The sequence below is a fragment of the Terrapene carolina genome, unplaced genomic scaffold (genome assembly GCF_002925995.2).
Source record: "Terrapene carolina triunguis isolate 2854851 unplaced genomic scaffold, T_m_triunguis-2.0 Scaffold88, whole genome shotgun sequence".
In the NCBI taxonomy this organism is placed as follows: domain Eukaryota; kingdom Metazoa; phylum Chordata; order Testudines; family Emydidae; genus Terrapene; species Terrapene triunguis.
In genome coordinates, this window is record NW_020664439.1 from 45,992,695 (window position 1) to 46,064,783 (window position 72,089).

The 72,089-nt window shown below is 44.9% G+C and overlaps 2 protein-coding genes across 2 annotated transcripts in view; one reads left to right on the forward strand and one right to left on the reverse strand.

The window, feature by feature from the left end:
• Positions 1–6,578: 6,578 nt before the first annotated feature.
• On the forward strand, positions 6,579–36,867 carry IQCG (IQ motif containing G). Its single transcript, XM_024206328.1, has 9 exons — positions 6,579–6,719; positions 9,304–9,551; positions 10,899–11,027; positions 13,536–13,617; positions 21,607–21,768; positions 22,132–22,206; positions 31,997–32,152; positions 33,509–33,610; positions 36,730–36,867. Exons 1-9 carry the CDS (start codon positions 6,579–6,581, stop codon positions 36,865–36,867), a joined length of 1,233 nt encoding a protein of 410 aa, XP_024062096.1.
• Positions 36,868–46,462: 9,595 nt separating this feature from the next.
• The window catches only part of LRCH3 (leucine rich repeats and calponin homology domain containing 3), a 102,065-nt gene continuing 76,438 nt past the window's right edge, over positions 46,463–72,089 (reverse strand). The window contains 7 exon segments of the mRNA XM_026650120.1: positions 46,463–49,671; positions 58,414–58,491; positions 61,013–61,150; positions 64,189–64,307; positions 64,991–65,104; positions 65,592–65,640; positions 68,835–68,915. Of these exon segments, the coding sequence (XP_026505905.1) occupies positions 49,546–49,671; positions 58,414–58,491; positions 61,013–61,150; positions 64,189–64,307; positions 64,991–65,104; positions 65,592–65,640; positions 68,835–68,915 (705 nt within the window). The 3' untranslated portion in view covers positions 46,463–49,545.

A 72,089-nucleotide genomic window follows, 5' to 3' on the forward strand; every position in this document is an offset into this window, starting at 1 on the left:
ACAGAGCATTGATCAGATCAGTTTTAGACTATGGATGCCAAGCTTTAGGTTCGGTCTCAAAAACAACTCTTAGGCCAGATCTACACTAAAAAGTTAAGTTGACCCAGCTACATTGCTCAGGGGTGTGAAAAATCCACAAAGTAGTTAACCCTCAACCTAACCCTTGGTGTAGACAGTGCTAGGTCGACGGAAGAATTCTTCTGTTGACCTAGCTATAGCCTCTCGGGGAGGTGGATTAACTATTACAGTGATGGGAAAACCTCTCGTCTCTATAGTAAGTGGCTACACTGAAGCGCTACAGCTCAACAGCTATTCCCCCATTTGTGGATTTGGAACTGCATGAAAAAACGAGGGAAGGAAAAACCCACTCATTATGACCAATGAAATTTCTGAATTTATTTATGAAAAATGGGACCAGCTTTGCAAAGTCTATACAGATGGCTCAGAAGATGACAGCACAAGTAGAGTGGGAACAGCCTTCTGTGTTTCTAGTTTTGGAATCCAGAAACCTAAAAGACTGTCGAATTGTGTGACCATACTGATGGCTGAACTAATAGGGATAATGTTGGCACTAACCTGGTGTCACGTTATTGATTTGAACTGGGACCATATAGAACATGGTTGCAACCAAAGTCCTGTAGTGGCACTAAATCTTGTATAAAGGGGGGGTCAAATGAGGTGTGTAAGACAAGGTTATGGCTTGCTGGTTATAATTATGCTGTCTATATGTGTGTATTAATTTTGTAGTTGAAGTTATGAATATTGGCTCTATACTGTCTGTATTTCAAACTTATGCTATGCTTCTGGGAAACTTCCCAGACAAGTTGGTGTTAGCTCTGCCTAGCCTGCTTGATGGCCCATTAAGGACCATCAGCTATACAATTGACCCATTGAGAGAAGGCAAATACGCCTTGCAACTCAGCAAAGTATGCAGGGACTGGCCCATGTGACTCCAGACTCCATTTTGCTGAACTTTTCCACAGTAAGGACAAAGAGGTGCTCTTACACCTGGAAAAGACTATAAAAGGCTGATGCCTCTCCTCCATCTGGTCTTCAATCCTGCTTCTTACCTCTGGAGGGACTTTGCTACAAACTGAAGCTCTGAACAAAGGACTGAGGACCCATCCCAGCTGGGGATGTACTCCAGAGACTTGATTTGAACCTGCAGTTTATTTAATCACTGCTACAAGCCTAAACCAAGAACTTTGCCATTACTGTATGTAATTGATTCCATTTAACCAATTCTAGCTCTCATCTCTATCTTTTTCCTTTTATGAATAAACCTTTAGATTGTAGATTCTAAACGATTGGCAACAGCGTAATTTGTGGGTAAGATCTAATTTGTATATTGACCTGGGTCTGGGGCTTGGTCCTGTGGGATCAGGAAAACCTTTTTTCTTTTACTGGGGTATTGGTTTTCATAACCATTTGTCCCCATGATGAGTGGCACTGGTGGTGATACTGGGAAACTGGAGTGTCTAAGGAAATTGCTTGTGTGACTTGTGGTTAGCCAGTGGGGTGAGACCAAAGTCCTCTTTGTCTGGCTGGTTTGGTTTGCCTTAGAGGTGGAAAAACCCCAGCCTTGGGCTGTAACTGCTCTGTTGGAGCAATTTGTCCTAAATTGGCACTCTCAGTTGGGTCCCTCCAGAACCGCATCGTTACACCTGGGTAAAAGATGTGCGACTGACCTGCACTTGCACCTGTCAGGCATTATGACAGTCAGAATTGGGAAAGCCGAAATGACATCAGTGAAATAATGTTCCTAACTACAGAACTAATGCAAGCAGGTATCTGTGAAACAATGGCATGGATTCTGGTATATATCGGAATATCTGGACATGAGAGGGCTGACAAAGCAGCAAAACAAGCTCTGGAAAAAATGAGGAGATAGATATTAAGATACCTTTAACTAGACAAGAATTCAAAAGTAGGGTAACAAAGGAGCTTGCAAAGGAATGGCAAGAACTATGGACTAAGGGGGGAAAAAAGGACTAAGGTTTTAGGATGTATGCTCAAGAACTGAAGAGAATACCATGCTCCAGAGTTATGTTAGAAAAAATGAAGTAGTCATTTTTAAAGGGCTAACAGGCCCTTGTGCCTTAAATAATAAGTTAACCGTATTAAAAAGAAATGAAGATGGGCTGTGTAATGTGTGCAAAGCCAAAGAAACTGTTGGTGATGTTCTATGGCAGTGGTCTCCAACCTTTTTACGCACCTTTTTGAATTTAAGTGCAACCCAGGATCTACCCTGCCCCTTTTCCAAAGCCCCGCCCTGCTTACTCCATCCCCCCCTCCGTCACTCGCTCTCCCCCACCCTCACTTACTTTCACCGGGCTGGGGCAGGGAGTTGGGGTTCGGGAGGGGGTGCAGGCTCTGGGCTGGGGCCGAGGAGTTTGGAGTGTGAGGGGGGCTCCGGGCTGAGCCTGGGGCAGGGGGTTGGGATACAGGAGGGGGTATGGGGTGCTGGTTCTGGGAGGGGGGTTAGGGTGCGTGGTCCCGCCGGGCTGCACTTATCTCACGCAACTGCCAGTCAGCGGCACAGCGGGGCTAAGGCAGGCTCCCGGCCTTCCCCGGCCCCACACTGTTCCTGGAAGCAACCAACACGCACGACCCTGCAGCCCCTGGGAGATGGGGGGCACGTGGCTCCGTGTGCTGCTCCTGCCTACAAGCACCACCCCCGCAGCTCCCATTGACCACAGTTCCCCGTTCCCGGCCAATGGGAGCTGCGAGGGGCAGTGCTTACAGGCAGGAGCAGCACATGGAGACCACTGCCCCACCCCCTCGGGACCTCAGGGAGCGGCCCATGGCCAGGGCAGGCAGGGAGCCTGCCTTAGCCCCACTACGCTGCCGGACTTTTAGTGGCCGGAGATCGCGACCGACCGACCAGTCCATCGCGATCTATGGGATGGTGACCACTGTTCTGTGGCATTGTGGAAAATAGTCTATGGAAGGAAAGTTTCTGGATGAAAAATAGAGTCCGCCCAGAATCAAAGATTTTTCCCTACAGGGACTAGTGAGAATGTCAGGGAAATGCAATAGTGCAAAAAAAGCCTTGCTGTAGAAGGATATTTAAAAAACCAAAACTTGGCTAAAAATGAATGACGAAGGTGGTGGTCAGAGCTTCGTATGAGGAGGCTGCTGTGTCAAAACACTAACGAAGACAAAGTGCAGGGTGGTACTCTGTAGGAGCAGGACTGCAAGTAAGAGCTTCCTGGCAGCAGGGGTTACTGACTGGGGAAATGGATTGGCTTCTCAGGTCCTCTCAGAAAGGAGAAGGGCTGGTACTTTTCTTTGACTTCCCAAAGGCCTAGGACTCTGTTTTTTGTGGGCTGTGGAAGCAAACTGACTTTTTGTTTGGATTCCTTTAGCTCCCCTCTCCCCGGCAACGTGCCTTGAACAGCACAGCTGGAGGCCTGTTCCCTGGACTGAGAGACGGGGCAGTGCCCACCCCCCTCCCCAAAAAAACAACAAGGAGTCCAGTGGCACCTTAAAGACTAACAGATTTATTTGGGCAAATAAATCTGTTAGTCTTTAAGGTGCCACTGGACTCCTTGTTGTTTTTGTGGATACAGACTAACACAGCTACCTCCTGATACTCTCTCCCCAAGGGGGTGCTAGAAAGGTATAGCCTACTACAAGTGTATTAACAAGAGCATGATAAGACATGAGAGAGAATTGTTTCACTCTTCTCAGCATTGGTAAGGCTTCAGCTAGAGTAGCGTGTCCAGTTCTGGGCACCACACTTTAGGAAAGATGTGGACAAACTGGAGAGAGTCCAGAGGAGAGCAACAAAAATGCTTAAAAGTTTAGAAAACCTGACCTATGCAGAAAGGTTAAAAAAACTGGACGTTTAGCCTTGAGAAAAGATGACCAAAGGGGGACCTGATAACAATCTTCAGCTAAGTTAGGAGCTGTTATAAAGAGAACTGTGATCAATTGTTCTCCATGTCCATTGAAGGTAGGACAAGAAGTAATCTGTTTAATGAGCAGCAAGGGATATTTAGGTTCGATATTAGGAACAACTTTCTAACTCTAAGGGAAGTTAAGCTCTGGAATAGGCTTCCAAGGAAGGTCATGGAATACCCACCATGGGAGGTTTTTAAGAACATGTTGGACAAACACCTGTCAAGGATGGTCTAGATATAGTTGGCACTGCGTCAATACAGGGAGATGGACTAGATGACCTCTTGAGGTCCCTTCTAGCCCTGCATTTCTATGATTCTATAGCAGGGCTGGGCAAACTTTTTGGCCCAAGGGCCACATCTGGGTATGGAAATTGCATGGCGGGCCATGAATGCTCATGAAATTGGGGGTTGGGGTGTGGGAGGGGGTGAGGGCTCTGGCCTGGGGTGCGGGCTCTCCGGTGGGGCCAGAAATGAGGAGTTCAGAGTGCAGGAGGGTGCTCCGGGCTGGGGCAGAGGGTTGGGGTGTGGGTGGGGGGGTGAGGGCTCCGGCTGGGGGTGCAGGCTCTGGGGTGCAGGAGGGTGGGACCGAGGGATTCGGAGAGTGGGAGGGGGATCAGGGTTGGGGCACTGGAGGAGGTCAGGAGTGCTGGCCAATGGGAACTGCAGAGATGGCGCTAAGGGAGGGGACAGCGTGCAGAGCCCCCTGGCTGCCCCTACGCATGGGAGCTGGAGGGGGGACATGCTGCTGCTGCTTCCACGAGCCATGTGGAGCCACGGCACACGTGGAGCGGGGCAAGCCCCAGATCCCGCTCCCCAGCAGGAGCTCGACGGCCGGATTTAAACATTTGAAGGGCCGGATGCAGCCCCCAGGCCGTAGTTTGCCCACCCCTGTTCTATAGAGTCAAACTGAAGATGCCATCAGTGGCTAGTTAAACCTCCTGGAAAGGATTAATATCTTCAAGAAACATACTCCATGAAACAGAATGTCAAGAAACAGACAAATTAAAAATAGAGGGTCCTTTTACTGCACCCCACCTCTTGTGATGCTGGAAATCTGGTAGACCTGAACTAACAAATTATATTCATCTTCTGCCTATTTGAAACTAATTTCATATTCTAATATTAAAGGATTACAGTTTCTTCAAGTCAGGAAGTTGCTGAAGAAAGTAACTCACTCTAACTCCAGTGCAGATACAGAGTATGGCTTAATCTAAAACTCTTTAGTATTCATAGAGCATAACAATGCCTCAACCCTGTTAATCACGGCTCTGATCCATTTCCAGAGTGTGCTTGCAGACTGGGACTGTAATGTTCTGCAGACCTCGAGTGTTTGTTCAAGAGATTTTAAACATGGCCCAAGTCCAACAGTAGACAGATAAGGACCAGTGGAGACTTCTATTATTAGACTTTACTGTAATACCCAGAAGGCCCAATCAGAATCAGGGTCCTATTGTGCTAGATTGCTGTACAAACACAATCTCTTTTGTGTGTGTGCGCTCATGCGTGTGTGCATGTGTGGTGGGGTTTTTTTTGTTTGTGAGGGGTGGGAAGGAGGGTTGTAACATGGACCAGAAGCTGCTATTCAAATACCAAATAATAATTCTGGAAACTTACTAAGCAAAAATAAAAAAATTGCGTAAGATCTTGACTGGCATTTGTTCCTTTTTCTTTAAAAATAACTGGCAAAAATTGATAGTTTAAATTGTATGAGGATCTCAGCACAATCATGTTTATTTTTCCTTTTAAAAAACCCACTGTCTGCAAAAAGCTAAATCTAAGACACATTCCTTCTAAGTTTTGTTGTTAAAAGGGATAGTGTGATTAAAAATCCCGTGTATGTACAATAAAAATGTCTTTAACTATATTACAGTTTAGATGACAAACTCAAAACTGAAAAACTCTAACATACTTTCCCCACTATTTATGGTGATGTTTACTTACGCATTTTGCTCAGCTTGGACAAAGAAAATCGACTGGTCAATTTCCATTTAGCTTCAGTGTGGTCTAATGCTGTGTTGTTTGATTTGCAAAGGCGGCATGGGAATGCTGATTTGTATATAAACATACTTTTCCCATTTGAATTGAAATAAACTTGTTCAAGATTTCAAAAATAGGAGGCGAAAGTTAATTTCCTCAGTCCCTACATAGGCTCTTGCCTGATTTTCAAAAAGTGCTGAGCTCCCAACAGCTCGTATTGAGGTCAATGGGATGATCCAAAAATATTCAAGGTAATGATGAGGAACAGTTTAAAGCATAAGTTGGCAAAAGTGCAGCCTATGGAGTTCAACATAGCTAGTAGGCACCTTCATTTTCAATCTGGATGGTGAGTCTACAAATCTCAGCACTGGATGCTCCAATTTGAGCTGGGAGGGCCAGGCCACTTGACCCAATTTGGAGCATTGCGCCCTAGGAGTCAGGCTGCCCAAACAGATCTAAGATGAGCGGGGCTGTGAAATTATTTTGTTAATGTGAGTTAAGGTTCCTGCTATGTTCAACTGCAGCCGTTAGGGGAGCATGATTTCTGGGGTAACGAGTGCAGGACAGGTTATACAAAACATTAGAAAAGAGATGAAAGGCTGCAGATGTAAGGCTTTATCAGTATCTAGTATTATATTGCTAACTCCACGCTCTCTCTCATTGTCGCATGCTGTGCTTGTTCCTCTTAGCAAGAACATGGCAAATAAAAAGATGGAAATATTCTCCCCTCTGGAAGCTGTGCAAATCTGTGCTGTGCTGGAGGACTGTCTTGATCAGCTTGCTATTCTTGGATATATTATGCCAGTTTCCTATGAGGGCAGGACAGACATCAGCAATGTAGGTGCCTCTATTTTTTAAATTCTCTTATCTTCCTTCCTGTCTTTATGCTACATCTTCTTTTGACTCCTCTTAAAAATAAATGTTGATATATTTTCATTGTAAAGCGCTCCACAGCCCGTGAGAGAAGGAACAGTCTGTTTGCCAGAAGCTGGGAATGGGCAACAGGGAATGGATCACTTGATGATTACCTGTTCTGTTCATTCCCTCTGGGGCACCTGGCATTGGCCACTGTCAGAAGACAGGATACTGGGCTAGATGGACCTGTGGTCTGACCCAGTATGGCCGTTCTTATTATAAATGCATCATCTTGTTGTTCAGCTGGAGACTGATTTTAATACTTATATTGCAGTAGCATCCAGAGGCCCTAATAAGGATTTGGGTCCCATTCAGGTAGGCGCTCCACAAACATAAACAAAGACATGATTCCTATGCCAAAGAACTTACAATCTAAGATAACAGTCAAAATGCAAAGGAGTAGGGAAAGGAAAACGATCAAACATAGCTAAGTTGTATATACATACATGCATTTCTTTTTAAAAAGTAAATAAGAATAGGATTTTCAAAAACACTCAGTACTGATGTAATTCTGCTCCCATAGAAGTCACTCATGAAACTCCCATTGACTTCAGAGGGAACAGAGTTGGGCCAACACTGAACATTTTTGAAAATTCCACCCTAAATCTATAACTAACCAACTGCCCCTCAGCCTAGAGTCATTAGCTGGCTGATTTCACATTAGGCATCGCAGCATAAGTGGGTCTTGAGGGGAGATTTGAAGGAGAGGGCAGCTCAGCAGGGTGTTCCATGTATTAGAGGCAGCCTACTGAAAGTGTGGAGATGTTTTTGGAGAAGGAGGTAGTTGCAGGTGATGGTAGAGTGGTGAATGAGGTGATAAGACCCAAGAGTGGGCCTAACCATCTTGAGAGGCAAGTTGTTTTGATCTCTGCTATCACCTCAAGAATCTTAACTTTTACCTAAGGCAGCAGCCAATTTCCAGGCTGAGCAGTTATGAAACTTTTCCTTCTGAGTAAGGAACTGGAAATAATTGAAGCATCATGACTGAGGTGGCATAAACTACTGGAACTTAGTTTATCTGGTCTAATGCTGCTTCGTTTTATTCTTCTCACCATGCCTAAAATATCAGCAGAGAAAGAAAGAGGAAGAGTAAAGTAAAATTTAATGTTGTATGCCAGTCCTTTGTCTCTTATCTGTTTTCAAGAACAAGAAGTCTATTATACTGTGACAGAGAATACTCAGAATCTGAAGTGTGTACTGGATTCAGAGCCTGACTAATGCTTAAGCCATACAGTAGAGGGCACTCCTTCCCTGAAATGAGATCTATGGACTAGTTCCACCTACTCCCAGATATGAATTCTCATTCACTAAATAGCGTGTGGAAAGCTTCTGATATTAGCATTGAACGCCCACAGAGAAAACACATTCCCAAGGATTCTAGGGGGTGTTCTCCTCCTGACGCGCATGTTCAGTTTGTGATAGTGTCAATGAAAGTCATGCCCAATATAGAGAACAGCTATGTGCTAACTCCATTGCTCTGTCATTTTGCACTGCATCCCATCCCATATTTTTCAGTTGTAAATTGTCAGTTTCATTTCAAGGCACCCTATCTTCTGCCTAGCACATAGCTGTAGAAGTCAATCATAGTTATGACATTTTATATAACATTAATCACAGTGTCAGCTGATCATTCATTAACTTTCTCAATCAATGACTAGGGCGCACTGTTCCATTTCATGGGCCCCCTCCCCCCCCAGAGGAATGGAGTGTTTCCATTTGCTGAATTTAGCGCAATTGCCTCCTACACTGTGCCGCAAAAAAATAAACTGCTAGCGGACTGAACAAAAGGCACCTCATGCAATTTACAAACTCTCCATCCTTTGGTAATTGAACTATCCTAGGGATTTTAAGGTACCTATCAAAGTGCCTGTAGATACTACATTACATTAAAGCAGTTTCTTTGCCAAGCTCAGGTTTTTCTGAAGTTCGGTCATTTAAGAACTTGAGATTCAAGCTATTTTAATATTGTTCCTTTAAAGTAGTTTTTTTTATTTGCGCCTGTCTGTGTACATTTAGTGTATACAATTTATATACCAATTCACACAAATACACATACACACAGTACATCTGGGCAGATCCTCAGCTGGTTAACTGTCCTAACTCAATGGCGCTATGATCATTGACATCAGCGGAGGATCTCGATCGTTTGTTTTCCAACTCACACCTTAGACTGCCCAAATATCCAAAATGTTTCCATAGAGCTTGTTACGAAGGTAGCGGCCAATATTTTGAATTTCCCCTCCTGCCCCTGTGCTTAAAGTTAAGGAGGGATAAAGGTCTTTGCAAAATCAAGCATGCATTATAAATAAATAAAGACTGCATTTTTTTAGATTTCAGACTCCCGTCTCTTTGGTGTGTAATTTAATACACTATATCAATGGCTGTGGGCATGATTCTAATCTCGTTTATTGTTTAATCAACTGTTTCCTCTTCTGTTACATAACATTGCAGAGTTTTTCATTTCTCTTCTGTCCCTTATGCACATAAATCTTTTGTTCCCTTGTAGATTGATGCCCAAGAAATTAGTGAAATCGTCAAGAGCCAGAAGGAGTTGGGGGTTAAGTTTGAACATCTCATGTCAGCAAGGTCAGAGAACAGGCCAACAGTTCCCTCCGAATCACTGAAGTTCACAGAACTGGGGCAGCAGCTGCAAGAGACAAGTGGAGATCTAAAAAGGGCCAATCATCTTTTTAGTAGGGCTGCAAAACAGAGTGCTGTGTCCTCCGATAACCTCAGAAAAGTTCAAGCTGATAGGTGAGTGATCAGAGAGGACTGTGACTTTTAGTGAACGGTGCCAGATGACAGACCTGAAGACTATGAAGCCCTTCATTTATCTCCAGAACAGATAGCAGCAATATACGCTTCCCTCCTCCTTGCTAATGTACTTTAACCCTGACCTGGCGGGAATAGGGAGTTTAGTCTTCAAGACCCATTCAAGACCCTGGCTTCTGCTTAGACTGACAGCAAGGAGGCCATTTACTGTGGTTTGGGAACTAGGATAACTATCCATTAGGAAGTGGATTGACACTACCAACTAATTTCTCAAAGGTTTGCAAAGTATGGTCTAGTGTTCATGATTTTTGATCACTTTAATAGACTCCAAACTGATGACCTTTCAATAATTCATCCCTGGAGCCATCCAGTACTGGTGTGTTAATGTTTGGGATCAAGGTTTCTCTAGCAAATATTAGTTTATTAGTGAAATTAATTAAACAGGCTGAGCATTGTCTCTTGAGCTCAGTCAATTAGTGTCTCATACGATGCCACTGTAGCACTATTACTGCTGTGCACTCCATCCTGCTTTACAGAACAGCTAATGAACACCAAGGCCAAGATTTTTTTTAAAAAGGGAGCCAGATGTTGGCCCATATTTAGGCTCCTAATTAGATGGCTTGATTTGAAAGAGTGCTGAGTACATAGCAGCTCATTGATTTAAGGAGTCTAACATGAGGCACATATATTAGAAAATCTTGGCCTGTATAATTAAGCAGCAAAATCAAATGAAGGAGTTCAAGGAAATTCAGTGCAAAAAAAATTCCCAAATGAATGCAGAATTGCCACTGAGACTGTAATCACATATGCACCAGGAAATTCTACATGCTGGTAAATTGTGAGCTCTTCAGGGCAGGGACCATGTTTGTGTGAATGCCTGTACAGCACCTAACACAATGGGTTTCCATCTTGAGTGGGGCCTCTTGGTGCTACTGTAATATAAATGTTAAATGATAACTCAGGCACACTGGACGGTCTTAAGGCATAAACGTAACCCCTCCACCATACTACAAAATACTCCAGATGCACAAGTGGGAGTTATAGTGGGAAACATAACTCTGTCTACACCAGAGGTTTTGCCGGCGTGGGTGAGGGGAGTGATTTTTTTCGTGCCATTATAGCTATGTCAGCAAAACTGTGTAGTGCAGACGAAATGCTTTGGATTTGGTGTAAGAACCTGAACAGAAGAAAAGCAGGACATTGCGTTACTGTAACTTTTTTAGCAGTGAACAATAAAGGGGCCAGTATGTTTGAGCCAGGCATTGACTTGCCAGAAAATAACATCTTTGTCTAAGTTGCTGTTGTGTTCCTCCTTGTTCTTGTCGGCAGGCAGTATGCGAGCGATGTGATTGCAGAAACTCTGCAGGAAATGCAGACTTCAGGAACGTTTCAGAGTCTGCTGCAAGCTGTGCAGAGAGAGGAGGAGAGGAAGACTAACTTCTACACCACCATCATCAGGTTAGGGTTGTGTTAGGCATTTTCCCAGCTTCAATCACCACTGCTCCTGAGTACATGTTCTCACTTACAGGATACAAGAGAACACGGCTTCTTCCATCTGAGCATTGCTGTGTACTTCGTAAACATTCACTACATTACATTTAGGGAGAGAAGTCACTTCTGGGCCTACTTTTCCTGTCTCCGGTGGGAATGCCCCCTCCTGCCCATGTCCTGCCACCAGAATGCTACTGACATGCCCCCTGCCTCCCTTTATGCTGGGGACAGGGAGCACAGAGATGGCAGAGCTGCCTCCATCAGCAGAGAGTTACCTTAGGCAAGTGTAACCCACTGGCGAGTGCGTTACAGGTTCCCCTCTGTAGCGATCTGCAGCAAATAGGAGTTTGTTACAGCCCCAAGTACAGAGCTTTAGCTCAAGCTGTAGGTCATGCTTTTTGGCTCTGGAGGTCCTCAGTTCAATCCCAGATGTATCAGCCAAGATGGCAGCTGTCACGCGAGGGGAATTCACCACCAGCATTTTCCACTGTTTTAAGGCGGCTTTGCTCTGTGTAGCAAACAGCAGAATCCTGCATCTAGTGTAGGCAGGCAATGCTGCGATTTGCATGGGTGAAGCTTACCTTGATTTCAAACAAATGTAAGCACCAGTAGTGCACACTATGGCTTTAAGCAGCTACAGTGGTGGCCACCAACGGCTGTGATCAAGGCAAATCCCCAATGCAGAGGAGGCCGAAGTGAGAAGTGTCTAATTTCCTCAAGTGGATACTTGCTGCATACAACAGTTGTCCCGCTATCTAAAACTAGAGGGATCTGTTCTGCTTACCCATGCAGGGGGCAGAAGAAAAATGACGAGTGGTGATTGTCTGTGGAATAACCATCAGATAGTTCAAACAGAATATGGACAAATTACAACACCTGAAAATGGCATCTCAGTTTATTCTGCATCCATCAGATGTGTCTAATCAGTGCTAAGGGTTCACCTTCCTTTGCACTTTTTTGAGTGAGCCCTATATGTCTTCCAGTATAACATGGCTTCTGATTTTTGGTTTTGTCCAATAAACATCGATAAAACACTCGATAAAAAAATCCCAACACCGATAAACCCCGGAAATGGTTACATGTGTCTAAAGGTTTGTCTAAATGGAGCAGTAATGTGGGCTACAGAGGTGTGGTTTCTAAAGCGCACCAATGTGTTGTGGATTAATTGGTCTGTGTAGACACTAAGGGTTCCTTAGTGCGCTTTAAGATAGTGCTGTTCGAAACAGTACTATATTAAAGTGTACTAGGGAACATTACAAAGATTATTCATTACAGTATATGCAAAAGCCCCGAGCCCCCTTGATTTTTGGACATCTACAGAGAAATTTACATATTTGATTTTTAAGTGTCAACCTGTGAGAGTCTAAAAGTAGTCTTTATCCTGAGATAAGACTGGAAATTCATTCTCTCAATCTCGTTCACCCAGATGGTGACTCTTCAAGATGGAATGTATGTTGGAGTGTAAGCTCCTTAGGACAGGGACCTGTCAAATTGATGAATGAATGAAGTGCCATATGCACCCAAGCCCCTGTATGGATATTCGATTATAAGCATAAAACCTTAGAAGAAAATCAGAGTGACATGGGCTAGGGTAACACAAGCTGGAAAGCTCCTGGCTATACATTTTAAGGCACAGATTCTATTTTTTTTCCTTCTTTTGTAAGGATAAAGTGGAAAGCTGGTGCAAATAAAAAACTATTCCAATTGCCCATCAATAACAGAAAATATGCCTGCCCCAAAGACTACCATGATTTTGTTTTGAAATGTAAACATCTTTGTCAGTTTTGGTGTCCATACATCTCCCCTTACTGATTTGAGAATTTGAACAGGTTTGTTTTTTAAACATATAGATTTTCAGTTCACCCTTAACAAAAATAGTCTTATACAAAAACTAAAGCCTGTGTAATCTGGAAATGGCTAGCGATCAGGGACATGATCCTGCATTGAAATTTATGGGAGTTTTAGTATAGAAGCTGTCCCCAAATAGTAGGATTCCTTCCTCTACTCTCTCAACCAAATAAATCAAGTCTTTGTGGAGTCTATACAGGCTTCTGTTGGAAGAATTCTGCATTTTTTGCTTCATTCTCCCAATCAGTCCCACCTGTCTGGCTCAGCAGTTGTACATGAACCATACATCACTGCACTGTGGATTTATTTACCACGTCATCAGCGCTATGATCACATCCCAGTTTATGACTTTCAGATACATAGCCTCCCTGAAGCTTAAAGTGGACAAGAAATGGCCTGTTTGCCAACCAGCCAAGGAAAGGTGGCTCACCCTGTGGTACTGCAGAGTCCTGGGGAGCTTTCCAACCTACAAGCTCTCAGCGCAAGCAGGAGGAGCAGGGCTGTGTTTTGTAAGGTGCAACACTGCATCAGAAGGGGGGAAGTCCCCTTCCTGGGGAAAGCTAACCCTACTCTCTCGTGCTGTATTCAAGGAATGTAGGTTTTTTTCCCTTTTGCTTTTTCCTCTAGGGAGGAGGAAGGAAGGAAGGAGATAAAGTCCCTCCAGAAATGGCTGCAAGATGTCAAGAAAGAAAAGGAATTAGAACTTCAGGTGAGAATATCTGAGATGGGCAGCCTGCTAGAGAGGAAATGTGTTACTGAGCACGCCCAGACCGGGACCTCTCCTTCCTAGGGAGGTTCACAGTCTCTGGGCTTGTCTACACTTACCGGAGGGTCCGGCGGCAGGCAATCGGTTTTCTGGGATCGACTTATCGCGTCTAGTGAAGACACGATAAAATCGATCCCTGATCGCTCTGCCGTCGACTCTGGAAATCCACCGCGGCAAGAGGCGGCAGCGGAGTCGGCGGCAGCGCGGCAGCGGTCGACTTTCCCTCGTCCTCACAGCCAGGAAAGTCGACCTACAATACGCAACTTCAGCTACGGTATTCACGTAGCTGAAGTTGCGTATCTTAGGTCGGACCCCCGCTGTAGTGTAGACCTAGCCTCTGATGAAAGGGTGTGAGCACACAAGTAATACTCTCTCATTTGGGGGCAGGCAGGGAAAAATAGAAACAAAACAAGAGCGAGTGTAGCTACATCACCAGTGTTCTGGGTGTTGAATGATTGTTAATTACTGTTAAAGCACCGATCAGTGCTGTACAGCTATAATAGTCTCTTCCTCAGGGAGTTTACAATTTAAAAGAGACGCAGATCAGATTTGAATGCAGTGGGAAACCCAGAGGATGGTGCTAATTGGGATGGGGATGACATAATACCGACAGGGATTAGCATTTGAAGGCCTAGGGGAATAAATAGGTTCTAAGGAAGGCGTTAATGGAGATGGTGGGGACATAATGTTCTGTGATAAAGGGTTGATCCAGGCAGAAGGGAGAAAGCATGAAGAGGCGAGAGTGAGAGGGAAATGAAGGGAGTGATGCTGCTGCACACCGATGGAGTGAGGGGTGTGCGAAAAGAAACCAGCAGAGATAGAGGCAGAGCCGTGCAGGGCCTTGAAGGCAAGGACAAGACTCTGACACTTGATTCAGTAGGTGAGGAGGAGGCAGGAGAGGATCTGTATAAAGGAGTGATCGGTTGAGTGGCAAATGAGGGTCATTTTATCTACAGTATTCTTGATGGACCAGAGGTGAGCGAGATGGAAAATGGAGTCCAGAGGGGAGGACTTAGCAGTGGTTGAGCCCGGAGATTACTTGGGTATGGAAAAACATTTCAAGTTGAAGGCACATTGAGGAAGGGCTACTTTTTATAGAAGTTGAAGAGGAAGCAGCAGCAGGACTTGGTGAGAACCTAGATGCGCATGGAAGAGCAAGAGCCACTGAAAAACGACCCTATGGTTGCAAGTCTGACAAGGATGGTATTGGCATCGGAGAAGAGAAGAGAAGGTTTTGGAGGAAAGATGAGGAGCTCAGATATAACGGTGTATAGTTTGAGGAAACAGCAGAACCTCCAAACGTGATATCAATGAGACAGGAAGAAATGTTGAAGTGGAAAGTAGATTTGAGAGTCATCAGCATAGAGGGGCTAGAAGAGACAAATGGGGGCGGATGAAATAAATTGGGGTAAGTGTAGGAGGAAGAAAAGGAGGAGACAAAAAGAACCCAGGTGAACCTTGCAGAAAGGAGGAACCACTGAAGGCAATCTTGAAGGAACAAATGGTTACAAGATAGGTAGTGAACCAAGGAAGCTCAAGGACAGACACAGGAGCTCAAACATCTTCCAGGAGAAATGGAGAGTGAGGATTACTTTTCTAGAGGATTTCAGTGCCTTCAGTTCGGCACTGCGTCTAAAGGAATCTGAGGTCAGAGACTGGTCTGCAAAAGGGAGATGTGTGACTTAATAGATATTTCTTTTCTGCTGCTGAAACTGGACTCAAGCCTATATCCAGGCCCTAAGGGGGAAAACGGAACAGTTTAAAAGTCTGTTGACCTCTGTTTGGCAGTTAAAAGAAATAAATTAGTTGTTTCATTTGGCCTCAAGTAGTGTGGCAGTTACTTGAGGATTATATTTTGTCCATTTCTTAGTGCACGTTGTCTCCTCCAGTTCAGATTCAGGTCACCCATAGGGTAATGCTGGGAAGCTCTCCATGCACTGTACCAACATAAGGAGCAGAGCTGGTGCCAAAGTTAGTGCTGTAGAAGCCCAACAGTGTTTGTATGCCCAACTTACACATGCTGTTCTGTTTTAATGTAGTTTCCACAACTCTTTCCAGTACTAGGAAAAGTGCCTCACCCGCTGGAGCTTTCTTTGGCCCAGGGCACTTCGGTGGTGGGTCCTGGGGCGGAAGGACCCCCCACTGCGGGTCTTCGGGGCACTTCGGTGGCGGGTCCTGGAGCAGAAGGACCCCCCGCCACCGAATTGCCGCTGAAGACCCTGAGCGGAAGAAGCTCCGGGGGCCCGGCCCTGCGAGAGTTTTCCAGGGCCCCCGGAGCGAGTGAAGGACCCTGCTCCAGGGGCCCCGAAAAACTCTCGTGGGGGCCCCTGTGGGGCCCGGGGCAAATTGCCCCACTTCCCCCCCCCGAGCGGCCCTGCTTTGGCCTCAGCTTTGTTAAACTTTTTTGCGTTTGCTGTAGGTGATGATCCTTTGTTTTTCAGCCTTTACCTTCTGATCTTTGAGTACCTTCCTTCTGTCTTTGCGATCAGCCTCACAAAGCGTAGCCTGCAGTCGTTTTCTTTCCAACTTAAAGTCCTCTTCCTGGGTTTCCTTATAGCCTGATCCTTGATAACAAATCAAGGTGAAGTTACTTTCAAATCCTGCTTTCCTCCCATTGCTAAAAAATAACCTGCTCCGATTAGGTCTCCCTGGGAGAATGATTTCTAGTCAGTCCATTGAGGAATTTCTGATAGGCAACTTTACCAAGACTTTCATGATTTGGCACACTGCCAACTAATTTACAAAAAAAGCATGTTGATTATGGAGCATTTTGAGCAGCAACAATAGAGGGTGGTAGGGACTAAAGTCCCCATAGCAGTCTCCAGTCTTTGGACTGACTGTGAAAGAGAAAACAGAAGCAAGCAGGTATAATCATGGATTTAGAAAAGAAAATTCATTGTTCTGGGTCTGTTCCTTGTATGTTCTTATTTTGAGCTGTGTTAGCTCTTAACAAGACACTAATTAATAACTCACAGGGCTATTCAGCTGTTTTTCTCTCCTCATTCTCTGTAATGAGTCTCAAATACTCTTCCCTACAGATTTTGTCCTTTTAGCAAACATTGATTCCTCATTCACCTGTATTTCTAATAGAGCTGAAATTAACAAGGCTCTTCTTGTTCTTTCTCCTCTCTTTGTGCACCCGCATCATTAATAACTTTAGTTCAGCCCTAGGAATAAGATTTATTCATTTAGCTATAGCTGCTGCAGTAGTCACTTATATTTTGTAGCATTTTCCTTTTAATTTTTCATTGATGAAGTGGTGATATTCTATACAGATTATGATTATTGATGATTGAATGCAAAAACTGTGCAAATGTAACCCTAAGGTTGCACAGTCAGTATCAAAAAGTCAGGCAATGAAAACTTTTAAGTTCCAGCAGCACTCTTTACACAGCCTGTAGATTTTACAGTATACATTTTGCAGCAATCAGTAATATAGTAGGCTGCATACCTGTAGCAGAAAACCAAGAATATAACGTGGTGTGTGCAGGAGAGTAGGTTATACGCACACCAAGTTAACATTTAGATTGGATACTTAGCTTTTATTCATTCTTCTCTGTAGAGGTTCTTATACCATGCTCATCACCTTAATATTAATGCACTGCTAGAAGATGCTCAAAGTAGCATGGCCAACATTTGTCACGTTTGTTCTCTCATCCTCTTGCAGGGAAGAGAAATGTGTGCCGTGTAGTATTTTGTTTTAGAAATTTTTACAACTCCCACCCCCATGTGTTTACCGTAAAGCAGCCAGGTCATAGAAACTTGCCTTGAACTTGGAGTGGAAGATGGTGAGGTTTGTGATGGCCCTTAGTTCCTATGGGAGTTCATGCCACAATCTTGGTCTGTCCCCTGAGAAAGCTCCGACCCCTGTTTTGCAACTCCTCATTCCTTACGGTTATAGCCTTAGTGTTACATTAACTGTTTATTGGATTTAATTTCCTAATGCTTTTAAAAAAGGAAAAGAAACAATCCAGACTGACGTGTCTTACAGACTTCACAAGCTCTGCTGGCTTTGCTTTAGGAGTTTGCAATTTCGTTAAAACAAGTGTGCATTTAAATAATGGCACACGCAAGCACATTCTTTCTCTAAGTATACACCTGTAGAGAGTTAAGGACATTTCCTACTATGCATGCTCAGCATGGGCCCAATCCAGAGCTCATTTAAGTCAGTGGACAGGCTATTATTGACTTTGGATGAAGCCCCAGGCCATTTTCACAGGGCTGTCTCTTTGGTAAATCAAAACAAGTTTCTTTCAAACCATAGAATGGGCCTAATCTTCAAGAAAAGCTAGATCCATGGCACGTTTCAAACTTCAGCCCTTTTTGGTGTAGTCCTGTTCTATAAAAGGGTAGTTAGAATGTGTATATAATTACAGTGGGGCAAGTATATGTTTTGTACGAGCCACCCTGGAGATCCTGGGGCTGGGAGAGCAGGGGATTGCAGGTTGGGATAGAGGGGTATTGGCAGAGCTGTGTGTGCGCGGAGCCCAGGGCTGGGATAGCATGGTGCTGTGGATGAGGACTAGGGGAAGGGTGGTTGTGGCTTAATTGTTTAGTAGGAGCCTTTGCAGTGCTAGAAGCTGGAAATGGGCGACAGGGGATGATCACTTGATTCCCTGTTCTGTTCATTCCCTCTGGGGCATCTGGCACTGGCCACTGTCGGAAGACAGGACACTGGGCTAGATGGACCTTTGGGCTGACCCAGTATGGCCGTTCTTATGTCTTATATTAATTCAAGGTGTTGGTTTTAACCCATAAGCCTTAAAATGGTTTGGGGCTTACTTACCATAGTGACCCCCTCTCTGTGTGTGACCCTGCTGCAGTTGCTATCAGTGGAAGGGTTTGAGCTGGACCTCCGTTCAAAATTTTTTAGGGGTCCGCAAAAGGAAAAAAGGTTGAAAACCACGGATAATGCAGCCATGTGACAAGCTCCCCCTTCTGTCTGCTGGAAGCACAACAACCCCCCACCTCCTGCATTGTTTCACAGAAGAAAATACAAGCCATTACCAGATAACCTTGCTATATTATGGAGCATAAATAGGTCATGTCTCTGCTTGTTATAAAGTCATTTGTCTCAAGTCATATGACAGTGTGGGCTGTCAGGCTGAGAAACCATAAAACAATTGTGGATGCATGACTTTAACACACACACACACACACACACAAACCTCATCCAAGGGCCCTAATTGTCCTGAGCCTTATAACAGTTTGCTTTCCCTGACTATATCTGATGGGATTGTGTGTGTGTGTGTGTGTGTGTGTGTAAGAAGGATTTTTCCCTTTGAGTGTTCCAAACTCTTCTGAAAAGGAACTCTTTTCAAATGACTCATGGCCTTTAAACACCGTGCTATGGAGCAGGCTTTTTCCTTTGGGATCTTTCCATGTTTACGCAGTTAAGGAATGTGATGGTGCTTGAGCGACAAGACGTGAGCCTTTCTGTGGGCTTCAGATCACTTAAATAATACCAGCACTTCGGTGTTTCATCTTCAGCCACAAGCTTCAGCTGATGAATGTTGAACCCATTGTAACATGCAAGCAAACAGGAAGAATCTGATTGAGTAATCAAAGGCACGTGAAGTAAAACCAGATGCATTAAGCTCAGTCTTACGTAACTGCAAACTAGTCTGCTATGACCTTTAGATTCTTAGCACGTCTTGTGCTTTTCATATTAAAGAGAATTCTCCTTTAGTTACGATCCTGCATTTCAAATCTTCATCTGTTACCCCGAGAAACGAAGTAAAACTAAAAAGCCCCATCCTAAACTGAATCATTCTTCAATTCCCCAGTGCGTTCAAACATCTTGAAACACACTCAGCCACAGACATCAGCTCAGTACCTCTTAACTCCGGAGTCCCTTCTGCCAGGGGAGCACGCTCAGACCCAACTTGCATCTGGAAATCTCAGCTCTCCATTGTAGTGAGAGTGAGCAGGCAAGGGATGACAGCACATAGCCAGCTACTTTCCCTCAGCATGCCTTACTCACTCAGAGCATGTGCTTTTGCAACAAAATTTATGCTGTCCACCCTGATAAGCTTTCCAAGAAGTAGTGGCACATATGAACAGAGCAAGGGTCAATTTTCACCTGTTCTTAAATTTGCTTTGCAATTTTTTAGTTTTTCTGGTTACACAAAAACTTCCATGCAAGGAGCCCAACATGCTGTGCAAACTAAAGAATTAAACCTTAGCACCCTCACAACCGAGATGTCATTTTTTTTATAGATGGGGAAACTGAGGCACAGAGGTTGTGACTTGTCCAAGCTCACACAGGGGTCTGTGGCAGAGCCAGATATAGACCCCAATTCAGGAAACTACTTAAGCATATGCCTGATGTTAAGCCATTGAAATCAATGGAACTACTGAAAGTGATGCAAGTGCTTAAATACCTTCCTGAATCAGGGCTCTAGAGGCCAGGTGTCCTGGTGACCTGTCTGTCACTGCAACCTCTAGATAGATAATCACGCCTTCCCTCTTTGTTTGCTGCCTTCTATGCGGTTGGTTAAAAATTAGGTTTCTCTTTGAAGCTCACGTTGAACTTGGACAACACTCTGGGGGAACATAAGAACGCCCATACTGGGTCAGACCAAAGGTCCATCCAGCCCAGTATCCTGTCTACCGACAGTGGCCAATGCCAGGTGCCCCAGAGGGAGTGAACCTAATAGGTAATGATCAAGTGATCTCTCTCCTGCCATCCATCTCCACCCGCTGACAAACAGAGGCTAGGGACACCATTCCTTTCCCATCCTGGCTAATAGCCATTAATGGACTTAACCTCCATGAATTTATCTAGTTCTCTTTTAAACCCTGTTATAGTCCTAACCTTCACAATCTCCTCAGGCAAGGAGTTCCACAGGTTGACTGTGCGCTGTGTGAAGAACTTCCTTTTATTTGTTTTAAACCTGCTGCCCATTAATTTCATTTGGTGGCCCCTAGTTCTTATATTATGGGAACAAATATGGTGTCACTACAGGGCAGAATTAAGGTTGGGTGCCTTAGGTGTGAATTTCCATCCCCTAGCATATTCTGATTGCTGTTAAGTGGGTTTGGCAAAACTCATTTTGTCTCTTTCTTTTTTTAATTTCAATAGATATTGATATTTATTTTTAAGCCCTTTTTTTAATGTTTACAATTTCAATGTTCAGAGCTGTGGGAAATTATGGGGATGGTCAGACAACAATTATTTAATTACAGTAAATGTTGAGATTCTAAAAGCCAAATCATATAACCATTCAAAAACAAACTGTCAATGTCACATGCAAAATATACAGTGTAAATATCCTTATATCAAACTCTACTTTCTCCAGAAGCATTTCTGTATTTTATCTATATACATATTTTTCATCGCTGTGTGTGTACAGTGAAATCAACATTTACTGCAATTTATTCATAAAAATCCAACCCTTTCAAGCATATGTTTAAGTAATGAAGTACTTTAATTCTTTCACTTCCTAGACTGTAATGCTTGCTTGGAGGATAATTACACCCTCATGGTGATGTATTTTACGCTCAGTACCGTAACCCCATTGTGATGTAGCTCTTGTCTGGGAGCTCTGCTGAGGCCAGTGGCATTATGATCAGAAGGTGACACTCTGAAACATAAGCAGAGACACATGGGGGAGGGTGGAGGATAAGGTAACATGGAGGCTACCAGGGTTGAACATGGCCCTACAGAGTGTGGGGAGCAAACTCCCTCTCAGCCTCTCCTCTCTCCCACCTCCCAGAGTCAGTAACTCTGACCCAGAGTCAATAACTCAGCGCCAGCCCCCTGCCTTGATGACGGGGAGAAGCCTTCAGCACTATGATTTTTAAACATGTGAGGTGGGACACAGGTGAGTTTGCCTGGAGTAGTGGGCACAAGAGATTGAGAGGTGACTTGCATTTTGAAGCTCGCTTTGATGCCCCCCCATATACCCCTCCCTCCTGCCTATTCCTCAGAACCGGAACGAGATGATTGCATACCTCAAAGACCAGCTTCAAGAGATGAAGGCCAAGACAGACATGGAGAGCCGCTATGTGAAGAAAGACACAGAGCTCCAGGTCTACCAGACCCAGAAAAAGTGCAGCCACGCAGAGAGTGACCTGTTCAATGAAATTGAGGTAAGCACCGTCTTTAGGCCTGCGTGTAAAGTATCTCCAGCTAGTAAGGCGAGAGCTGGCTGACTGCAGATTGCATTGCCACCAAACAGCCAACCTGTAACTCACCCTGCAAAGAGAGGTTTGTTTTACACGCAGGTGGCACAAGCTCCTCCGTCTCACCCACCAGCCTTTCGTTCCTAGATTTCACTCTCTTACATAGAACAACTGGCGTTTTATTGACACTGCAGAGCAAGAGCCTGTCACTTTCAGACGTGCTGTCCATTCACCACTACGAGCAGTCACTCGCCGGCGCACCTCGTCACAGTGTATGCATATGTGCGTGCCAAGATAGCCTCTGACCTGTTCTGTCTTTATTGATCACAGACGCTGAGGATCAAAAATGATGAGGAGATTAGAGTCCACGTGGAGATTGAAAATTTCCTCAGGCAACAACAGATGGTGGGTGACTCAAATGTTTTCAATTAGCACTTAAGGCAGCAACCTAGAAAAATCACATCAGCTTATTCCTAGGGTGGCAATTAGTGTCTTAAGGAAAACAGTTAATGTCCATCTATCCCTCAACCAGCTTCAAGACTGTTGTTGGAATTACCATTTGCCCCCCAAACATAACACTGGTTACCTGAATTTTGGATTATTTTAAATCTGGATCTATTTCCTCCAAATCAAAATTGAGATGGGACAGATCTGTTCATCCAGATGCTGCGGGTTCTCCCCCCACCACAAGATGTTCAGATAATTGGGCTTTAAGTTAAAGTACATTCATTGCAAATAGGTCAGACTTCCAGCAGCATCAGGAGCTGGCATTAATACATGCAATATAACTACAGCTTCACAGGCCCAGGAGTTGCACATGTAAACTAGGACACTGGGGGCAAGGAAAGACATTATAGAAGCCATCAATCTGTTTTTGCTTTATCCTAGCCTGTTTGCTCAGAGGGAAATCCAGCTGGGTAGGATAAATATCGATTCACAACTCCTTTGATAGACTCAGATTGCAATCAATCCATAACGTCTGTTATATTAATTCAGGTTGCCCACGATCCATAATGTCTGTTGTATTATTTTATATGGAAGAAAGGACCCAAAGAGTCAAAGGTGTTAACACAACCCTGAAACTGTTCAACATTAAACAGCATTGGACAAGGTTCAGGGTTTGCTCTATAGAGACTTCAGCCTGCTTAGTACCATGGCAAACATACTATAAAAAATTCTTTATAACCTTTTATTAAAGATACAGAAAAAGGAGGCAAAGCAGTTAAAGCATTTGAAATGTAAGGTATTAAGTAAGGTTTTAATTTTAACATCCCCTGTTCCCTTCCCTTAAGCTGTAGAGAGTCTTTAGAAGAAGAAAACCCATGTCTGACAGTCTCTAAGATGGTGTTAAAAATGGTAATAATTGTCCTTTTTGGGGAAGAGAGAAGACATTAGTTGAGATGAGCTGGAGCTGTCCTTGCTGTTGTTAAAGTCCGATCCCATTTCCTTGAAGGCAAAACAAGAAACACACGCAAAAGGGAAAAGAGACAATGCAGTGTCTGTCTCTGGAGTTGACTTTCACTCAGGGCTGCCCAGAGGATTCAGGGGTCCTGGGGCAAAGCGGGGGAGCGGACATAAAAAAAGGCACCACCCGCTGCGGCGCTTGTACTCACCGGGCGGCGCTCCGAGTTTGCGGTGGCGGCAAGTCCTTCACTCGCTCCGTGGAGTGTATTAACAAGAGTGTTTATAAGACACAGGAGGTAATTGTCCCACTGTACTCGGCACTGGTGAGGTCCCAGCTAGAGGACTGTGACCAATTCTGGGCACTGCACTTTGGGAAAGATGTGGACAGACTGGAAAGAGTCCAGAGGAGAGCAACAAAAATGATCAAAGGTTTAGAAAACCTGACCTATGAAGAAAGGTTAAAAAAACTGGGCACATTTAGTCTTGAGGAAAGAAGACTGAGGGAGAACCTGCTAAGTCTTCCAGTGTGTTAGGGGCTGTTATAAAGAGTACGGTGATCAATTGTTCTCCATGCCCAGTAAAGGTAGGACAAGAAGTAATGGACTTAATCTGCAGCAAGGGAGATTTAGGTTAGATGTTAGGAAAAACTTTCTAACTCTAAGGGTAGTTAAACTCTGGAATAGGCTTCAAAGGGAGGTTGTGGAATCCCCATCACTGGAAGCTTTTAAAAACAAGTTGGACAAACACCTGCCATGGATGGTCTAGGTTTACTTGGTCCTGCCAGAGCGCAAGGGGCTGGACTTGATGACTTCTCAAGGTCCCTTCCAGCCATACATTTCTACAATTCCTCTCCATTCAGTTTGCCAGCATTGCGGTAGCTGGCTTTTCCCCCAAAGTCTCTTCTCAAGGACCCCAAAAGGGAGTGCTGGGTGGAACATCCCATGCCCTCATCATTTTGTTAATCAGTTAGGACTAATTTCCGACACCAATTTTGGTCAATTGATTTCCAGTCATACAATTCTCTTGTTTACCAGGCAGGATCTTAACACAGTCCTTGAATTATATCAGGAGGCCTTTTCATTTGAACTAATTCAGTCTGTCTTGCTTTATAAACTTCTGTCCACTTCCCCACAGTTAGGCCCATAATGAGGGTACCTTTGTAGGCCCAATTATCACAGCATGTCCTTGTGTCACCTCTGATGCAACTGTCCAAACAAAGCTTTCCCAGCACTGAAAAGACGGTTACTCACCGTTGTAACTGTTGTTCTTCGAGATGTGTTGCTCATATCCATTCCAGTTAGGTGTGTGCGCGCCGCGTGCACGATCGTCGGAAGATTTTTACCCTAGCAACACCCCGTGGGTCGGCTGTGGAGCCCCCTAGAGTGGCGCCGTTATGGCGCTGGATATATACCCCAGCCGACCCAGCGCCCCCTCAGTTCCTTCTTGCCGGCTACTCCGACAGTGGGGAAGGGGGGCGGGTTTGGAATGGATATGAGCAACACATCTCGAAGAACAACAGTTACAACGGTGAGTAACCGTCTTTTCTTCTTCGAGTGCTTGCTCATATCCATTCCAGTTAGGTGACTCCCAAGCCCCACCTAGGTGGCGGGGTCGGAGTGAGACATTGCTGTGTGCAGAACCGCTGACCCGAAAGCAGCATCGTCTCTGGATTGTTGCACCAGCGCATAGTGAGTAGCAAATGTGTGGACCGATGACCACACTGCAGCTTTACAAATGTCCTGGATTGGTACTTGAGCCAGAAAGGCAGTCGAGGAGGCCTGGGCCCTCGTGGAATGAGCAGTGAGGCGTGGCGTCGGTACACCGGCCAGGTCGTAGCAAGCACGAATGCAGGACGTAATCCAAGAGGACAGGCACTGTGAAGAGACCGGTGAGCCTTTCATCCGGTTGGCCACCGCAACGAAGAGCTGCGTCGTTTTCCTAAATGGCTTTGTACGGTCAATGTAGAAAGCCAGGGCCCTGCGAACGTCCAAAGAATGTAAACGTTGGTCTTGACGAGTAGCGTGCGGTTTCGGATGGAAGACCGGAAGAAATATATCTTGGTTTACGTGGAAAGGTGACACCACCTTCGGAAGAAAGGCAGGGTGGGGGCGAAGCTGCACCTTGTCCTTGTGGAACACCGTGTAAGGGGGCTCGGATGTCAGCGCCCTGAGTTCCGAGACGCGTCGTGCTGAGGTGATGGCTACGAGGAAGGCTGTCTTCCAGGATAAGTACAGGAGTGAGCAGGTCGCCAATGGTTCAAACGGAGGCCCTGTGAGCCTGGAGAGGACGAGGTTGAGGTTCCACGTCGGAACCGGCTGTCGCTGCTGTGGGTACAGCCGGTCTAAGCCCTTGAGGAATCTAACGACCATCGGGTTAGAGAAGACCGAGGACGTGAGTTCTCCTGGGTGGAAAGCGGAAATAGCGGCGAGGTGAACCTTGATTGAGGATGTCGCCAAGCCTTGCTGTCTTAGGGACAGAAGGTATTCCAGTATCAAGGGGATAGGAGCCTGCGCGGGAGACGTAGCTCGTTGCTCACACCAACAGGAAAACCTCTTCCACTTGGCTAAATAAGTGGTCCGCGTAGAGGGCTTTCTACTTCCCAGCAGGACCTGTTGGACGGCCTGGGAGCATTGCCGCTCTGTCCGACTCAACCATGAAGCATCCACGCCGTGAGGTGGAGTGACTGCAGGTCGGGGTGACACAGCCGGCCGTGGTCCTGAGAGATGAGATCCGGAGTCAAGGGGAGCGTGATGGGCCTCTGTACTGACAGCTCCAGCAGTGTGGTGTACCAGTGCTGTCTCGGCCAAGCGGGAGCGACTAGAATTACCCGTGCATGGTCCCTGCGGATCTTGAGCAGCACCCTGTGGACGAGCGGGAATGGAGGAAAGGCGTAGAACAGATGGTCTTTCCATGCCATGAGGAAGGCGTCTGACCGAGAGCCCGGGGCTCGCCCGTGTAGGGAGCAGAATGCCTGGCACTTCCTGTTGGCCCGAGACGCGAATAGGTCGATCTGGGGAAACCCCCACCTTTGGAAGACGGAATAAATGATGTCCGGGCGAATCGACCACTCGTGCGTGTGGAAGGACCTGCTGAGACGGTCCGCCAGCGTATTCTGGACTCCAGGAAGGAATGACGCCGTGAGATGAATCGAGTGGGCGATGCAGAATTCCCACAGGCGAATGGCCTCTTGGCATAGGGGAGATGAGCGAGCTCCGCCTTGCTTGTTGATGTAAAACATGGCCGTGGTGTTGTCGGTGAGAATCAGCACGCAACGGCCCTGTAGGAAGTTGAGGAAAGCCTGGCAAGCCAGGCGCACCGCCATCAGCTCTCGGACGTTGATGTGCAGGGCTAGTTGGGACGCGGACCACAGGCCTTGGGTATGGTGCTCCCCCAGGTGAGCGCCCCAGCCTAGAGATGAAGCGTCCGTAACTAGGTGGAGGGAGGGCTGCGGGGCGTGAAAGGGTACTCCTGCACAGACCGCTGTGCGATCCGTCCACCAGGCGAGAGAGGCCAAGACCGAGGCCGGAACCGTGACCACCATGTTCAGGTCGTCTCGATGAGGACGGTAGACCGATGACACCCAAGCCTGCAGTGGGCGAAGTCGCAGTCTGGCGTGCCTGGTTACGTATGTACACGAGGCCATGTGGCCCAGAAGGACAAGGCATGTTCTTATGGTGGTAATTGGAAAGGCCCTGAGACGTTGAATGACGCTTGAGATGGTATGAAATCGGCTGTCTGGCAGTGTGGCTCGGGCATGTCTGGAGTCGAGGATTGCTCCAATGAACTCTATCCTCTGAGTTGGTACTAGAGTGGACTTCTCTCTGTTGAGTAGAATGCCCAGCTCGTGGAAAGTGTTTGTCACTATGTGGACATGAGCCTGCACTTGGCCTCTGGTGCGGCCGCGTACCAGCCAGTCGTCCAAGTACGGGAACAGTTGTATCCCTTGTCGACGGAGGAAGGCCGCGACGACTGCCAGACACTTCGTGAACACCCTGGGAGCCGAGGACAAGCCGAAGGGAAGGACTGCGAATTGGTAGTGTACCCTGTTTACCACGAATCGCAGGAAACGTCTGTGGGGCGGATAAATTGCTATGTGAAAATAAGCGTCCTTCATGTCGAGGGCGGCGAACCAGTCTCCAGGATCCAGTGAAGGGATAATGGTCCCCAATGACACCATGCGGAACTTCAACTTTACTATGAATTTGTTGAGTCCGCGTAAGTCTAAGATGGGCCGTAGACCCCCTTTTGACTTGGGTATCAGGAAGTAGCAGGAGTAAAACCCCCTGCCCCTTAGCTCCGATGGAACCTCCTCTATGGCCCCCATAGCGAGGAGCCCAAGAACCTCCTGTGTAAGGAGTTGCTCGTGAGAAGGGTCCCTGAAGAGGGACGGGGAGGGGGAGTGGAAGGGGGGAGGGCGAGGAAAACTGGAGGGCGTATCCCCTCTCCACCGTGCGAAGGACCCAACGGTCCGAGGTTATACGGGACCAAGCACGGTGGAAACGGGAGAGGCGATCCCGGAAGGGGGGAACCGGATCCTGGAAAGTGGCTAAGGTGCCGTCCTCGACCGCACCTTCAAAAGGCTTGCCTAGGCCCAGAAGGTGGCCTAGGTTGGCCCTGGTTTTGACCGGTTTGCGGGCCGGTCGACCTTCGCCTACCACCTCGACCCCGCCTCCTAGCAAAGTCCTGTCTTGGACGAGGCGGGGGAGGGTAGAACCGCTGAGGCTGCGGCCTGAAGGGCCTGCGCTGAGGCCCTGGGACATGCATCCCCAGGGAGCGCATCATTGTTCGAGAGTCCTTAAGGTTTTGGAGCCTCGAGTCTGTTTTCTCTGAAAAGAGGCCCTGTCCCTCGAACGGTAGGTCCTGCAGGGTCTGCTGCAGTTCCGGAGGCAAGCCCGACACCTGGAGCCAGGAGATTCGGCGCATTGCTATCCCGGAAGCCAGGGTCCTAGCGGCCGAGTCCGCTATATCAAGGGACGCCTGTAGGGAGGTGCATGCCACCCGCTTGCCCTCCTCTACCAGGGCCCCGAACTCGTCCCTCGAGTCCTGGGGAACCAGTTCTTTAAATTTCCCCATCGAGGACCACATATTGAAGCCGTAGCGGCTCAGGAGCGCCTGCTGGTTCGCTGCCCGCAATTGCAGTCCGCCAGCCGAATAAACCTTGCGTCCAAACAAATCGAAGCGCTTAGCATCCTTCGATTTGGGCGCAGCGGCCTGCTGGCCATGGCGCTCCCGTGCATTCACTGAGGAAACCACCAGTGAGCACGGTTGGGGGTGAGTGTACAGATACTCATGTTCCCTGGAAGGGACGAAGTATTTTCTCTCAACCCCTCTGGCCGTGGGCGGAATAGAGGCCGGGGTCTGCCAGATAGTAGTGGCGTTGGCCTGGATGGTGCGGACCAGCGGTAATGCCACCCTGGATGGAGCATCCGCTGAAATGATCTGCACTATTGGGTCATGGACCTCCGCAATCTCCTCCACCTGGAGGTCCAGATTGCGAGCCATGCGCCGCAGCAGGTCCTGATGGGCCCGAAGGTCTATCGGAGGCGGCCCGATGGTGGACGTGCCCGCTACGGCCTCATCAGGAGAGGACGAGGAAGATGCCCCCGGTGGCAAGGGGTCCAATGGTTGGTCCTGCTCCAGGTGTTCCTGGTGTTGGGCATCTCCTGCCCCCTGGTCAGGGGCCGCTGCAGGTGCGGGCACTGGAGCCTCCACGTCCCTTGGAGGAGGGCGGGAGATGGTAGACTCTGGGGCCCTGGTGTCCGAACGGCCAGAGCGGGAAGCCGACAGGGGAGCTCCTCGTGCTTGGTGGTAGGCCCAAGGAGTCCAAAAGGACCAATGCGCAGGTCCTTGCATCGGGTCATCGGTCTCCTGCAGGTGGCCGGGCTCCACAGTTTCAGATGACCGGGACGCCGATCTCGACGGCCACGGCGGTGCCGAACCCGATGCCGTCGGCACCGGATGGTACGGTGCCGATCGGTGCCGACCGTAAGGGGACCTGTCCCTGTGTTGTTCCGGCGAACGGTGCCGGGACCTGGAGCGGTGCCGATAGTCCCTCCGGTGCCGGGATCCCGATCTGGAACGTGACGACGATCTGGAGGAGGCGTGGTACCGGAAGCGGCCTCTCGAGCCCGAGTGGCGCTCATACCGGTGCCGAGAGCTGCGCCTCGACCCCGATCGGTGCCGGTCGTCACGGCGGTGCCGGGATGTTGAACGGCGCCGCGAAGAAGATCTGGGCCGCGAGTACGACCGGTGCCGAGGTGACACTCGGCGCCGGGACTCAGAGCGGCGTCGGGACCTGCTTCGGGATCTGGAGCGGTACCGAGAGACTTGTGCTGGCGACGGTGGGCGCACCAGGGCAGGTTTCCCTCTGGACTGCAGCACACGTGGCGCTACCGGTGCCGGGAGTTGCGACGGCGCCGGCTCAGTGAGGGCGATCAGGTCTCTCGCGGTAGCGAAGGTCTCCGGGGTGGAAGGGAGACAAGGTTCCACCACCAGCCTTGGTGGTGAAACAGTCCGCACCGGACTCAACGGCCTCGGTGCCGGAGTCGACGGTGTGGCCGCCTGTCTTTGGCGGTCCAGCTGCGGACGCAGCTCTACCCCTGGCACCGGGGGAGCCGGTACCTTCGCGGCAGCAACGTCCCGTGTCTTAGCGGTCTTCTTGTGGCCCGGAGAGATGGATCGGTGCCGAGGCTCTTTGGGCGGGCGCGGTGCCGACGTCGGTCGGTGCCGAACAGTCTTTTCTGCTGCACCGGTCGGGCCCGCCGGGGCGCTGCGCACCGAAGCGCTCGGTGCCGGGACAGGGCGCGCCGAGGGAGGATCCGGACTCAGAGCCGCCTCCATGAGGAGCTGTCTGAGCCTAAAGTCCCGCTCCTTCCTTGTCCTCGGCTTGAAGGCCTTGCAGATAGGGCACTTATCTGCTGGATGAGTCTCTCCCAGGCACTTCAGACAAGAACTATGCGGGTCGCTGGTTGGCATGTGCTTCCCGCAGGACGCGCACGGCTTAAAGCCAGGAGCCTTGGGCATGGGCCCGGCTGTGCGCCGGGGGGAAAAAGGGGAAAACACCCCCTCAACCCCCGATAACAATATACAACTATATATATATACACTATACACTAACTACTAACTAACTTGAACAACTATCTATATAACTAACTATAACAAGAGCAATGAGAAGCTAGGGAGTGTGGAGATCAGCTAAGCCGCGCTCCACAGTTCCAACGACCGTCAGGGGCGGTAAGAAGGAACTGAGGGGGCGCTGGGTCGGCTGGGGTATATATCCAGCGCCATAACGGCGCCACTCTAGGGGGCTCCACAGCCGACCCACGGGGTGTTGCTAGGGTAAAAATCTTCCGACGATCGTGCACGCGGCGCGCACACACCTAACTGGAATGGATATGAGCAAGCACTCGAAGAAGAACCAGGGCCTTTCAGACAGGTGACTTTTCTGATGGTAAGTAAATACTGCTTGCCTTTTAAAGCCTATTCATATTTTTTAGCTTCTCTCAAACTTCTTATCCGAAAAAGGTAAAAGCCACGTATTAACACGACATCTCACATCTCTTCCGGGGGGAAACAGGGAACAGTCAGTAAGCAAGGGGAGCCTGAGCATATCACCCTTCTTCGTAGCCAGACTGTGGGTCCACGTTTAGTTCACTTCCCCTAATGGCAACATTTTAAAATGTTAAGTCACACTGAGGACTTAAGGGAACTATAACTCATGATTGGCAGTCCCAATACATGATCATTGTTTGACACCACCTGAGAATGAACTGAAAATATACTAACTATACCATATTATACTATACTGTGTCTGGTATGGAGAATTGTCATCTTCATCTCTAGGGGACGCGAGGTGCCAAGTGGCTCAGTGGTTAGAAAAGGCATCTTTGGGACTACTTTGAGGTAGTTTTTCCCTACGTCCCAGAGACATTGGACACCACCAAGGTTCAGGAGTGAGGGGATTTCCCAGTAAAGGTGATAACATGTAGGCAGAAGTATGAGTCCTTCATCCAAGGGTCTCATACTGTAGACTGTGCTCCACAGGGAATTGGCCGGCCATACAGTGCTGACTCCTCCTTTCCAGGCTGCTAAATCACAGTACGAGTTTAAAAGTCATTCAGCACTTTCTTCAGGTTACTTTGCTATGTCAGTGATCGCTATCGTTGCCCCAGGGATGTTATTCAGCTGTTAATGGGAGGAAGCAGTCTGTGCAGGTGTTCATGAAACAATCTACATACTGAAATGTGGTCCACATCCTGAAAAGGCATGGGCACCTGTCCCATGGATCCTATCCCTACCGTGTTTGGGGATAAGTCCAGGAAGTGGCTTGCAGGCCCTAAATGGAGATTTACCTTTGTAATTCTAAGAATCTGTAGGGCCTAATCCTCAGTGATGAAGCTATAAGCCATATGTACTTCTTTTGGCCAGCACTTTTGGGGTGATATCTGTCATTTATTGCACTGGGGTTTACCATGTATTAAGCCAACATCTAGCGGTTCTCCAACTTTTCCATTCTTCAGACCACTCTGAGGGACATTGCCCCACATCCCCTTAGCCCTCCAGGGCTTGGGTCTCCAAAGCTTTCGACCTCCAGGATGGGCTCTGCAGACCACTAGTGGCTCAGCACTAGCTCCAGGATTTTGGCTCTTTGAAGGGTTGGGGTATGCTGAGGAATTGCCATGCTGTGTAACGTCAATGTTACTCTTACGGAAAGACGGCAGACTGATCAGATGCTAGAAAGTTTTCAGTAGCATTACTAATCCTTCCGGTGCATTCTGTCTGCTGTGCTAAGTGTCACAGTATGTCTCCCACACAGAAGTTGGAAGAGAAGCTAGAATACTGGATGGAGAAGTATGAAAAGGACACGGAAGCTAAACAGCAAGAACTGAACACTCTAAAAGCATCCAAGGCAAATGATTTAGCAGCACTGCAGGAACTAGCCAAGCAGGTATGAGATCAGCAGTGGACTAAAGGATTCAGTGAACCAGCATTTCACTGCCCAGGCAGCATCCCAAAAGCTGGGCCCTGGGCACTTCCCCACCCTCACTCTTTTCATTCACCCAGAACAAGGGAAGAGAACTACGGGAGAGAAAAGATTGAGTAACCCAAGGAGCTGTTCAATAGAATAGGCAGGAACAACACAGCAAGTGGTGTCAGGAGGGAGCCACAGGGGGCATGAATCCTCTGTTCTCTGCATGTGACTCTGGTCAAGAAATGCCATTGTTGGTGTACGAGAGTGGCAAGTAACTGAAGGGCTTTTGTGAGGGGCAAGGGAGGACAAACTTCCTTCCCAATGTGTGCCTCACCTTGGGTCACACAAGCTATTGCTAGTCCGGGGGAGAGGGGCTCCGTGGAATTTTAACCCGCTTGCTAGCGACCGCTGGCGGTGCAGACTAAGGGCTATCTCTGAGGGCTTGTCGGCTGCCCTGCAGTTCGGACTGTGGGGGCATGAATAGCAGTGGCACCAAAGTGCTGCGTGTAATTCCCCACCCCCCCGTGGGCATTAACTAAAGGGTTATTGTAGGTGTTGTAATGATGCTCACTCTGAACCCTGGTAACACCCTGTTAAACAGAAAGCTCTGATGACAATGTTCCTGGAGAATCTCTCAACAAAATCTCACTGGTGTAATGATTGTTCTGTTTCCGATATTTACATGGCAAGGATTTGTAAACATGTGAAAACTTCCTAAAGAAGTAGTTTAACAAAAAGGTTCCTAGTTCACATGAACATAGTCCTGTTGAAGAGGGTTACACTAGTGCACACTATTTGTCCCCACCCTGGTAGTCAGAACTGCGGGGCAGTGTAGACATAGCTTGTTTACTGAGTTCTAAGCGCCTGCTGGTGGAGTTAGAGGACACTCAACTCCTTGCCCCGTCGAGCAACCCATCTTCCATTCTGCATGTAAAACGTAGGTCAGTTGTCATCCCTGTGTCCCAATCATTCTGCCACGTCCCCATGTGCTCGGGGTGACGTGCTACCAACACCTGTTCCACCAGAAGCCAGACAAGACACTTTCTGCAGCAGAACATCAGGAGGTTCAATATGTTCAGGCAGTGAATGGGGCAACTTACAGGTTTATGATGGGGAACACAGTTATAGGCAGCATTTGCACTGCAGAGCTGGGACAGCCCACAGGGAAAGGAACCGAGGGAGAAAGGCCCGTGGCTTGCACATCCGCCCCCATGGCGTAGCTATGAGGGACAAGCCTTGTTCAGGGAGCTCCTGAATTCAAAGACATCATGATGCCCTCAGTCCATTTCTAAAGCGAAGCATGTTCTAGAGCGTCTCCGTGCATTTCTGCAGTGCCAGTTATTTGAACAAGTCATCGTCGAGGATCGGGTGGAAAAGGAGGCAGCAAGAAGGAAGGTAGAGCAGGATGCGTTGGAATTAAAGAGCGTCAAGAAGGTAAAAGGGAAAGTGCTACCAGTGATATGGCTCATGAATTATCTGTACGCGAGGGGGCTCCTTTCAGTCAGCAACACGTACTGAAAGGTTTGCCCAGCATGGCCTGGGATTGGCAAGCGCCGCCATTGGGGTGGGGAGAAGAGAGGTGTCTGCCGCATGTCCAAGCTGCTGTTTGTTCTCCCCACCCTTCTCGTCCCTTCCTGGGTAGAACAGCCACAAAGTTAATAGTCACCTACTGAATCAGGAAGGAAATAAAGGGAAAGTCTTGGCTCCCAGAGTGAAGATTTGGGGGCCTTTTGTCCATCACACCATCTGTGCAGCAAGGATGACGCCACAGAGGGAGGGTTGCAGTGTAATCCCTTCCATCAGTACAAGAACCGCCCACCACCTAGTGACTACACAGGCCAGGAAGTACAGGGGAGGAGCCCAACCTGCTACAGCTTAGGACATTGGTCCCTTTACAGCAGGTGCCACAGTCTACACTGTACCTGGCGGCCTTCTTGCTTTCAAGCTGCCTCCCACTGGCCTTTCACAGGGTTTGTTGCGGGGCCACTGGTACTGGGTTTCTTTTGAATGTGGTTAAGAAAAGTAGCGTTGAAGTACTTGCTGAGAACAAGTACGGGCATGTCGGAAACGGTGGGTGATGGGAGTACCGATTACATGTGCAGTCCCAGCATAGGTGGGCAACTGCGTGTGCACATCAGACTTTTAGAAAATGCGGCCCCAAGAGCTAATGAGAGAAGATTTAAAGATGACCTGCAAAAGGAAGGCAAGTGGCGTTGGGCCCGTTGTTTGCTTCTTTATGACAGTTTGGGTTTTAAGGGGGCCATTTAGGGAACTGGGGTAAAAATCTGTCTGGGGATTGGTCCTGCTTTGAGCAGGGGGTTGGACTAGATGACCTCCTGAGGTCCCTTCCAACCCTGATGTTCTATGATTCTATGTGAACATACAGGTCTGTCGCATCTTAGGCGCATTTAACATGTGCGATTTCAGCTTTACACGGTCGGCAAAACCAAAACAAAAAAAAAAAAAAAAAGAGAAAAACAACAATTTAAATACTGTTTCTGTAGTGCGGGCGATTCCGCCTGCCATTACACTCAATGTAATTTTGACTACAGGCGATTTTCGCTTTAGGCGCTGACTGCGGAACGTAACCCCAGCGTAAGATGAGACAGACCTGTACCATATATTTAATTTGAGGCAGAAAAAATCAGGAACACTTAGTCAGGCCTTTTCTGCTGTTGCCGAAAGGACTCACTGGAGTCTCCTCCACTCTAGGCTGTTACTTGAATAAAACACTGAGCTAGCAATTGAGCAGGGTGCAGCCCGTAAACTAGCGTACAAAGCAGCTAGTCTATAATCTAGACTGCATGGAAATCTATCAAGGGGTTTTCTGTAGCACCCATCACCTTAGTATCTAAGCTAGGGGTCAGCAACCTTTCAGAAGCGGTGTGCCGAGTCTTCACTTATGTACTTTAACTTAAGGTTTTGCGTGCCGGTAATACATTTTAACGTTTTTTAGAAGGTCTCTCTCTATGTCTATATTATATAACTAAACTATTGTTGTATGTAAAGTAAACACGGTTTTCAAAATGTTTAAGAAGCTTAATTTAAAATTAAATTAAAATGCTGATCTTATTCCGCCGGCCCACTCAGCCCGCTGCCGGCCTGGGGTTCCATTCACCTAGTTCGGCAGCGGGCTGAGCGGGGCCTGTGGAACCCCGGCTGGCAAGGGACCGGCAGCCGGGACCCCAGACTGGGGGTGCAGGTGGGAATTGGCGGGGGGGTTGCAGGAGCTCTTGTTTGGTGTTCAGAGTGGTGATGTGGGGGGGTGCAAGTGTCAGGGCATGGGGTGTGGGGGGGCTGGGTATGTGTGGGGGGTGCAGGAGTCAGAACGGGGGCTGGAGGTGTGTGAGGGGATGCAGGGGTCAGGGCAGAGGGCTGGGTGTGTGTAGGGATGCAGGGGTCAGGGCAGAAGGCTGGGTGTGTGTGAGGGCGTTCAGGGCAGAGGGCTGGGTGTGTGTGTGTGGGGGGTTCATGGGTCAGGGCAGAGGGCTGGGTGTGTGTAGGGATGCAGGGGTCAGGGCAGAAGGTTGGGTGTGTGTGAGGGCGTTCAGGGCAGAGGGCTGGGTGTGTGTGTGGTGGGGGTTCATGGGTCAGGGCAGAGGGCTGGGTGTGTGTAGGGATGCAGGGGTCAGGGCAGAAGGCTGGGTGTGTGTGTGGGGGGTTCATGGGTCAGGGCAGAAGGCTGGGTGTGTGGGGGGAGGGGTTCAGGGGTCAGGGCAGAGGACTGGGGTGCTCGGCTCGTGCGAGTGCTCACGGCAGGGGGCTGGAGGGGATATGCCCCGTTCCCACCCCTTTCCCAGGGCCCTGTCCCCACCTCTTCTCTGCCTCCTTCCAGGAGCAGCGAGCACACTGTGGCTCGGCTCGGCTCCCCCTCCCCCTCGCAAGGGTGATCAGCTGATCGGCGGCAGGGAGTGGGAGGGGCAGGAAAGCACCACGCTGGGGGAAGAAGCAGGGGAGGGGGAGCTTGGCTGCCGGGAAGACCAAGCTTCTGCCTGCTGCCCCCGCAGGAGAAATCGGTGGGCAGGGGGGCTGAGTGGGGCCAGGACCCCGGCAGGCAGCAGCGTGCCATCAAAAATCGGCTCGCGTGCTGCAGGTTGCCGACCCCTGATCTAAGCACTTAGGTTTGGAATGTTTCCAAGGCAAAGAGTTGGCGCATACGGAGCCAGTGCTGAGGATCGCACTGGCAGCCGGCACCAGGCTGCTGGCCTAGGAGACGCTGGCAGACAGACTTAGGGCGGGATCCAGGCTCCGGCACTCCCAGCGGGTGCCTCGAGGAGGCTGGAGATCAGAACGTGTCACAGAGCAGTATTCCCTGGCACTCTCGGGTTCACCATTCGGATTTTCTTGTAATGTTTTTACATAAATGTAACATCAGACAACCAGAAAGCCCGTCCCTTTTCCCACAGCACTGAGCCAATGGGGCGTACTTGATACCCCCTAGAGGGGGAGGCATGTCGCGATGGCAGCTGACTTCCCCAAGACCAGCCACTCTGAACAGGGGAGAGTCTGACTCTTGCTTTGGAAAACTAACTCTCCTTCTTTCCTGCTTCCAGCTACAGGCCTGGTGGAGAGGCACAATGGTTCGCCATAACATCGGCCCCTATAAGGCCCTCAAGAAGTCTAAAGAGGACGAGCCAAAGGGCAAAGACAAAGGGAAAAAGGGAAAAGCTGGAGCTAAGAAAAAGAAGTGACGGCCATAGACTCCTGCTCTCATTAGACCCACAGGGCCCTGGACGTTTGGGCTCTCGTCAGGGCGGAACACTGGCTTGTGTGCACAGAGTAAGGAATAAAGCACTCAGCAGAGTTCTGGGCCAGGCTGGAGTTCATTTTCTTGACAGGAAGGAGTTTCAGATGAAGTTTCTTGCACAGGTCTGACCTCTCCAGCTCAAGGTAACTAGAGCTTAGCAATCCGCTACTGCCATTTTTAACCTGCCTTGCGCTGAGCGCACACATTATCCCCTGAGAGCACAGGAAGCTGGAGCGATATCGCCCTCAAGCTTTTTCTGCAGCCTTAAACTAATTAGTCATCTGGGTATAATTCACACCCTGTTCGCAAGCTTGAAAATGCAGCTGTATGAAAGGCGCTGTGCACTCGAACATTCACCACTTCTCCCCGTCACTGCGCTGGCAATGGTTGAAATGCTAGGGTGGTCTGGGGGCACTCGTCCTTCACCACTGTTATGGCTAATGCCACTCAGCAGGTCTAGACAGCTTGGTGGCCGTCACTCACAGCTGGTCTTGGGTGGGGCTTCCGTTGTTATTGCCAGTGCTAGATCAATGGTAGGAGAACTGCTCAAGATTCTCAGTGTAGATGGAGCCTTGTTCAGAGTGTTTGTGTTTCCATTCTCACAGTCCTCCTGCCAGAAGTCCCTGTAGCCCTGCAGGAGATAAGGAAAGAATCATGCCCTAGTGAGGTGTAACCGTGGGGAGGTAACGGAATGTCCTTGGTACAGAGCAAGACATCCTTTGGCATCTGGTACCGGAGAGCTGCTCTCTCAAACCCCAGAGTGCAGTGAAGTGATGACAGCCTGGTTGTTACCTTGAAAGAGAATTGGGGGTGGGGGGAAGGCAGAGTTCTGCTCTGTTATCCCCGCTGTGGGTCCAGTCCTTTGAAATGAGATTGTACTGCAATCCGTGTACACAGTGGAAACAACCAACAGTGTAAAACCGCAGAGGGGCTGAGGGGGGTTGGGGTTTTTTAATACTCCCACACTGAAAGAGACGGATCAGAGGCTGTTTTCACTCTGAGACCATTTAAGAGCGGTATCAGGAGCGTGTAGCTGTCCAAATACATTCACATCGGAGAGTCAAAGTGTGCCAAAAGTTCTCTTAAGATCAAGCAAAAGTACTTCAACTGCAAGTGGCAAAGCTGTTGGGCTTTGAATTCTGAGAGCTCAGTGGTGGCTGGAATCTGGAGTTTATTCTGCGTTAATATACCATGGAAGCGACAGTGGCTTTCTGAAAATTCACACACGTCAGGCAAGCTGGAGTTACAATCATTGGCATCATTACTCTACGTTAATCAGGAAGCACTCCCTTTTCAGTCACTGATCCCAAATGAGAACACATTGTAACTTGTCTTCCTCATGCCACATTGGGGCAAGAACAGGCCTTACTCCTGGATGTTTACGTCACACGTCTGCACTAGGCGCCTCACAGCAACCGCTGCAGTTAAGTTTAATTTTAACTCCCAATTTTCAGGCGCTCAGAACATTTAGAAACATTTCATTTTGAGGCTAAAATTGTCCAGGCTTGGTCTGTGCTGACAGGTGATTTTTATTTATTTATTTTATTGTGAAATTTGAGCAAAATCCCTTCAGACATATGAGTTATGGAAAAGGAGGGAAAATGCACTTTTCCTATTGTAAAAAAAAAATCCTAACCACACCTTTTTAGACAGCTCCAGCACAAAGAGCTGAAGTTTGAAACAGCCTGGGCAGGATGGTGAGTAGGGATTAGCACCTTTGCTTGCTTCGGGGCAACAGGTGAGTGAAAAATCACTTCTCATTCTAAGGACATTGTCTGTTCCGGAGCTTCACTTCTGGGCTCCAGTTCCTTAGCATGAATCCAGTGGCACTGCCTTGGCTCTTCCAAGGTTTTTGACCCTTGAGGATTACTGTAGTGGGGTACACTGCAAGCCAGTGGGTATCACATGGTAGGTACTAGATGTAAATTACATGCAAAGCCCCCATTTGTGTGACCCAGCTGCAGTGAATTATGATGCAAACTGGAAAGGAGGCAGTAATGGTGGTTATGAAATTATCCAGTTATCACTTTTAGTGAAATGGTTCTGACTATGTCTCAAAAGGGAAAACATCCATAAATACCAGAATCCACTCCAATTATAACGTTAGTTTGTTTCTGAAATTAGGAGGACATTTTAAATGTCAGTTAAAGGAACAATAACATTGGGTTTGTGTTCATTTGTGGAGGGTAAATGGGGCCTGGATGGTTTTCATCAAAAAAGCATCCTCTCCCCACACTTTGCTGTTTCTTATCAAACATACCCTGGGAGACTCCATGGTAACTGGAAAACTAATAAAATTAAGGAGTGAAAATTAAGCAAATGAGAGGAGAAAGGGTCTTTAGTCAGACTGCTTAGAAGTGGGTGTTTTAGCCTTGTTAGCGTTTATAAATCAAATGCCGAATGAACACTTGATTTTGTTAACAACTCAACACTCCTGCCTCTCAGCTGGTGTAAGAGCTCACAATACACAAGGAGCTGCAAGAGGTCCACCAAAAGCTGGGGAGATCAGCCTTTACATTCATATTTTTCTAATGTTTCTAATGTAAAAAAGGCAGAAAATTTTAAGAAAGTTCAGACCTCCTCTATACATTTAAAGGACATAAATCTGATCAAGCATCTCTTCCAGTGAGCCAAATGCTTAGCAGCCCCCCAGGGCGGCTGCCTACCCATTCTCCACTGTTTGGAAGGTAGAACTGGGACAGACCGTGGCAGAGAGGGCTGAAGCACTGTCATAGGGCTGTGGGGGGAGGTTACGGTCATCCAGGTCTAACAGGAGAGGAACAGAGCTCAAGCTCCGACAGGGCTTCTTACAAATTCCTCAAAGCAGCTGCCTTCCCAGCTCCAGAGATGATCTCCTGCTGGGCAGCGCTTCTGAGCCCCACAGAGCAGTGCCCTGCTCCAAAGTAACTTAAGAGCCACAAGGGCACCCTCCCTCCATCCCCGATGCCAGTACTTCAGTCAGGGCTGCCCTGTCTCTTTCTGAGAGAAGATCTGGAGGGCCAGCTCATTCCTCACTGCTTGCTGTTCTGAGTTGTGAACCATCTCCCCCCCGCCTCCCGCTCTGCCCTTTGGTAAGGCAGCAGAACAGGAAACCCGCTGAACTTCCCCATTGTTTGGTGAAACAGACCCAGAGGAGAGTCAAATGGGTAAGTGGACAAGTTGAGCTGCCCAGAAAAGTAGCCATTTTGGTGGAGTTTGGCATCGGAACCTGGATGTGTGCACAGCTTGGCAAAAAATAAGATAGTAGCACCGGAGGGCCGCCCAGTGCCACTAATAGGAGTAGCTGTTTTGGTGGCTGCTCACTTGCATTACACACAGGCCAGGACTTTGGATACTCCCCAGTAATTTGGAGGGGAGGAAGTTCTGGGTCTGAGGGTTGAGATTAGTGACACAGGTTTGTGGAATGATTCCATACTAAGTTCCATATTTGGAAGATTTGCCTTGAGGTAGATTTGCGGGGACTTAACAACATCAGTTCCCTGACAGTGACTGTCTGATATGTCAGAGTGAATCTCCTGAGGGGAAGCTAAAGGTTCCCCAAGTGTCAAAGCCAAATGTTGCTAGGTTATAACTCCAGCAAAGAAGGGTCAAAACCAAAACGACCTCTCCAGTTTTGTTGGAAAAAATTCAGACCCTGCAATTTTAAGTGGAGAGGTGAAAGGGATGCTGCTTTGCGGCTCAGAGGACCAGCGTGCCCAAGTATCACCCAATAGAGATCAAATGGAGCAGTGTAGCTCTTTGAACTGGTGGTCAGTATATACTGCATCAGAGCAGAAAGGAAATGCTGACTCGGCTAAAAGACTGTTTCGCCTCGAAACATCAATAGCGACTAAAGGTGCTTAATTAAATACTGTAGTCAGGGGAGTTTGGAAGATATAACAAGCTTCTCCATGATCCATAAACAAACCCATATGCTTTACAGCCATCAGGTGCCTTGTGCCATGAAGCAGCTGCAGACTCAAGCTGTTCAAGTCCATACAATACATATTTAACAATTGTTGGCCTCTGCACTCTCGTACCTATCTGCCGTGCACACAACATGCTGCTTTCTCGGGTGACGGTCTTCCATTGACAAAGACGTTAATAAGCTTCACACCTAATTCCCACACAAACTCTAAGGCAGGAGTTAAGGCTGCAGGCATATATTAGTGATTTGAATTAGGGCTGTCAAGCGATTAAAAAAATTAATCATGATTAAAATAATTAATTGTTATTAATTGAGCTGTTAAACAATAATATAATACCATTTATATAAATATTTTTGGATGTTTTCCGCATCTTCAAATATATTGATTTCAATTACAACACAGAATACAAAGTGTACAGTGCTTATTATAAATATCTGTACTGTAAAAATAAAAAATAGTAGTTTTAAATTTATCTAATACAAGTACTGTAGAGCAATCTCTATCATGAAAGTTGAACGTATAAATGTAGAGTTATGTACAAAAAAAACCTGCATTCAAAAATAAAACAACGTAAAACATTAGAGTCTACAAGTCCACTCAGTCTTATTCTTGTGCTGCCAATCGCTCAAACAAAGAAATTTATTTACATGTGCAGGAGATAATGCCCGCTTCTTGTTTACAATGTCACCTGAAAGTGAGAACAGGCGTTCGCATGGCAGTGTTGTAGCCAGCGTTGCAAGATATTTACGTGCCAGATGCGCTAAAGATTCATATGTCCCGTCATGCTTCAACCACCATTCCAGAGGACATGCGTCCATGCTGATGATGGGTTCTGCTCGATAACAATCCAAAGCAGTGTGGACTGATGCATGTTCATTTTCATCATCTGAGTCAGATGCCACCAGCAGAAGGTTGATTTTCTTTTTTGGTAGTTCGGGTTCTGTAATTTCCGCATCGGAGTGTTGCTCTTTTAAGACTTCTGAAAGCATGCGCCACACCTCCTCCCTCTCAGATTTTGGAAGGCACTTCAGATTCTTAAACCTTGGGTCAAGTGCTGTAGCTATCTTTAGAAATCTCACATCGGTACCTTCTTTACGTTTTGTCAAATCTGCAGTGAAAGTGTTCTTAAAACGAACAACATGCTGGGTCATCATCCGAGACTGCCATAACATGAAATATATGACAGCATGTGGGTAAAATACAGAGCAGGAGACGTACAATTCTCCACCCAAGGAGTTCAATCACAAATTTAATTAACGCGTTATTTTTTTTAGCAAGCATCATCAGCATGGACGCATGTCCTCTGGAACGGTGGTTGAAGAATGAAGGGGCATACGAATGTTTAGTGCATCTGGCACGTAAATATCTTGCAATGCTGGCTACAACAGTGCCATGCGAACGCCTGTTCTCACTTTCAGGTGACATTGTAAATAAGAAGTGGGCAGCATTATCTCTCATAAATATAAACAAACTTGTTTCTCTTAGCGATTGGCAGAATAAGAAGTAGGACTGAGTGGACTTGTAGGCTCTAAAGTTTTACATTGTTTTGTTTTTGACTGTAGTTATGTCACAAAAAAGTCTGCATTTGTAAGCTGCACTTTCACGATAAAGAGATTGCACTACAGTACTTGTATGAGATGAATTGAAAAAATATTTTTTCTTATAATTTTTACAGTACAAATATTTGTAATAAAAATAATATAAACTGAGCACTGTACACTTTGTATTCTGTGTTTTAACTGAAATAAATATATTTGAAAATATAGAAAAACATCCAAAATATTTAATACATTTCAATTGGTATTTTATTGTTTAACAGTGCGATTAAAACTGCCATTAATCGTGATTAATTTTTTTAATCGCGATTAATTTTTTAATTAATCGCGTGAGGTAACTGCGATTAATCGACAGCCCTAATTTGAATGTATATTTCTGAACATAGAGTTTAAAAATACAACTGTTAGAAACCTGGGAAATGAATTGATAAGGCTGCATGTTTCTCAGAAAGCAGCCAGTAATTTTGTTGCTATTAAATTATTGTTATTACACAGGTGCCATGGAAACAGAATCCACATCAGAATTGGTGATTGGGGCAGAGGACTGAGGTCAGGAAATCCCGTAATTTCTAAGCTGGGTATTTCGGAGCTGGGTATTACCCACTTTTTACAGATGTGAAACCTGAAGCACAGTGAAGCGGCTCGCCCAACGTCATACAGCAGATCAGTGGCCGAATGGCTCAGGATGGTATTAGTCATGAGACAAGCAGTGTCATTTTTAGGCTACTTGATCAAATTCAGCCTACTTTAGTAAGCAGCTGAAAGTTAACATACAATGACTTTTCAGTGACCTATATAAAATGACATGGAAGGTCTCCATGTAGTTCTCAGCAGACAAGTATCTATGGCACAAAACCACCACCACCAAACCGCAGCCATACAGACTGTTACAACTTAGCAGAGACATCAAGGACTAAACGGAGAGTCAACTATTCTCTCAGCCCAGCAATAGCTCCCCAGGTCCGAGTGAAGATCAGGACACGGAGGGGAAGATTACACTACTCCTGCTCACCTGCAATACTTATCTGTAGATAAAAATGGAGGACTTCACTCTTCAGGGCTGCCAATTCTGTTGCTTGACTCAGTATTAAAGTTCATCAACACATTTTAAACGTTTTAAAAGAAATGAAGCCAAGAAGTTCTTGGTGCAAGGAGAGGAAGACTTACTATTGCTGGGAAAAGGTTGTCAACACTTCACCTAGAACAATCTAAATTAAAGACTCAGGGATTATTATTATAAATGGAGATATCCTATCTCCTAGAACTGGAAGGGACCTTGAAGGTCATTGAGTCCAGCCCCCTGCCTTCACTAGCAGGATCAAGTACTGATGTTGCCCCAGATCCCTAAGTGGCCCCCTCAAGGATTGAACTCACAACCCTGGGTTTAGCAGGCCAATGCTCAAACCACTGAGCTAGCCCTCCCCCCAACTGGGATGCACCAGTTCTATAGCCAACTCTGCCTGTGAGCTCTAAGGGACCTCGTCTCCACCACTTGTCTACATCCCCAACAATAAGATGGATGCTTGACGGACAGAAGATAAAGCACCTGCCTTGAAAGTCTTACAGTATTACATGTAAAAATGCAAGGAAACAGAGTGCAACAAAGAGCTGCAAGAGTGAAAGATGGGAGTCTAGCATGGTTCTTAGCACAGCCACCATTTTTGTTTGGATTTTGCAGGGGAAGATCAGGCATCCAAAACTAAAACTTCTCCATGTGGAAGGGGGAATAGGCCTTCTGGAGGAAGTGTGTTTGAAGGAGGCACACAGAGGAACAGGTGTGAGCCTCGTAGGGCAGTCAAGAAGAGATGCCAGGTATAGAGGGCCAGAGACAGCATGAAGAATGGACTGTGGTATGGGAGGTCAAATTAGATGATCTGGTGGTTAATCTCTTCTGGCCTTAAACTCTATGACTGGCTGAGAGAAGATCACACAAGGGCTGATTAAGTCATGAGGCTGGGGCAGGGCAGAGGGAGGCCGGACCCAAGCTGTACAGGGTCCTGAAGGTGAAAACACGGAGCCTGAAAACTGATGCAAAAGTTAAGAGGCAGTTGGTCAAGGGATCTGAAGAGTGGATCTGGAGTGGGGGACACGGCCGATGTGGTAGCACTGTGGACCAACCGGAGGTGGAGTGGGAGGGAGAGCAGCATGTATGAAGCAAGGTAGGAAGTTCTATGGCTGCTAGCAACTTTTAGGCCTCTCACTTGTTTGCTGTAAACTCTAGTTATGAGGGAGGAAGGAAAGGAGGAACAAACATTTTGTGCCATCGGAAAAACTTTCCTATTATTGAGGGGAACACTGGTGCAAACTTCACAGAATTGAAAACTAGACAGGATAAATAACATGAGAACATAATACAGAGAGCAGCTGTGCACTGGCTGTGGCTAACAGCCCATGTGACCTAAGAAGTATTTTCCACCACTAACTTCTAAGAATGAACAGGGGAGCTGATTCTGAGGAACACTATAGTTACTCTCAGGGGCAGGGGCTAGAAAGGCTGCAGAGAAACAGTTTCTGATTACATCTGCTGAAAGAAACATACTGAGTGCAAACATACACAGTCTCCTACTCTGGCCCTTGGGTCGTTATGCTGAAAGAACAATTTTTCCTATACCAAGCTCCTAAGAAGACCAGAACAAACATCCCGTTCTCTTAATAAATGTGACAATTCAGAAAGTAAATACACACTTGATACACAGGAACTGACAATCACTGATGCAAATATAAAAATACAAGGAGAAAGAAATATTTCAGTTCATGTAGGTTTTAAAACTTTATTTCAAATTACCCAGGTATTTGGTTTTATATTATCAGTGTGCTAGAAGTTCACACAACTAGCAGCATACAGGCAATTTAAAATAAAGTACACAATATTCTGGCATATTTATACTTAACAGTCTTAGAAATTATGGAATGTATTTACAGACATACAAGTATAGGTGGAGCTTTAAAAATCCTTTACTCTATTAATTACACGTTTACAAGGTTTTCAGAAACAAAATTAGATTGTTTGTAAAACACAATATCTATACAAACGATTTTTTTAAATGTTTAAATCCACCTTAGAATTCCTCTGCTTCTAAAACAAAAATGTCAAAGAACCATTTAAAGTCATAAAAGGATAAAAAAAACACACCAGTTATCACGTCACTGCTAAGAGCAACAGAAGTGTTCTCAGTGCTGTAAAACGTTGTCTAGAATTTAATAACCCAGCAAGGAAGGGGCTTTCCAAACAAGTTTCCCCCGTCGCTAGCTCTCAAGGAGGAGAAATCAAAATCCCCTATTTCCTGACCAGATCATTTCAACACCATCAAGGACCATTAAGTGCCAGTGCCACTTCAATTTCTATTTCGTAACGTTATCGATCCTCAGTGCTTAGCAAGGTTTGTGTAAGGGTAACAACATAGCGGAGTTAACATAAACCTACTAGCAAGCGCTACACTCTGAAATGGATTTTCCCCCAACACAAATGCCCCAAAAGGGAAAGACCACAATTGATTCTTGCTTTAGCACACAAAATGAAATCCAATGTGTTTTCTTTAAAATATTTTTTCACTGGATATAACAAAAATTGCACATAAATATACCAAAAAATCCCAACCCATTTATTTACAAGAGAAAACGGAAGTGTTTTTTGGTATAATACATCACACATAAACCGTATCTTGAAATTTTAGATTTGGATTTTCATCCTCGATGTCTGGTCAACGTTTAGTGTTTGCCAGCATGAAAACAGAAAATTAAAGAGTCAAACTAACATGACCACACAAATGTGTACTTGCTCGAGTGAAATGTTTGTTTAGAACTGTAAAGAAAATAAGAGCATACACCTGACCAGGCATACAAGCATAGTTGCTGATGTAAAATTCGTCTACACACATTTGTGTGCGACAGTGGCTGATTTTACAAGACACACTGAGAAGTGGCTATCCATTGAAAGTCAGGCTCAAACTCCAAATACACCTCTACCCCAATATAACGCTGTCCTCGGGAGCCAAAAAATCTTACCGCGTTATAGGTGAAACCGCGTTATAGCGAACTTGCTTTGATCCGCCGGAGTGCGCAGCCCCTCCCCCGGAGCGCTGCTTTACCAAGTTATATCCGAATTCATGTTATATCGGGTCGCGTTATATCGGGGTAGAGGTGTGGTTAGTTTTCCAAAAATTAACATTTATGAAATGTCCAACTTCTACCAACATGAATGCTGTTACAGTCAGTTTCTGTAAGTCCGGGAAGCTGGGCTGGAGCAAATAACAGACCCTCACAATTCCACATTAAGTTTAACAGATTTCTTTCGATCTGTTAAACAAAACCTAATACCCAGGTACACAGAATGCAAAGTATCTAGTACTGAGAATTCAGATTCATTTGTTACTCCCCTTTAACAATGATTTGTAGACAACCCCTAAGGAAGCATTTATGGTCTATGGCAGAATTGTCTGTATCAGTTTTCCAAACGGGGGGTCACAACCTTCAGAGGGTTGCAAGATTTTGTGCCATCAGGGAGGAGGGGTAAGGAGCAGCGTGAGGGAGGCGGGGGCTCTGGAGGGGACACGCGCGGCACCCAATCCCGCTCTGCCTGCTGGGCCCTCCAAGAACCGCCGGCCTCTCCACTTGGCGTTGCTGGAAGCCTTGAGCCAGCAGGGAGGGGAGGCAGAGACGCTGCTGATGGTCCCATTCTGGGGTGCACGGCGCTGGCTGCAGAGAGGCAGAAGAATCCAAGGGAGTGGCGGTGCTGAAATGAGAACCCCCAGCCTGGCAGGGAGCTGCAGCACTGGGGAGCCGGAGTGCCCAGTCCGTGTGCTCTGCCTGCTCCACGTTGCAATGACAACTCCCTCCCACTACCCTGGGGAGTGGGTGACAAGGGAGAGTAGGGCTGGCTGTGGGACCGGGCGGCACAGGGTTGAAAAAATCTGCCTCCTCCCAAGAAATATCTGAACTGGCCCCACTGCTTCAGGGGATGGGGGTGGGGGAAAAAGTTTGGGAACCACTAGTCTATAGTGTCAGCAGTGAGATGCCATCCCCCATTCAACAAAGGGCAGAGACTGCAGTAAAAAAAAGTTCTCCTTTCACTGCCACATAATCCTTCAAGGACCAGCTCTGTCCTTTGCAAGCCTTCCCTTGGAACAAGTTGCTGTGAACACAGTCTACACCGTTTGCTGGGGGAAGGTGTACCTGTACAGAGCTGCTCTCTTCCTTTTTATGATGCACGTTACTGGCACGCTCAGATCTTCCAGAAACCAAGGCAGCCACTTACACATTATGAAAATATTTTCTCTTATCAACTGTGCGACTCTAGTTTTAAATATCCTTCACGTGTTTTTCTAGACTTATGGTGTGATCAGTGGTGTCAACACCAATATGAAGCAAAATATTTCCTTATGTGATCGTTGAGACAACAGTTACCACAAGCTACCATGAAATAATTATTATGCAAACAAAGCAGGGTGAGAATGGAATGACAAATCTAAAGGGAAAATTCAGCTAAGCCCAGACTTCTGTGCTCAAATGTTCCCAAGACCAGGCTTATTACAGCAAAGAAAACTTTTAGCTAACCTTTTTTCCATCTCTTCTGCTCACTTCATCCCTTCTGAAAACCTCTTGGTATTACTGGTTCACTAACAACACCCCAGAATGGAACACCACAAATACCAGAAGTCTCATTCACACCCTGTGCAATCCAGGATAATGGCAGAGGTGTCTTCTGGGATACCCCAGGAAATAGCAAGAGGATTTCACTGTGGGAGAACAGGATTTTTGAAGTGTTACTATATCAAAAAAGAAAGTTACTGCAGGGCTGGATGTGACCCAGCCTAGTCAGGGGGCCAAGGCAGCAGAGAATTCTGGACTTTGCCAGTCACCTTTAAAGTAACATCATACCTTATTTTCAGTTTCCTGTTCACATATTTTGAATTTCCACTTTTTGGGGAAAAGGAAGTAGGCGGAGGAGAGTAAAGGCAGTTTATAGCACTGTATGAACTACAAGAAAACATGCTTTAACAACACATTCTGTCAAACCCACCCACAGAAATTTCCTTTTGCAAAAGACTGGCATTTTGAAAGCTGAGCGTTATGCCAACACACAGAACCACTCCAGGAATTCAATAATCTCATTCTTTCCTACAATAATTTGTTCCTACATAACTGGGGTCTTCATTGGTGTAAGGGGGTGGTTGTGTGTTGTTTTCAGTTGAAAACAGAATTGGATAACAGATCTCTAATGGATGGTTTGATAGCTTATGATTATTTGCACTGGAATGAAAATAGGTACATGATTCTCCATAGGAAAATCTTCAGTCATTATTTGCAGCACATACAAGCCATAGACCAATTTAACATTACCATTTAGTAACCGAGTCCCCATGATGGGTAGGAGAGGGCATGAAAGGGGTAAGATCTTTCCCACTGAAGTGGGGAAGATTCCAATATAAAGAGAGATTTATAACCAACAGAAGCTTAAAGCCAGCAAATATTTTGATTTGTTTAATAAAACTATTTGAACAGTTATGGTTTAGTATCTTTCACTGAAATGTGTGTTACTTATAGAGGTAACAAGCAGTATGTTTTCCCTGGAAAAAACAGCACTATCTATATTTTTTTAATATTGAGGACATGCCAACACAGATTGAAGTATCACTTTCAGTCTTGCTTTGAAAAACTGAGACTCATCAGCTTCAAAACACAGTCTTAACCTGTGATCTTTATATGCACTGGAAAGAGCTGGCGTTTCTTAGAAGCAGGGAAAACTCTCTCTGGGACTCCTGGGGAGGACAAGCCGTCTCCATCACTGTGTTGCAATGGAAACATCCCCTTTGGAAATATATCCTAGTAGGAATCTTACAGTTTTTCGAACTGTATATATAAATCCCCTACATCTACATAGTCAGTTTTAACAGATGCTTCTAAACAACCAGACAAAGGAATTTTCCCCAAGAAAAAACCTCACTTTATAAAGGGGAAAAAATATTGGTAAAAAATTAAATGGAAACTGGTGTGATCTCCAAAAAAGTGGAGAAATGAAGCAAAACATTCCTGTCAGGAATCACAGAATCTAATTTCCTTCTTAGAACAGAGCTCTGTGTGTTTGGATACACTGCACCAGCAGTAAAGTCTTCATGTTCTTCTGCTTAGCCAAGGGAAACCAAAAGGTCCTGGAGATCTTTACGCAGCAGACAAGTGGTGATGCTGCTGCTTTGGGGGTGCAAGCTCCAGAAGTGCGTGGACTGTCACTGCTACCTGTGTCAAACCTTTCTCTTCTAAAATATGCAGAGGCAAACATAATCGCTCCTACATGGGAAAAACACAACAAAAAGACAAAAACAAAGAAAAGGGATGAAAACCACTCAACTGAAAAGAAAAGAAAAAAAATGCAAATTAAACAAGCAGAAGGAGACTGAAATATGAAATGGTATGGACACCTAAACAAAAATATCTATGGAAATAAACCTTTACCTCTGGATAAGCCAGCTGTAAATGTGACACCAAGGTAACAAACCAGCAAACTCTTGGACAATCATTTTGTTTGTTTATTCATCAGCACTCATGAAAAATATATGTACAAATAAGGACTGTTTTCAGGGGAGCAGGTGAGAAGAGGGAAATCACCCATTTGCCCTTACTTCACTCAAATGACATCACTTGATGAAATCAGAATTGGATTGACTGTGGGGCCTTTACTTCAATCTGGTAAACATGATCACAGATCAAGAGTACAACAGGAATGGTGTTTTGATTTCCGTACACAACAGGGATGTGGGGGAGTCCTCAAACACCGTTGTTCAGCTCCCAGATGTGAATAAGCAAACACACTTTTTAAAGCTTTTAACAAATACTGAGATACTAGCATGTGCTTTGGAAATATTGTGCAATAAATCTGAGAAGTATCCGCATGCTTAAGAGCAGTTCTTGTCAACAGCAAGAGATATATTACCCCCACAAAAACCTCTTAAAACAACACCACACCACACATTTGGTCTGATCTTTCCTACTAGACACACAGCAGAAAGCCATGTGAAAGAAGAAAACAGAAGAGCACATTAGTTGTTTTATGGCAAAATAGGGTCTTGTTTATACGCACAATTGATTGGCCTTCAAAAAGGATTAGGGCTGTCAATCGCAGTTAACTCACGCGATTAACTCTAAAAAAACTAATCGCCATTAATCGCACTTGTAACAATAGAATACCAATTGAAATTTATTAAATATTTGTGGATGTTTTTCTACATTTTCAATATTTATTTCAATTACAACACAGAATACAAAGTGCACAGTGCTCAATTTATATTATTATTTTTATTACAGATATATGCACTGTAAAAATGATATACAAAAGAAATAGTATTTTTCAATTCACCTCATACAAGTACTGTAGTGCAATCTCTTTATCATGAAAAGAGAACTTACAAATGTAGAATTATGTATAAAAAAACTGCATTCAAAAATAAAACAGTGTAAAACTTTAGAGCCTACAAGTCCACTCAGTCCTACTTCTTGGTCAGCCAATCACTTAGACAAACGAGGTTGGTTACAATTTGCAGGAGACAATGCTGCCTGCTTCTTGTTTACAATGTCACCTGAAAGTGAGAACAGGTGTTCGCATGGCACTATTTTAGCCGGCATCGCAAGATATTTACGTGCCAGATGCGCTAAAGATTCATATGTCCCTTCATGCTTCAATCACCATTCCAGAGGACATGCGTCCATGCTGATGACAGGTTCTGCTCAATAACGATCCAAAGCAGTGCGGACCAACGCATGTTCATTTTCATTATCTGAGTCAGATGCCACCAGCAGAAGGTTGATTTTTCTTTTTTGGTGGTTTGGGTTCTATAGTTTCCGCATCAGAGTGTTGCTCTTTTAAGACTTCTGAAAGCATGCTCCACACCTTGTCCCTCTCAAATTTTGGAAGGCACTTCAGATTCTTAAACCCTGAGTCGAGTGCAGTAGCTATTTTTAGAAATCTCACATCGGTACCTTCTTTGCGTTCTGTCAAATCTGCAGTGAAAGTGTTCTTAAAACGAACACGTGCTGGGTCATCATCCGAGACTGCTATAACATGAAATATATGCAGAATGCAGGTAAAACAGAGCAGGAGACATACAATTCTCCCCCCAAGGAGTACAGTCACAAATTTAATTGACGCATTATTTTTTTAATGAGCATCATCAGCACGGAAGCATGTCCTCTGGAATGGTGGCTGAAGCATGAAGGGGCATACGAATGTTTAGCATATCTGGCATGTAAATATCTTGCAACGCCAGCTACAGAAGTGCCACGCAAACACCTGTTCTCACTTTCAGGTGACATTGTAAATAAAAGCAGGGAGCAGTATCTCCCATCAATGTAAACAAACTTGTTTTTCTTAGTGATTGGCTGAACAAGAAATAGGACTGAGTGGACTTGTAGGCTCTAAAGTTTTACATTGTTTTATTTTTGAATGCAGGTTTTTTTGTACATAATTCTACATTTGTAAGTTTAACTTTCATGATAAAGAGATTGCACTACAGTATTCGTATGAGGTGAATTGAAAAATATTTTTGTTTTGTTTTTTACAGTGCAAATATTTGTAATAAAAAATAAGTATAAAGTGAGCACTGTACACTTTGTGTTGTGTTGTAATTGAAATTAATATATTTGAAAATGTAGTAAACATCCAAAAATATTTAAAATAAATGGTATTCTATTATTGCTTAACAGTGCGAGTAATCACGATTAATTTTTTTAATCGCTTGACAACCCTAAAAAGGATACATGTAAAAAGTGCTGTTCTTACTGTTAAAAAGAATACAACGAAGAATTACCAGGAATATTTTAAAGGCAAATATCCTCAATATAGGAATAAAAGAAAGTCATTCTTGAGCTATCAGTTATTCATCTTTCACAGGCATTCTTTTTTAATACAAGTCATCTCAGAAAAGCACCCTTACTAAGTAGTAGTACTTAAAAATATCTAGTGTGGAATGAACTTTCAAGGCATTTACGGAGTTGTGCTGTTGTGTGTATAATATGAGTTTAGGGCCTGATCCTGCAACCAACTTCACAGAGGCTGTCCGCCTGTGCTCAGGCAGAATCCCACTGACCTCAGCGAAGCTTCATGCAGGGGTCCAACCATGGAGAGTCAAATGCGGAATCAGGTCCTTGGATTTCTACTTTAAAAAAACCTGATACCCCATATCTGGCCACTCTGTAAACCCTGGAGAATCTTTATACATTTCTTTATATATGCACATGGCAACCTGATTTTCTACACTGCTTGCATCTTCTGTGAAGACTTGGAAAAAAAAAAATCTTCAAATTCTTGGCAATGTGTGAGCGATCAGAGCCTGGACTCCTCATGTGGAGACCTCGACAGGAGACACACTGCATAAGTGCAACCTGCAATTCTTGAGATCAGACTGACACCTTTCAGGTCCAATAAACAAGGAGGCGTCACTCTTAGACTAGAGAAAAATACAATTACCGATAAAATATCTGTGGATTTCAGCCTTTTAAAAATATATAAACAAACAAGGGGAAATGATCTGGAATGAATCCATACCACAGAGACAGACAAAAAGGCTTAAAACTGGAAGGCACCGTTATTGTAAACCCTTGCAGTTTTTATCACAGTGTTCATTAAGAGAAGTTAATAAAGGCAACTGAGTTAGTTTTAGTCCATACCAGTAAACAGTGTAAAAACAGCTCCAATGGTCAATTTTTTTAAATAACTGTAATCCTGCCTTTTGTGGGGGAAAAACAAGCACGTTCTCCTCAGGCAGAATTCCCAGACAGGAATGTTCTGTGTCAAATCACAATGTGATCTGAAAAGGAGGCAAGCAACTCCCATTAACCTACTCTTAGGTTCGTTAGCCCTACTTTTATAACAAGGCTCAGCAGATCATGCATATTAAAAAACATTTTCAATGGCCATTATAGCATTTGCAACTCAGCTACGTACGACGCAGTGCTTCAGACTTACTACTGTGTTACTACTGCTGAAACACTGCACTGCAGCAGCTAAGCTGGGCTTAAGAGCTGTTGACCATATTTCTTAGGATTAAGAGGAATTCATTGAAACACATTCAGAAAAGGACAAATTACTTAATACTCACTTGTAACTGGTCTCTGAACACAGTCTCCTAATCAATCTACACTGGGGAGACGTGGTCTCTTGCACACAGCATCAGGAGTACCCTGAAGCTCTAAGACATTTTTGGAACTCTGACTTGAATCAAGTGGGAGGGCAGAATGGGAACTCAGTCTAAACATTCAATAACTGAGCAGGAGAGATGTGGCAAATCTGGATTAAAAACTAGGCTAATGGGTCCCAGCCTTTGCGGGTAACAATCAATATACTGGGCTTGATCATTGCCACTACTTCCCATTAAACTGTAGTTGGTCTAATCTGGAATAGAGCTTGCGCGGCTCCAAATGCCACTCTTGCAAACATGACACTGATTTTTGAAGGAGCCCAAGCTTCACAGTAAGTACTAACACCCCTCCCCCCCCCTTGCCACATGGCAGTGGTGCACTGGCACCCAACACAGAAGCTCTTCATCTAGGTAGGGAAGAGGCAGGTTCAGTACAAGTTACAGAACTTTGAAGGACGGCTGACTGAGAAGCACCAGGCTAGGTAATACTGCCCAAAATAGTGAGCTCCATGTAGTGACTCTGCAAATGAGGAAACAGAACTGATCAGTGTCTAACTACTTTTGTTGGCAAACCCTGAAGGAAGTGGGGCTCTAATATAGAGTTCACATGACAGTCCCATTAAAACAATAGCAAACAACAGAAAAAGGCAGATAATTGGTTTGGTGTCAAAAGAAAAAGTTGGATGGCCTTTGTCTGCTCCTTTTGACATCCAATTTATGGATCACGGTCTCCCTGAGAATGCATGAAAGCAATAGAATACAGCGTGCCGCTGAAAAATTCTGAAGACTACCTGAGTTTTGCAAAACAGTGAAGAGTGAATACGTTATTAGAGCCTGTAGCCCACAATTCTATGATGCAAAGATTCTGATCATGAGGAGGAGGAAGAGACTTATGGAATAAGGTTGGGTTTGAGCTCACACCAATCAAGTGCCTGCTCCAGATGTTTGCTATGAGGACCACAGTAATATTCCATGACACTACAAGGTTTCTGATGGGATTTAAAGATAGCTCATCTTGCACCAGGAACCAGATTTTTCCCAGTGTGGATGAAAATGTTCAGCTCCTCTACAAACTCCATGCTTGATGTATTCGGCTACGTGGACACTGTGCCGCTGCAGCCGCGCCGTTCTAAGGTGCACTGCGCGGCTGCTCTTTGTCGCTGGGAGAGAGCTCTCCCGGTGACGAAATCAAACCACCTCCACTGAGGGGCAGTAGCTTCATCCCACCAACGAAGCACTGTCCACACCAGTGCTTTTCATCATTAAAACTTTTGTCATTCAGGGGGGTGTTTTTTCACCCCCGAGCAACAGAAGTTTGAACGAGGCAAGTGCCAGTGTAGACAAAGCCTTAGTAAGGTAAAGTAGCTCAGGATTTATTGTCAGCCTAAGTGCCTATTTTTAGGCTTTGTCTACACTACCACTTTTGTTGGTCAGGGTGTGAAAAGCTCCCCCCCCCGCCCCCCCGGCCGACCGACAGCGGTTTCCCCAGCACTTTTGCTGGTGGACGGCACTATGTCGGCAGGAGATGCTCTTTGGGGGCGGTTTAATTATGTTGGCAGAAGAGCTCTCTCCTGCCGGCAAAGAACGGCTACACAGGAGACCTTACAGTGGCACTGCTGTAGCGGTATAGCTGTGCCGCTGTATGGTCTGTAGTGTAGACACAGCCTTAGTAAAATGAGACGCTATTCAGAACCTAACAATACAAGAAATCCAAGACTTTAGCAAAAAGGGTTGAGGAAACTGGCACGTAAAAAAACTCTAGAGCACTCCTGATCAAAAGAATCGTAGGCCACGTCTCCTAAGACAGTAAGATATAACCAGGCACATTGACATGTAAAGAAAACACAGTATTTTTCACACATATATATCACTTTTCATCAGAGGAACTCAAAGCACTTTATAAATGTGGGTGGTATTCCCATTTTACAAATGGGGAAACTGAGGTACAGTGGAGCTGTGATTTTCCCATGTTACACAGCCATTCAATAGAGTTGTGACTAGAACCCAGTGCACTAAACCCTAGTCCCTTACTCTAGCCACTGCACAATAATGCCTCCCCTTGTAAGTAGAACGCTTGCTAAACATCGCACAAATACAAACTTGTAACAATGTCAAAGATTGTCACCTGGGTGTACCAAAGAGCGTTTTTACATTGTACATGTCAACTCTGACTGGTGATCAGAAAGAATGCACTTATCCAAACAGTTCTTGACAAAAACAAAGCCTTTACCAATCGCTGAAGTGATGTAGCGAGTCGGCAGCACCACTGTCCTTCAGCTAGAGGAAAAAGACCCAGCGATAGAACATACAGAGCGTTAGCATTAGAGTACAGTAAAATGCCACAAAGCCCCAAAGCTGGATGGAAAGAGAGACAAGAGTGGATTCTTCTGACTCTGTCCCCAAGGAAAGAAGAGTTTCAACTGTCCTTTTAACGCTGAGGTTTAGCTGAAGAATGTCAGAAGGGGAACAAAGATTGTCCTGTCCAAAGTGTGTGAGCAGGAAGGGAAAACAGACAGAAAAACAGAGTCAGTTGATCAACCGTGCAAGTATCCACGAAGCAGTCAGTCATCTGACATTTCAAATACATCCAACAATTTCAAGGAGTAAATTACAACTGGTTAATTCTCACAAAGGAATCTGCAAGACTTCTGTTCTAAAGAACTACCTCCTTATATGCATTTTGTGTTCATTAGTGTGTCAGTCTGTCTAGTTTAAATATGTAATAAAATCTCTTCAATAAAACAGCTGACAGTTGTCGTGTTAGTTCAAAACCATTATATTTTGGAAGTCAGAAATAAATTGGATAAGATATTCTTAACTACCACTGGCTGTATATGAGTCTTCACGTTCTACATACTTAATCCATACTTTAATTAGTGAAATTATTCAAAATGGCACAAACAGAGCAGATTATTTACCTGTAATTGATCTCTGAATGTAGTATTCTGCATAGATACCAAATATTTAATCACCTGGCTTAAGTGTTCTAAAATTATCAACATTTCTGGACTTTTCACCTCCTCCAACAGAGGCATCAACTGTAAACAATGATGGATAGGTGCGAATATAGCATATCATAGTGTCCAACTGTCAGTTTCTTTTGATCCAAGACCGCCAAGTCACACAGTTTTATACATCTATTCCACTGGAATACTGGAATATGAGTGTGGCTCTATGCAAGATACTACCTTTAGAGAACAATAATTACAGGTAACTCGTTTGCCCTCTTAAAAGGTAAGTATTTCTACATAGGTCCATACTTTGAGACATCCTTCTATTTCTGTAAGCTCAGAATTTAAATGAAAGGAGACACACACAGGCATTTTTTCAATAACAGTACACTAGACTGGCATTCTCATGCAGACATCCGACCTTCTCTGCTCAGGGGCAGAGGAGACATGTAAGGGTGAGTTAAGAGTTCAGGTGGGGAGTCACTCAGCTAAGTATTCACAAAGGCCTTGTTCTTCAGGAACTCTAATTTGAAGTTCAACGCAGATTCTAGGTAGGTCAGTCTTGCCTGCCTCTGGGCACCTACATGCACATCTAGCGTAATGGAGTCCACACCATAGACTTGCATTCAGTGTATAGACTTGAGCAACTTAGTAGATATGACCTACTATTTCACTTGTCCTCTCCCTTCAGCTCCCTGGAATATGAACTCACTCTGAGTGAGACTGACAAAGTGAATGACTTTGGTTTACTTCAACACCTCTAGTTAGTGCAGCACTCGAAAGTAACAGTGGGTCCCTCACTGCAGTGTTCCAACCTCATGCACCAATGAGTCTTAAGAGATTAATGGGCAGCTAAATAAGGAGTTTATCCTAAATTTTTGATGGCTTAAGGCAATCAGCTGTAATACGTCTTGAAAGTGAAGCTATCAATGACTTAATCCAGGCAAATACTGCTTTAGCAGTGACTGTCCAGCAATCACTTTCAGAAGTAGTTATGAGTCATTGGCTCCATTTTTCCCTTTCAGAGACGTCTTTCAAAAAGCAAACAGGATAAAAGAAAAAAACATGAAGCAAAACTGCAATGTGAATTCTAACACTTACTTTGTAATGTAAGGAAACATAGCAATTAATGCACCAGAGAAAAAAACAACAGCAAAACAGAGTAAGTAGCTATTAAAACATCAAAGTCACCTTTGCACTGAGATCAACTGGTGTCAGAAGTGAAGTGGGGAAGGAGGGAAAGAGAAAGAAAAGACAGTTGGACTATGATGTGCTATATTGTATATCTATATTTCCATCTCTTAGCTCTTGCCCCAAGAGAGAATGTGCAGTGTTTTGGAAGGTGAAGAGGAATTCCAGAAAGTACTAGACCTTGAGAGCAAGAACATATAACAAAAGGAGTGGAGATCTATGAACAGATGACTACTCATTAGAGAACAGACCAATATAATGGTTTCTTCTTAGACAATCCAATTGTTCACATAAAATAACTGAGAAGTAGGTTTTGCTCTGAAGGCAGAACAGAAACCTTGGTACTGGGGGGGAAAACACTCAAAACTATATCAATTTTTTTTTTATTTTTAAAGCCTCTTGGATTAACACCAAACATATGGTCTCAAGAAACCTGAATGACGTTTTTCAAAACCAGATTCTTAATGCACCTCCTCATTCTGCTTGACAGAATCAGACTGAGCCCAACTATAATGAACTTTCTCTAGATCACAGTAAGTGAAGCATACTCTTTGCAAACCATTATAGCAACTTTATTTTGCTTCCTGAGACAATACAAAACTAAATCAGCTCTTTCTTGTTATATGTACCTTACATGTGAACCTACAGTAATAAATTTTACACATTTGTATTGTCCCCAAACATTTCAGAAAGATCTGTTTTGTAAAGTACCATACAATACAGTATACCTGACAATACAGGAATAGGAGGGGATTTACCTGAGGCACACCAATCTTTCTGCAAGCTTCCAGGAAATTCTCCACATTTCGTCTGCATTTTGCCATTGTTAGCTTAGGCTGCAAAGAAGCAGGGGAAGAAGGCATACAAAGTTCTTAATTGGCAGGATTTTTAAAAATAAAGCTTTTGGGTTAAATAAACTCATAATAAATCTGCAGGCCAAAAACGCGTCATGATGACATAAGCTTGTCTAATTCAAAACAGAGCTCTGTTACAGGGTGGTTGGCCATTTCCTTAGAAAGGCAGGCATGAAGTGAAAAGCTAACTCACGAAGTGCTGAGATGGATATTTTAATGGAAAAAGTATTTTGATCTGTGCAAAATATACACACAAAGTGTTATAAGATAGGCTGCACATTTGGTGTCTATTTTGAGTGGCTGCAATAACCTAATCTTAAAAATACATTTAGAATAAAGCATACATACATAGCTCCAGTACGGTGACCTTTGAATTTCAGAGCAATTTTATGATATGAACCAACCTGGAGCCTATTCTGAATTATTAAATTATATGCATGTTTAAAACATATTTCAGTTAACAAAGAAGTACAAAAAGAGCCAGATGAAACCAGAGAAAATGGAAGCTGCTGCCTAAGTTCCTTACAAGTGTGTTTCATATGGTTAACAGCAGAGTTCTAAATTGTATTTATCAGATTTTTCTTGAACAATGGGCATTTTCTGGTTAACTTCAACACTTTTACACAGACTTTAATTACTGGAAAAAGAATAGACTAGACAAACAGAAACAAGACATAAGATGCCCCTTTTCTCCCTTGTGCTGGCTACCCACATTGTGGGTAACAGTGGACCGGGCAGCTTCTGTGAGGCTAATACTCCCCCCTCTAAGCAGGTGGGTGGGAAGCTGCTGGAGCTTCAGCTCCACACCCTCAATGTGCCAGACAGCACAGCTGAGCTGGTACAGAGGGGTAAAGAATCTGTGCCAGGTTAAGGGTTGATGCAGATTTCCCCCTACTGGAGTAAGGAGGGAAAACAGAGAACATATTATGGCTGAGTCACAATAGAACCCCATTCCGCTCTCCAGGCACTGCGACTATACGCTGCCTCTTACTCAGGGCTTGTGGCAACATCATGATTTAGCTCATAATGGAGAGTTGGAACCATCTAATTCCACGGAGGACAGGGCACAGAGAATATCTTCATTATGAAGTGAGTTTACTGAATAGCAGCTATATGCATCCATTTTTTGAGGATTCTGTAATCTGCCTAAAATGCCATCATATCTATTTAGTCTGTTATTTAAACAATGGGAACATCTGCATGATCAAACAAGACCAGAGAAGACAAACCATAATGATATGGCACACAATGCTGTAAGTGCCAGTTAGAGTTCTAACACAAGTACTGTCTCCAAAATAAATCAAAGCAAAACTTAACATACATTTTCTCCAGAGACTCCCTTTGGTTTTCCTTTTTTATTTATATAGTCATTCACCATGTTTTAAAATCATAACAAGCAAAAAAAATCTGCCTTTATGAGAGCAAAATGCACATTATATATTCAAAATACACTTGTATATTTCAAGTAGGCAAGAGCCCACGGGGGTGTCTTGTATAGCTCTGTTGGATTCTAACTTATGAAGCACTCCTGTGGGTATGCTACAAGCACTAAGGGAAGGCAGACAATTTCCCATGCTCCACCGATCTTCAAGTAGTCTATTAGGTTGCCTAAAAAAAACCCCAACGAAATGAACAAACTTGCAACAACAACAGGATCAATACTGTAAGTGACTCCTCTTCATTTCCTGATTCTCATACCTTCTCTAGCTACATGTGGTATTTTGGTGGTACACATTTTTAGTTGCCACTGATGAAGTTATAGATACAGGTACTTTTCCTGCAGTACTTTCCAAAATTTCTAAAGCACTGCCCAAAATATTGCAGTCAGGAAACACAGAAGTATCTTAAGCAATTTCTCTTGCTGGGTGTACTTCCTGCTACAAACACTCCCAGAATACACGAAGATTAAGTTCCTGTCCTTCTGTTCCCAAAAGTGTGTATCTGGGCTTATCTGCGTTGTGCTCAAGGGACTTTGAACAATCTGATCAATATGCCCTATCAAAATTCCTAAGAGAAAGAGTTGATGGTAATTTAAGTGGATCCAGGAATGGGAGTCTATTCACATCAATTGAGATGGAATTCTGATTCCCTATTTCTTTCTTATGTTTTCTGTATTGTGTTGCCACACATGCATTTAAATGCTATATATCCCAGCTATCTGTCCTTCTCAGTTTCTAAGGCCTTTTGACCCTCTGAAATATCCTGTTTTGGTTCTCATATTGAATCCTGCCTTTTGTTTTACTAAAATATAAAGTTCTCAAGTCCTATACATAGTTCAATTAATAAAATCTGTGTTAGAAGTAACTATTTAATATAGCCACACAAATGTCACTAGCTTTTTTATGGCTTTGCTACGCATTCTGCTTAGGCAAAGGAGACTGGTATTTTGTCAGCTCTGCCCAACATCAGAAGAAGATGCTACATGTAGTCCTCACATGGACTATGAAACGCTATGATGAGACCCAGACAACTACAACACACTGTTACATCTTTGTATACTTACTACAGCAGGCGAGGGGACATGGATGCTGGGAACAGATCGAGGCCGCACATGATTGGCTAAGTGGCAGAGAACAACTCCGTCAGTAAGAGCTGCTCCAAGATCACTGGGCAAAGGCACTTTTAACCGTGACTCAATATTCTACAAAAGAATGAAAAACATCCAACAAAATATGTATCACACAAAGCAAATAAGAATACAGTTAAATGATTAAATGCTGCTGCTCTTCTCAAACATTTCATAACAGCAAAACCTCTCATGGACCAACATCCCTCTTAATTCTCTGGGGCTTGGTTCTCAAAAGGTTTCATTCTGTGGACCACCAGGATTCACAACTGACCACAGTTTGAAAGCTACTGAGTTAAAAGACAAATGGAGTTTTCACAGTGCAGCACATGGAATTAAAATCCAGGAACTGAGATAAAAAGAATGTTACTCAAAATTGATGAAAACCACAAATCCCAGGGTGAGTAATCAAGGTCCAAGAAATATATTCCACATCCTCCAGGTACTCAGAGATTAGATGTACTATGAAAATAGTTGTCTTAAATGTAGGAGTGGAATGTAGTCACCAGAGGCAAGAGATAATATTTTCCCTGCAAAGGAAAACTGAACTACTACATTTAATCAGTTTAAGTTATCTTAAGCAGGAAAAGGCAATGAAGTGTAGTGGTTACAGCAGAAGAGAACAGGCTTCCAATTCACGGGTTCTATTCCGGCCTCATTCAATATATCATTTGCAGTCAAGCTGTAGCCGTGTTGTTCCCAGGATATTAGAGAGACAAGGTGGGAGAAGTAATAGCTTTTATTGGATCAATCTCTGTTGATGAAAGAGACAAGCTTTCGAGCTACACAAAGCTTAGAGCCTGCCTGTTTCATTCAGTGTATGACCTTTGGCAAATCACTCTTCTGTATTTCAGTTTACACATCTGCAAAATGAGTTTGGTTTTATACTTAAAACTCCAACCTACCGAGGAAGTAGGTTGTGAGGCTCAATATATGCAAGGTCCTTTCAGATCAACAGATGAAAGGAGCTACATCAGTACAAAATATTATTTAGAGAACATGCTGGGTTATGGTTTCCTTTAAGTCAGGGGTGGGCAAATTACAGCCTGTGAGCCTTTTTAAGCCAGCTCGCGAGCCGCATCACGTGGCTCTTCCCTGCTCCGTCGGGGGCGCTGGATCGGAAGCTGCACCACACGGCTCGGCCCCGTTCCGTCCGGGGCGCTGGGTCGGGGCCGCACCACGCAGTTCGGCCCCACTCTGGCACTCCGGCCAGGGAGCAAGGTTGGGGACCGCACCGTGCAGCTCCCGGAAGCTGCAGCATGGCCCCGCTCCGGCTCCTACGCGCTCCAATCGGAGCTGCAGGGGCGGCGCCTGCGGATGGGGCACCATGCAGAGCCGCCTGGCTGTGCGCCCGCATAGGAGCCAGAGAAGGGACATGCCACTGCTTTTGGGAGCCGCTTGAGGTAAGCGCCGCTCAGAGCCTGCACCCCTCTCCCCACGCCCAGCCCTGATCCCCCTCCCACTCTCCAAACCATTTGATCCCATCCTGGAACACCTTCCCTGAACCCCAAACCTCTCATCCCCAGCTCCACGCAGAGCCCACAGCCCAGCCAGAACCTGCACCACTTCCCGCACCCCTGCCCCAGCCCTGCTCCCCCTATCGCCCTCCGAACCCCTTAGTCCCAGCCCAGAGCACCCTCCTACACCCCAAACGCCTCATCCCCAGCCCCACCCCAGAGCCGACACCCCCTCCCACACCCCAAACCCAATTTTGTGAGCATTCATGGCCCGCCATACAATTTCTATTCCCCAAAGTGGCCCTCGTGCCAAAAAGTTTGCTCCCCCTGCTTTAAGTTCATGAGTGGAAGAAAAAAATCCATTCTGGTGAAGTGCTTACATTCACTACTGTATTAGCATCAGCATTTATGGAATGAGTAAGAAGTCTTATTTCCTGACAAAGTTTCAAACAATTACAATGATAACTTACATTTCTAGTATCAGAGGGGTAGCTGTGTTAGTCTGGATCTGTAAAAAGCGACAAAGAGTCCTGTGGCACCTTATAGACTAATAGTCTTATATTCTATAAGGTGTCACAGGACTCTGTCGCTTTTTACATTTCTAGGTACCTTTCATCCCAGAAGATTCCAAACCACTTTACAAACACTTCTAAGAGTCACTTCCGGCACTACAGAAATGCAGCCATCTCTGGGGTGAAACACTGCAGCAGCATAACAGACCATAGCATTTTTATTATTTATTATGTGTCCTGTGGTAGTCTAGTGCCAGTCATGGACCACAACTCCACTGTGCTAATTTCAGTACAAACACAGAACAAAAGGACAGTCCCTGCCCCACCCTCTAAGGGCTTGTCTTCAGTACCAGGGTAAACGACCAAAGTTACGTTACTCCAGCTACATGAATAAGGTGGCTGGAGTCGACGCAGCTTAAGTCGACTTACCCCAGTGTCTTCACTGCACTGCGTCGATGGGAGATGCTCTCCTGTCGACTTACCTTACTCTTCTGGGAGAGCTGGAATACTGGAGTCGACCGGAGAGCGCTCTGCCGTCGATTTAGCGGGTCTTCACGAGACCCACTAAATCGACACCCGCTGCATCGATTGCAGCAGCGATCTCCCCGGTAGTGAAGACAAGCCCTAAATATAAGACGGGAGACAACACGTGGATACCGACCGATGGGTAGTAAAAGGAAACATGATATTAGTTAGCAGTGGTCTGAGACACCAATTGCCTAACCATTGCCAAGCTTTTTGTAGGCATCATGGCAAAGGAGAGTTTTAAGAAGGGATTTGAAAGAGGACAATGATGTTTACAGGGAGTTCCTCCCAACTGGGAGGGGCAGCCTGGGAGAAAGCACAAAGATGCTCTTTAAATCTTCAAACAAGTGGGAGATGAACACAGGCTTCATTGGCAATCAGGTGGGAGTGGACAACTTGACAGTGTACGAAAAGTGATATTATACAACAGGAGTAAGATGAAGAATATTGTAACCAACTGAATGGAAAAATTTTAGATTGTGAAGTTACTAACATTTAATTTATCCCAAACACTATGGCTGGTTAAATGAAGCAAGCCCAAAACAACGAAGAAACATTTGCATCATACTTGCAGTGAATTTGCTAAAACGTTTGTATATTAGTTACTGCTAGTACACACCTTCCGCAGTTGCTCTATTAGCTCCAACTCTTCCTCACGTTGCTTGGAGTTCTGCCTTGCTCTGGGGTCTGTAGAATCATTAGGAGGAGATGAGGCAGAAGAGGGAGATGAAGCAACAGCTAGAAAAACAGCATGAAGGAAAGTGACAAACTGCGTTTGGTTGGGAGGTATTCCTTTAATGCAGTATTATACACTCACAGTATGCAAGTTTGGGTACAGTACATTTCTATTCACAAATTGATTTCCTCCCTTAGATTATTAATCTAAGCAAGGCTTAGATGCTGTTAATTTTCTTTTGCCCAATAAACACTTGCATAAAAAGGATTAATTTTAGATAGCTGAAATGTTGCTCTGTACAACTTTCATCAGTCTTACTACAAAGGTATGAATTCTGGTATGTACTACAGTACAATGCAAAGTCTATAACGCTGCCTTCGTTGCTGTCAAGGGGATTAATAAATAGCATTACAGTAGCCTCTTAAAGTATAAATCCAGGAGAGCAGAACACTAGTCTCCCCCCCCACACACACACACACACTCCACAAATTTGCACATCAAATTCTTTGATATTTGTTAAATTTATGTATTACCAAGACAAAAATATTGGACTTATTACAAATGGGACTATAATGGTTTATTCTAAGAAAGTTTAGCGACTGGTGTCCACAGATAGGTCTCTAAAGCTAATTTGATGAGAATAAAGCTACTGTCGCCAAGATAATGCAATTGTGCAAAAACTGGTTAACATGGAAGTTAATGTAACTTTGTTACACAGTCCAGCTTCTCCCGCTATATAACCTACCTTTGTTCATTTCATCCCTTACAGCTGCTCGGAAAAGGAAACTTTCAGGTCGCTGGGAAGGGTTTCTATAGGAAGGAGGAGTGGCAGGGCCAGGATACAGAGAGGAAAGGTGGACTGAACAAATGTGGAAAGGCACAGGAAAGGAAAGGAGGACAAAGAAGAAAAAAGTTACAAGTTTAGCACTGTAGTAATTAAAAGAACAAAATAAAATTATAACATAATGACAAGATAAATTACAGCCAGGCATGATAAAAGCATAGGACAGAAAGAGGCACCTTCAAGAGCACTTGCATGCGAAGCACATTCCATGCACTTTTACCAACAAATTGTTCCATTTTGTATTTAATGTGTCATCAGGGCAACACCAATGCCAGAGCCTGGAAAATGTGGAGCCCCACTACTTCCCACAGAATGTGCCAGCAGCTCTGTGCTCTATTTACATATGTGACTCAAGAGAGAATTTAACAACAAATCAGACCCACAGACAGAGCAGTCCAGCTTACGGATAGGAATGACATCTTTAACAGTCTAGCTATGCAAGCAAGCAATTCAACCTACTTTATCCCTTCTTTTTAGACTTTTTGCATCTCTCTCCTGTTACCTGTTTGGGTAGTCGGTGAAGCTGCTGATATAGTAGATCTGTCATCACTCTGTGGACAAATAAGTAAAACAGCATTAATGATGCTTATTGAGAAAGGCTACGACTAGCTTTTCAGAAGTTACCGTCCACCTAGACACATTTCAGAAAAAAAAATATAAAGGAAAAAACAGCCTATTGTTAAAAAAAGATGTACAATAGGCACTTGTTTTGCAGAACCGATGCAAGTTGTCTTCTTCAAGGAATAAAACGGCGAACGAGGTATTGCTTCTGGAAAGGACAGTGGCAATGCTGTGTTTGAATATTTTTCAGGGTGGGAATAGGGATATTACCTGTTTTTCAATTAAATATCATGCAAAACGTGCAAGACAGCAGCTTTGATTCGAATACACAACCCGCTCTAAATCTTTGCAAGAGCAAAATTAGTATTAATTGAATTTCACTCTCCTGCCCACCCTCGGAGTAATATTGTGGTTAGAACTAATGAAAGTGCTGATCAAAGATTAGTTAATGATGGATTGATGATTTCTTGTGATTAATGCTTTTTACTATTCAATATAATAAAGTTTCCATAGCAGATGATGATGTACGTTTTATGGTAAGCGTAAACTTGTAAAGAAAAAGAGCCGTGACATTTCTAGTAAGCTACAAGTCAGTCGATGGCTTGGGGAAGAGAAAATAAAAGAAATGGTGACAGGCAACAAGAATGTAAGAATCGATCCATACAGGGATTGAAACCCTGCTAGCTGCTAACATAGTTGCATGGTTTAGGCTCACTGAAGATAGGACCAAAAGCTAAAGCAACATAAAACCTACTGCAATTTAATCAGGTCAGTCAAGTTCATAACCTCTGAATTTCAGATTAAAAGCTGGCAGACTAGCACATATTAAAATAGAATTATGGATCGCAGAGTTTTTTGTTGGCTTTACTGGTGAATAATAGCTAGAGATACCTTGACAGATCTGAAGGCATGAGGCAGGGTGGTAGCACAGCCCTCTTGATTCAACCCTGACAGCGACTGAACACGGAAAGAAAGAAGGCAGTACCAACATTAGCAAACAGTTGACAGGATGTGCATGGGCAAAATGCACCAGTAAGATTAAAAAGGGGCAGGTACTTACAAATGTTCAAGTGTTGCAAAGATATTAGTGGGGAGAGGTAAAAATGCCAGAATATTTATTTGCTAAATCTAAAATGCAATTAAAATTTTCCTACCCTCAAAAATATTACAGTCCATGAACTTGAAAGATGGGATGTTTCATTTAAAACAAGAACACAATCACATCAAAAGCAGAACTAAGAACTATCATATTGGTAGAAAGCTCTTCAGTCATATACTGCACTGGTCACCACACTCACTGACACGAAAGCCACTAATTAATTTTAAACCACTAATCAGAATAAACAGATTTGCATACACTTTCAAAATACAAATTTCACGTTGAATTGAATAGGTTGTTTTCCTAGTAACTTCATGAATGTGCAGAAAACAACATCATCTGATTGGCTCCAAGGCACAACATCTGATTATTTTCACAATGAAAAATTTAAAAAGTGATATTTGTGAGTTAAAATCCCAGAGACAGAAACTAGGCTATCAGAGAAGATGTCTGAAATGAAGCTTTTCAATGCTTTAGTGAGCAAATTGCCCTCACTAGGAGGGTGGTGAAGCACTGGAATGGGTTACCTAGGGAGGTGGTGGAATCTCCTTCTTTCGAGGTTTTTAAGGTCAGGCTTGACAAAGCCTTGGCTGGGATGATTTAGCTGGGGATTGGTCCTGGTTTGAGCAGGGGGTTGGACTAGATGACCTCCTGAGGTCCCTTCCAACCCTGATCTTCTATGATTCTATTATTCATATTTTAATAAATGTCAAAGAGGCAGAGGATGAACTACTCTTCACATTTACACAGTGGTTCTTGCTTTTTACTGGTAGAAGTTTTTAAACCAATAGCTGCAGCTTGGGGACCAAGGTCTGGAAAAGCAATATTTGGTGCCCGTATGCTGGCTAGCTATGGACCCCTCAGCTGTTACTTCTGCTCTCAAATATGTGCAATGAGTGTGATGAAAAGGCTACAGCCTACATAGTCTGCTAGAGAGCAAAGGAGAGTCCACATAAAGACACACTGACTATACACCCTGACTGCTAAGTCTTGCCCATGACTCAACACACAAAGGGCCTGTAGTGTGTCAACATGGCAAGTTATAGGGGAGTCTGGATCAGGCACAACAGTTTCACTGTGGTTCTACCCAGTCCTACATTTTCCTGCACACAGGAAATGCAAACTCAGAACTGTGCCCTTAGATTTTAAGTGGCACAAACTAGACTATATCCTTCAAGTTATTAGAGAGTACACTCAAAGCAGCACAATTCAGGAGCTGGATGAGTAAAGAAGGGACAGTACTTTCCAAAACTGTTTTCAAATAATACTTGAACGTATACAAAACAACAAAAGGTTACTACCTCCAACAACCATCTAGGTGTAATGCACACACACTTGTTTGTTGAAATCTTAACATGACTGTTACCACACTGCCCCTTTCAAAAAACAGACAGAAGTCATCTCTTACCGAAGCTATGTGCAGGGCCAGCCTTAAGCACAAGTATCTTGGTAGCCTTAGTAGCTCGCAAGACAACTTCCTCACCACATTAATATAGTGGGGGAGGGGAAGGGGTGTTGTGAGGCCTGGTTCGTGCCTGGGATACAGTTGACAAAACAAGTAAAGAACACACAGGCTTTTAAATGATGCCTAAAGAAAGGGATTTGCGCAGGCCCACAACATTAACTGAACACTTTGTTTCTATAAGGCCTGGTCTACACTAACCCCCCAAGTCGAACTAAGGTACGCAACTTCAGCTACGTGAATAACGTAGCTGAAGTCGACATACCTTAGTTTGAACTTACCGCGGTTCAGACGCGGTCCACACGCGGCAGCCAGGCTCCCCGTCGACTCCGCGGTACTCCTCTCGCCGAGCTGGAGTACCGCAGTCGACGGCGATCACTTCCTGGTTCGACTTATCGCGTCCAGACCAGACGCGATAAGTCGAACCCAGAACTTCGATTCCCAGCCGCCGAACTAGCAGCTGGGTGTAGACAAGCCCTAAGAAAAGAGCAAGTCATCCCTGACACAGGCTAACAGAAAGGCTTAGACACAAATCACACACCCATCAGCAGGCAACAGGGAGGAAACAGCGGTACACAAAAGGGTAAGACAGCCACAACAGTAACACACTGCATGCTCTTCACCTGTTTGAGAGTCCCCGGCCTTCTTTTAATGGTATTGGTGTTATTGTCAATCTCAAACACAAAGAGAGGCTCAAAGCCATTCTGTCAGGAATAGCAGAGGAAAGAGAGAGGACAAAGAGGAGGAAGTAAAGTGAGGCAAAGAATCATCTTGAGAAGACGTAGATTCAACGACAAAGGAACCAGGATACTGGTCTTGGTGACAGGTTCAACAATTCATTCCTAAAATATGCTGCTGTAAACTCTTCACTTGGCCTCCATGCTCAGCTCTTATGACTGAAGTCATAGGAACTTCCCCGCACTAGAACTAATTGCAGCATATAGGGATTGTACAGAGCAGATTCAAAAGAAGAACTGTGCCCTAGATGAATCAGGATATTACAATTTAATGTCTGTACTATGGGTGAATTCAATAATTAAGTATTTAAATACTGAAAAGGACACCCTCTGTCTGATAGTCAGAAAAATCAAAAATACAAGTTACAATATCGCTAAATCCTGCTCACTTTACTCACACAATTATTACTGCCCTGCAGTAGTGCTTTCAGGTCCTAATTGTGGATCATGGCCCCAACGTACTAGGTGCTGTGCACACAATGAAAAGATGGTCCATGACCCAAAGAGCTTATGATCCAAGTATAAGATGAGACATGACAGGTGAATACCACAACCAGGGTGAAGCCCAGGCAACCGTGAGAGGACAAATACAGTAAAAAGCAGTGGTCACAGCACAGGCTGAGACCTTGGTATTGTCAATGCAAGTAACCTCAGTTATAATCAATGGGACTACTTTCGTGAGTAAGGCAAGCAGGATTTGGTTCTCGTGTACAACTGACACATGGATAACAACCCCCTTTGACGCCCCTCAGAGAACATCAATTTCTCTCTCTCATTTTTTAGCAAACTTTTAGTCAGTCTAGCTGAAATTAATCAACAAGATTGAAGTTCATCACAGTGTGCACATTTCCGATACTATGGTCTAACTCCACTTGTCATGGTATCACTTTAATTCACACACATTAGAAGAAACATACGACTAATCTGTACTACTATTAGTGCTTACAGGAATAGTATGTGTATCTGTGTATTGTGAGGACAACAGACCTTTATAAAAGGAAAGTGTACAAACAAAATAAAGTACTACAGCTGAAAGTCTACAGCATTTCACAAATCACAAAATTAGGCAAAGTTTATCTTTACAGCAACCATTCTCATGAAGGGCAACATTTACAAAGAGGCCCAAGAAATATATGGTGTGAGACTTCAAAAGAAGGCTGCAAACCTAAGTTCCTTTTCCATTACCACTTTCTATGCATGCAAGAAGAGCATAAAGGGGGGGAAAGCATACAAAGTTTTCCAATCAACCTGTTTTCATGCAGTTTCCTTACAAGCAGGTGAAACTATTGTTTAGAGCAGCGGTTCTCAAATTGTGGGTCAGGACCCCAAAGTGGGTTGGGACCCCGTTTTAATGGTGTCACAAAAGCTGGTGTTAGATTTGTTGGGGTCTGGGGCTGAAGCCGACAACTGAGCCCCACCACCCAGGGCTGAAGCCCACACCCAAGGGCTTGAGTCCTGAGCAGCGGGGCTCAGGTTACAGGCCTACACCCCCCACTCCTGCTCTGATGGTGGGGTTTGGGTGGGCTCAAGCTTCAGTCCACCCTCATGAGGTCGTGTAATAATTTTTGTTGTCAGAAGGGGGTCACGGTGCAATGAAGTTTGAGAACCACTGGTTTAGAACAAAAGAAAAGCAACTTCTCAGTTTGCAGAGCTCTGACGTAATGAGGGAAATGCCAAACAAAAGGTCTTTATTATAGTTCTACATAAATCTCCATTGTGTTTAAAATAGAACACTACTCCCATAAAGCAAGAGTAATTGTTAGAGTCTCCACTGGAATAAAATTAGGTACTTTCAAATAAAATTTATCTGCAAGTTCAGAAGTGCACAATAATTACTTAGGTCAAATTCACTAAAATCCATATAATCATTCATAGTTTTTTAAAGCAGAGAAAAGAAAAGTGGTGTTTATTCTTCCCAAGTCCACCTAGACACATTTCAGAAAATAAATATAAAGGAAAAAACAGCCATCAAGAAGTGGGAGTGAAGCATGTAACGCTCTCTGCACACCAGAGGAAGAAGAAATCCTTTCCAGAATGTACAAAAGCTAGCTGTGAAAGAAAAATAAATTACATTTCAAATCCCTAAGGCTGGTGAAAGCGACAGATGAAGCCTAACTGGAGTTAAAGTAGTTTTAACTCCAATCACAAACAACTCTTTTGAAGCAGACTGATAACTTGCCCAATAACAGGTATCTGTTCTTTTTTAGAAACAGTACTTTTTTATAAATGTAAATGCTACATTTTATGAAATTTCCATGGCTCAATGTTTCAATTACTCATTAGAAACAGTTTTCCTGGTTTATATAATCAATAGGCATGTATGATCATTCTCAGTAGAAAACAATCTGCAGCACATGATGAACAGTTCATCAGAACTGGTACTTTCAGGCAGAGAGTACTGGATTATTATAATTTAATAATTCTGCAAAATAGTAAAAGTAACAGACTGAGGAAACCAATTTAACAGTTTGATGTAAAAATTTCCCTATTAGCCTGGCTGTCACTTGGTAAAATATGCAGATGTGAACATGAGTGAAGATATTAAAAGGAGGCCACAGTGATTAAAGTCCCAGTAACATAACAGGGAAAACACATTTCTGAAATCTCCATGTAGTTATGTACAGCATATAAAATGCAGTAGATTAATTTAATACTTCACCAATTGAACAACAACATCAAATAGAAAAGATTCCCTACAATATGCCTTATAAATATATTTCAAACACTTGAAGTTCATAAAAACTGAATATCAACAACTGGGAGAAAAATAACCTTTTCTGTTTAGTTTTTCCCCCCTGAATTTATTATATAAGAATGAGTAAATAAGTAAAATATATTCTACACTACAAGATAATGATCTATATAGATCAGGGGTCGGCAACCTTTCAGAAGTGGGGTATCAAGTCTTCATTTATTCACTGTAATTTAAGGTTTGGCGTGCCAGTAATACATGTTAACGTTTTTAGAAGGTCGCTCTCTGTAAGTCTATAATAGATAACTAAATTATACTTAGCCTGCTGCCGGCCTGGGGTTCCGTTCATCCAGGCTGGCAGCGGGCTGAGCAGGGCCGGCGGCTGGGACCCCGGCTGGCAGCAGAGTGCCACTAAAAATCGACTTGCGTGCCACCTTTGGCACGCGTGC

Excerpts from the sequence above, each read along its gene's own strand:
- IQCG (XM_024206328.1), top strand. The coding sequence starts at position 6,579 with ATGGCAAATAAAAAGATGGAAATATTCTCCCCTCTGGAAGCTGTGCAA. Across the intron at positions 11,028-13,535 it reads TTCTACACCACCATCATCAG|GGAGGAGGAAGGAAGGAAGG; the intron begins GTTAGGGTTGTG and ends TTTTTCCTCTAG. Across the intron at positions 32,153-33,508 it reads TGCAGGAACTAGCCAAGCAG|TGCCAGTTATTTGAACAAGT; the intron begins GTATGAGATCAG and ends GCATTTCTGCAG.